General features: G+C 39.9%; 1 protein-coding gene and 1 pseudogene across 1 annotated transcript; both read right to left on the bottom strand.

Moving 5' to 3' along the window:
• Nucleotides 1-6,228: 6,228 nt before the first annotated feature.
• Nucleotides 6,229-6,546, bottom strand: LOC129502039 (thioredoxin-like; annotated as a pseudogene).
• A 32,791-nt stretch (nucleotides 6,547-39,337) lies between these two features.
• On the bottom strand, nucleotides 39,338-60,268 carry MRPL39 (mitochondrial ribosomal protein L39). Its single transcript, XM_055313407.1, has 10 exons — nucleotides 60,178-60,268; nucleotides 58,962-59,168; nucleotides 56,704-56,843; nucleotides 54,130-54,229; nucleotides 53,084-53,151; nucleotides 50,601-50,713; nucleotides 47,670-47,735; nucleotides 46,626-46,779; nucleotides 42,784-42,831; nucleotides 39,338-39,441 (listed from the first exon to the last, which is right to left on the bottom strand). Exons 1-10 carry the CDS (start codon nucleotides 60,239-60,241, stop codon nucleotides 39,394-39,396), a joined length of 1,008 nt encoding a protein of 335 aa, XP_055169382.1. The 5' UTR covers nucleotides 60,242-60,268; the 3' UTR covers nucleotides 39,338-39,393.
• Between the last annotated feature and the right edge of the window lie 680 nt (nucleotides 60,269-60,948).

Genomic DNA, 60,948 nt, shown 5'->3' on the forward strand with positions numbered 1-60,948 from the left:
TGTGAAGGACAGTGATATGACTATGTCACTCAGAAACACGGTTGAAACTACTCGGAAAAAACAGGGAGACGTGTTTAGAATGACTCCCTGGAGGGGTGCCTGGGTGGCTCAGACACTTAGGCATCTGCGTTTGGCTCAGGTCATGATCGTGGGCTCTTGGGATTGAGCCCTGGTGAGACTCCCTGCTCTGCAAGGAGCCTGCTTCTCCCTTGCCTCTGCGGCTCCCCCTGCTTGTGCGCTCTCTCTGTCTCTTTCTCTCCGTCAAATAAATAAATAAAATCTTAAATTAAAAAAAAAATTTTTTTAGGGACACCTGGGTGGTTAAGCGGTTGAGCTTCTGCCTTTGGCTCAGGGGATGACCCTGGGGTCCAGGATCGAGTCCCACATCAGGCTTCCTGCATGGAGCCTGCTTCTCCCTCTGCCTGTGCCTCTGCCTCTGTGTACGTGTGCGTGTGCGTGTGTGTGTGTGTGTATGTGTGTCTCATGAATAAATAAATAAAACCTTTTAAAAAATAAAAATAAAAAGATTAAAAAATTTTTAAATAGCTCCCTGGGAAGCAGAAGCGGGAGTGGGAGGCCTGGGGCAGAACTGTTGTCTTGAACTTGAAGTCTCTGCATGTGATCTTGTTTAAGCGATGTGCTTGCTAAATGTTTAAATAAGTCACAAAGTTATTAGTAACTTTCATATTGAAATGAGAGAAAATGAAATGAGATGATATGAAATGAAATGAACTATGTACAGAATAGATTCACCCCTGCCATCCTCAGGGCAGCTGACTGCCACAGTTGCCTCTGGGGTAAGTAAAGCAAATTCATCCCAATATTGCTTCATTAACCCCTTCTGTACTAGTATTATTAAATATGTTATATAGTGTCAAATATATATTTTTCTCAAATGTGTATCTTTTTTATATAAAATATATACTCAGCAATATGGGGCTATAATTACTTAATTTATGTATGTATACATACTTTATATTTTTTCAAATATATATCATATTTATTGATTTAAACATCTCTAGGTGGGTTTTTTTTGAAGAAATGGAGAAAAGAGGAAAAAGTATAAATGCAGTCTTTTATGCATACCTATATTTAATATTTCGTATGGTCTTCATCTTTCCTATGGATCTGAGTTACAATCTCGTGTCATCTCTTCCCCTTCTGGTGGACTTCCTTTAGCATGTCTTGCAGTAAAAAAAAAAAAAAAAAAAAAAAAAAAAAAAAAAAAAACTGCTAGCAATGAATTCTCTTAGCTTCTGTTGATCTGGGAAAGTCTTTATTTCACCTTCATTTTGGAAGAGTATTTTTGTTGGCTATGGGCAGGTTTGTTTTTCTTCAGCCCATTTATTGTTTCACTGCCTCTGAGTCTCTGATGAGAAGCCAGCTGTTTACAACAGTATTGTTAATGCTCTGTGTGTGGGGAGTTGTTTTTCTCTTGCTGGTTTCAAGATTTCCCTTTAATTTTTGGCTTTGGGTAATAGGACTATGACATGTCTAACTGTGGCTCTCTTTATGTTTGTCATAGTTGGGATTCACTGAGATTCTTAGATATGTAGGTAAAAGATTTTCATCAAATTTGGGAAGTTTTTTTGTCTATACCCATCTCTCTTTCTTTCCTCTCCTTCTGGGACTCCCACTGTATGTATATTATATACTTTATGTTGTCCTAATGTTTCCTTTTTCTTCCATCTTTTTCTCTATACTTTTCTGATTGAATTATTTCTATTGATCTTCCTTTAGGTCTCATTTTTTCCTCCGCCATCTCAAATCTGCTATTGGGCCTATCTAGTCAGTTTTTGTTTCAATTAAGTAGTCCCCCCAACACCACCACCACCACCATCCACAGCTTCCTCACCATGGTTTCAGTTACCCACAGTCAACTGCAGTCCAGAAGTAGATGATCCTCTTTCTGATGTATTGTCACATGGCCATAGTAGCCCAACACTATGTCACAATGCATGTGTCATTAACCTCACTTCATCTCATCCCAAAGGCATGTTATCACCTCACATCGTCACAAGAAGAAGGGTGAGTACAGTGCAATAAGATATTTTGAGAGACAGAGAAAGAGACCAAATTTACACAACCTTTATTACAGTGTATGTCATAATCGTTCTATTTTGCTATTGGTTATTGTCCTTAATCTCTTACTGTGCTAATTTATAAAGTAAATGTTGGGGCACCTGGGTGGCTCAGTCAGTTAAGCATCTGCCTTCGGCTCAGATCAGGGTCCTAGGATTGAGTCCCAAGTCAGACATCCTGTTCATTGGGGAGTCTGGTTCCCCCTCTCCCTCTGCCCCTCCCCACTTCATGTGCTTTCTCTCTCTCTCTCTCAAATAAATATTTTTTAAAAATTAAAAATAAAGTAAATATTATCATAGATATGACTATATAGATAAAAACATGGTGTATATAGGGTTTGATACTACCCAAGGTTTCAGATATCCACTGGGGTTCCTGGACCATCACCCCCATGGATAAGGGAGGACTACTGTATTACATTTTTCAACTATAGAATTTATATTTGGTTCTTTTTATACCTTCTATTTCTCTCCCTATATTCCCTGTAAAATCATTGTCATCAAATTTTCCTTTTATTATTTGAAAATAATTTCTTCTGATTCTTTGAACACATTTATAGTAGCTTCTTTGAAGTCTTTGTCTATAACCCAACATCTGGGCTCACCCTGAACAGTTTCTATTGACTGCCTTTTTTTTTTTAATGGAGTATAGATTATATTTCCTATTCCTGGCGTGCCTAATAAATTTTGTTTTAAAAATAAACATGTTTAGGCAGGACCTGGCTGGCTCATTGGTAGAGCATAAGACTCTTGATCTCAGAATTGTGAGTTCAAGCCCCATGCTGGATGTAGAGATTACTTAAAAATAAAATCTTGGGGTGCCAGGGTGATGCAGTCAATTAAGCATCTGACTCTGGGTTTCCATTCAGGTTGTGATCTCAGGGTCATGAGATTGAGCCCTGCATCAGCTCTGCACTCAGAGTGTAGCTGCTTCAGACTCTCTCTCCCTCTCCCTCTACCACTCCATTCTACATGCATTCTCTTGCTCTCTATCTTTAAAATAAAATAAAATCTTTAAAAATAAACATTTTTAGATAAATATAATAGCAATTTTTTTCTACTGATGTGGATAAGGATATGAGAATTGGGGAATGAAACAGAAAAATCACTGTGATTCTTTTAGCCTGACCTCTGAAAGGCTGGTTGGGGTTTCTCTTACATTGTATCTTTTCCTAGAATTTCATTATCAAATGGAATTAGAGGGTGTTACTTTTTGATTTTGCTTTATTTTTCTTAAGGTTGTGGGGTTTTTAAGTAATTTTTTAAGTAACTTACCTGTATTTAAGGTAACCTGTATTTAATTCCACGCTGTGGAATCACTGATGTCTCTGCTCAGTTTTTTTATTCTTATTTTTGTTTTTAGACTATTTTCCTAAAGGTCCCCCTTTTCTGTGCATAGCTTAGTGGTAAGCCAATGATTAGGGAGAGCTTGAGGTCAAATACCTCGTTCCCACAAGGCTTCCACCTCTGTCAGTTGGTTTTTGTGTTGTTTGCAAAATGTATGTAGAGTGACAGCCAGTTCTCAAGTCTCCCTCAACTTTTCTTTTTCACCAGCCTCCCTCAGGCACAGTTTTCTAGTCATCCATGGAGAAATTATCTCAGCACTTCCATGGATCTCTCACTTCCAGGATCTCTGCATTAAATTTCTGGCTGATCCGCCATTCACCCCAACCGGGCTTGCAAAGCTGTGCCTTTCTTTATTTGTCCCCAACTATGTCCATACCTTTTAAACAACAAATCCAAATATTTTCACCACCACCTCCACACACACCCAAACTGAGTACATCCCTTCTGGCAGCAAAGCTATTAGGTTCCATGATCATCCCCATGCTGATAAAACTATCGTTCTTGCTAACTGAGTTGGGTTGAGGGGAGAAGGGAGAGATGGGTGCAGTTTGAGTGCAAAAGGCCATAATCCTACTGTTCTTACCTGAAGTTCCAGTAGCTTTTCAAGAATAAAAGCTTCTCAATTTGTTATCTGCTTCTGGTTGACTTCCAGTGTTCAATCCCTTCATGGCTCCATAACTAGAAATACCTCCCCTCAAAGATATTTGGGGGAAAGATTCTGTCTAAAAACACAAGAACAGACTATCATAAGACAAACCACACAAAAAATGATAATCACCTAGAAATATTTTTTAACCAGTTACAAAATACTCGAATAAAAATGAATCTAAACTTTAATTATGGGTTAATTAGAAATTAATATACTGATGACAATACATATAAAAACTAATGAAATTGTCTTAAAGTGGTACTCAAAAAACGTTTTTAACTTTAAGTTTATTTGAAAGAGAAAAAAGAAGGAAGGAAGGTTAAAATTCAACTTAAGGAATTAGAAAAAGAAGAATAAAACAAACCAAAATAAAGTAGAAGGAAGCATAAAGCTAAGAAAAAGAAAGAAGAAGAAGAAAGAAAGAAAGAAAGAAAGAAAGAAAGAAAGAAAGAAAGAAAAAATATAGAAGAGAAAGTGAATCTTAGAGAATAAATCCAAGAACTAGTTCTTTGGAAAAGACCAATGAAATAAATACACAGACTTCAAGCAAGTCTAATAACACACACACACACACACACACACACACAAGAATTTAAGTTCCATGCAAACCTTGTTGTGACTGCATTCTCAGCACCAGAAATTTGCCTAGTACATACAGGTACTCTGTAGATATTTGTTAAATGAAAAACAGTAAAATGTTTAAAGGCTATAGAAATTTAAAAGAATGGGGGGTGGGGGTGACTGGGTGATGGGCACTGAGGGGGGCACTTGATAGGATGAGCACTGGGAGTTATGCTATATGTTGGCAAATCAAACTCCAATAAAAAGATATACAAAAAGAGAAATTAAAAAGAGAATTTTTTAAATATTATATGACAATACTACAAATCTTATAAAGCACTACACTCCTCAAAGACACAAAAGCAGACTTAAACTGAAGAAATATGCATTATTAGTCAGTCATGGCATCCATACTGCTGATAACAAATAACCTCAGCACCTTAAAAATAGTAACCACATGTTTCTCACTACAGGTCTTCAAGTCGGCTGAAAATATGCTAGACTACCTTAGGTTCCAGACTCTAGGATTCAGGTTCTAAGTTCCAGGCTTGCAAATCCACTTAAGGCACACTTAAGGTGTTTATATGCATTTGTCTACTAACATTCCATTGTCCACAGAAAACACTGGAGCAGTATCTTAGTTCGGGTCCTGCTGCTATAACAGAATATCAGACTGGGTGGCCTACCACAACGAACAGTTATTTCTCATAGTTCTAGAGGCTAGAAGTCCAAGATCAGGATGCCAGCATGGCCAAGTTTTGGTGAGTATCTTCTTCCTAATATATATATATGGCTGCCTTCTTGCTATATTCTCACATGATGGGGAGAGAGATTCTCTGTCTCGTGTCTCTTCTTACAAAGGCACTAATCTCACTTATAAAGGCTCACCCTTGATGACCTAATTACCTTCCAAAGAGCTTTTCTCCAATTATTATCACATTGGGGGATTACAGCTTCAAATACACGTTTGGGGGGGGGGTACATAAACATTCAGCCCATTGCAGGCAGGAAAATAGACCATATCTACTCTAGTGTACTACATGGTTCTATGTCAGAAGCAAGTGGTGATGGATTAAGAACATCAATCTAACCTACTACAAAGCCCAACTTTATACATAATAAAAGAGACACAAAATAAGACTGTCCAGTTGAGAAAACCCATAAATCTATTTTCTTGGTGAAGCTGTAGAGAAATAGGCATTCTTATACATTGATAGTTAGAATGCAAAACGGTACAATCCTTCTGGAAAAGAATTTGATAATCTCTAGAAAAATTGTATATGCATGTATCCTTTGACCTAGAAATTCCACATTTAGAAATAGATCCAAAAGACACACTGGCATGATTGTCAGTTTTATATGTCAACTTGGCTAGACTATAGTCCCCAGCTGCGAAAGTATTTTGTAGATGTCATTAAAGTCCATAATCCACTTAGTTTTTTTTTAAAGGAGAGAATTAATATTTTATTTTCACTTATATTCAGATGGCAGTAGACAGTCTTCATACCTGACCTTTCATTTTGTAAACAACAACAACAAAAATATACAAGTTTTAAACAGCCAATGGCTGGTTGTTATCAAAAAACATAATTAGATTAATTCATTCATGGTGGCTTCAAGTTTTTTCTTATTAGCTTCAGAAAATTCACCCACCCTTTGTCCCCTTTTTGGAAAACTGGAAGGTTGGCATCAATTTGACTTCACACTCTATGGCAACACCTTGCCTGTCATCCGTGTCAACTTCAAGGAACACCATGTTGGAATATTTCTCAGACAGGCAATGAGAAAAAAGGCTTCATCATTTTGTAAGGCCCACACCACGTGGCTGAGAAATTAACTACCACAAGTTTATCTTCCGTACTGTTCACCTCCCTGAAAAGCATACTTGTTCTCCATCTGCTTCACCATTTTGGTGGCTGGGGTCTGATGAGTGACTCATGAAGGTGGCTTCAAAAGGCAGGAGGAAGATGGAAGAGCTCACAGGTGAATTCTCTTTATAGCACCTGGGTGGCAAGGTGTGGGGGTGGTGGAGTGGGTTTCCACGCATGCATGTTTGAGCACCCTAGCCAGGCCCCGCCTCCTGGACCATAAACTGCACCAGTTTACTTTAAGTAAGAAAAATTATCCTAGATGATTTGAGTGGGCCCAATTCAGTTGGAAGTCCTTAGAAACATAATTGCTTGTGCCTAAGAATTCCAGTCTGCCTTCCTGCCAGCCTGCCAGCCTGCCCTGTGGATTTCAGACTTACCTAGCCAGTCTTAACATTCACTCAAGCCAATCCTTGCAATAAAGACCTTATTGATTCTGTTTCTCTGGTGGAATTCTGACTAGTAAAATTGGTAAAAAAAAAAAAAAAAAACCAAATGACATAACACAAGAGTATTCATTATGCCACTATTTATAATTGTACACACTGAATGAAAAACACTCAAATGTCCATCTCTGTGGGGATTGCAATGGAATGCTATTGCTATGTACCAAAACCTTGTGTCCCTCCAAAATTCTTGTTGAAACCCTAGCCTCCAATGTGATGGTATTCAGAGATGGGACCTTTAGGAGTTAATTAGGTCATGAGAACCCTCATGATAAAATTAGAGCCCTTGTAAGAAGAGACAGGAAAGAGCTTGCTTCCCCTCCCTGCCTTGTGAGGACACAAGGAAAAGACGGCCATCAGACACTGGATCTGCTGACAACCTTGATCTTGAACTTCCAGCCTCCAGAACTATGGAGAAGTTAGTTTCTGTTATTTACTCACTTTGTCTATGGTATTTTGTTATAGAAACTGGAACTAAGACAACCATGAACCTGTAATAAGGACTATCTCAATGTTCTGCTATGGTGTGATACCCAAGACATATTAAGAAAAACAAGATGAAGAAAAGTATAGATAGCACATTGACATTGTCCAAGAAAGGGAAGATGAAATACATATTCACATAGATTCAAAAATTGAAGAATAAATTATAAAAATATTTTTAAGAAAAAGGAAGAAAGTAGTCTTCTCAAAATATACCTTGTTTTGCAAATTTGACTTTGAAACTGTGCAAATTAGTTATAAAAATAGATAAAATGAAAACAACTCAAACTAAAAAAGCAATACTTAAAAATTGAAAGTAAATTAACTTTTGTATTAAGTTAGTAACAGACAGAAATTATTTCAAGTGACCTTAAAACAAAAGAGTTAGATTATACATTCCACATGGGCTATATTCTTTGTGGGACAAAAAGAACTGAGAAAAAAATTATAAAGTATTAAGCTGTTTTCAGTGGTAATAGAATCATCTATAATTCTGGTTTTATACATTGTGTGTGTGTGTGTGTTAAGATAAAGCAAATGTAGCAATGTCGATTTTATTGGGAGCCACAATATTTCACATGGGAAATAAGAGGTGCAGGTCGAACATCAAAGTTAAAGTAATACTGTGTGTGTACATATACACTTGAATTAGAAATATTAGGGGGCCTGTAGGTGGTTCAGTTGGTTAAGTGTCTGCCTTCAGCTCAAGTCATGATCCTGCCGTCCTGGGATGGAGCCCCACATCAGGCTTCCTGCTCAGTGGGGAATCTGCTTCTCCCTCTCCCTCTGCTCCTCCTTCTGCTCATACACATGCAGTCTCTCTCTCTCTCTCTCTCTCTCTCTCTCTCTCTCTCTCGCTCTCTCTCAAATAAATAAATAAAATCTTTAAAAAAAAAAGAAATATTAGTGAGAGGTAACAGTTCATGATAAGTGTTGCCTTGAGGGATCCCTGGGTGGCACAGCGGTTTGGCGCCTGCCTTTGGCCCAGGGCGTGATCCTGGAGACCCAGGATCGAATCCCACATCGGGCTCCCGGTGCATAGAGCCTGCTTCTCCCTCTGCCTATGTCTCTGCGCCTCTCTCTCTCTCTCTCTCTGTGACTATCATAAATAAATAAAAATTAAAAAAAAGTGTTGCCTTGAACAAGAACAATCACCAGCAAGGGGACCTCTGCAATGTTCTGTGACAACTGGCTACCACCCAGCCTCTTAGGGTGATCGATACTGGTCAAGCATGAAGTTTAAACCTCAGTGACTCCACCTGTATTAGCTTCCCTTGCTTCTATAACAAATTCTCACAAACTTAATGGCTTAAAATAGCATAGATTTATTAATTTACAGTTCTGGAAATCAGAATTCTAAAATGGATCCTCAAAGCTGTGTTCCTTTTGGAAGCTCTAATGGAAAACTGTTTTCTTGCCTTTTCTAGGTTCTAGAAGTTGCCCATATTCCTTGGCTTATGACCCCCTTCTATATTCAAAACCAACAATGGCCAGTTGTGTCTTTCTCACACTGCATTACTCTGATATTAACTTTTCTGCTTCCCCCTTCTACACTTATATGACCCTTACGGTCACATTGATCCCACTGGAAGAATCCAGTATAATCTCTCTATTTTAAGGTCAGCTGATTAGCAAACTTAATTCCAATACCAACTTAAATTCTCACTTGCCATGTAACATAACATATTCAAAGGTCCGAGGGATTGGAACAAGGACATTTTTGAAAGAGTTATTATTCTGTCTACCAAACCACTCAGAAAACATCAGAAAAGAAGTCTATGCTTCCCCAACTATGAAGGGGAAAAGGGTGAACTTTGTCACTAGCTTGTTACATTATACAGCTTCAGAAGGTTGGGACCCTGGCCCCAATCGCAACAAAATGGCAAGTGCTTCCTTAATCATCATGCCTAAAGGCTTCAAGCCCAAGGATCAAGGTCACTCTCTCAGAAGCTAGCATCTTGCCCCATCAGGTTGCTGTGACCCGCCTGAGAGTAGAAATGCCAACAAGGAACTGTCACATCAGCTCCTGCTATTTTCCCAATGAATTTTCCCCAATAAACTCTAATCCAGCAGGTTTAGTGTTAGTAAGCTCTTTGATCCATGGAAACCAACTACATCCTACTGCTTAGAGTGATCAATCATGGTCAACCACAATGTTGGACCAGTACTGCTAGATAATTTCCATGAGAGCAAATGAAAGCACTTAACACTCAGTAAATTTAAGCAAAATTTTATTATATAGTAATGCTGCAATGAAAAAGGAGAACAAGGACAGAAAAATCCACAGTGCATCCATAACTCATTCACACAACTTAGAGACACAGGAGCAGTAAAACCGAATGGGCAACCAATCATAGCAAGAAGGGACCCTTACAGCTTCTCTCACTGGGATGAGACAAAAAATTATTTTACCTTCATGGTACTGGGCTTCCTATACCCCCCAAAACCCCATAATTAGTTACATGAGTAGCTACTTCTACAGCTAAATTTCCCTATAGCATAACAGATTTTTTTTAAATTTTAGAATATGCAATATGCGCAAAAATTAACTCAAAATGCATCATAGACCTAAATGTAAAATGCAAAATTATAAAACCCCTAGAAGATAACATAGGAAAAAACCTATATGATCTCAAGTATGGCAAATGACTTTTTAGATACAACACCAAAGGCACAATCTATGAAAGAAATCATTGATAAGCTGAACTGCATTAAAATTAAAGACTTCTGCTCTGTAAAAGACAGTATCAAGAGAATGGAAAGACAAGTCACAGATTAGGAGAAAATATTTGCAAAAGACACATCTGATGAGAGACTGTGATTCAAAATATACAAAGAACTATTAAAGTTCAATAATAAGAAAATAACCTGATTTAAAAATAAGCCACAGACCTTAACAAACACCTCACCCAAAAAGATATACAGATGACAAGTAAGCATACGAAAAGATACTTCACATCCTATGTCATAAGGTAAAGGCAAATTAAAACAAGAATGTGATACCACTACACACCCATTAGAATAGTCAAAATCCAGAAGACAACAAACACCAAATGCTGGTGAGGATGAGCAGCAACGTGTACTGTCATTCATTGCTGGTGAAAATGCAAAATAAAACAGCCACTTTGGGAGACAGTTTGGCAGTATTTTACAAAATTAAACATACTCTTACCATACAATCCAGAAATCATGTTCCTTGACATTAACCCAAAGGAGTTGAAAATTTATGTCCACACAAAAATCTGCACACAGATGTTTACAGCAGCTTTAGTCATAATTGCCAAAAGCTGGAAGCAATCAAGATGTCCTTCAGTAGGCAAATGGATAAACTGTAGTACATCCAGATAATAGAATATTATTCCCCACTTGAGCTATTAAAAGACACTGGGGAATCTTAAATGCATATTACTTAGTGAGCAAAGCTCCTCTAAAAAGGCTGTGATTCCAACTATAACTACAATTACATGGAAAAACCAAAACTATGGGAACAATACTAAGATCAGAGGTTGTCAGGAGTTGGAGTGGTGAGGTGGGGATAAATGAGCAGACCACAGAGGATTTTTAAGGCAATAAATATGCTCTGCATGATACTTTAATGGAAGTACACGTCATTATATATTTGTCCACCCACAGAATGTACACCCAAGAGTGAGGCCTAAGGTAAACTATAGGTTTTGGATGACCATGATGTATTAATGCAGGTGTATCAATTGTAACAAATGTACCACTTTGGTGGGGAATGTTGATAATGAAGGAGGCCATGCACGTGTAGAGACAGGGAGTATATGTGAAATCTCTGTATCTTCCTCTCAATTTTGCTATGACCCTAAATACGATCTTTAAAAAGATGAAGTCCTAAAAAAAAAAAAAAAAAAGAATATGCAACTTGTCTGGATTCTCTTGTTCATCCTTGGACACTTTCCCAGTAGGTGCATGATCCAGGATATTTAACTCCCTGAAAGATATTAGTGTTTGCACACAATTTATTCCTCCCAAAAGGCCAAAGTTGTTTAGAGATTAGTAATCCATATACATCTTTTCTCCATATGATATTGGATCTTCTGTTTTCTACAAATTGACCCATTGGGGGTAGAACTTTTTGAATTCTTTTGTATCATTTCTCAAATAGGATAATTTGGGAAAGCTACTTCCTTGGATCCACTTTTTCCCATTTCCTAAGCCCAGCACTGGAGTCCTTATTAAATTATACCCAACAGAATAAACATTAGAAACTGTTCTTAAAACAGGAATTTAGGGGCACCTGAGTAGCACAGTTGGTTAAGCATCCGACTCTTGGTTTAGGCTCAGGGTTGTGAGATGGGGGTCTATGCTGATTGTGGAGTCACTTAAGATTTTCTCTTCCTCTGCCCCTCCCTCATTCCTCTTCCTCCGTCTCTAAAATAAATCTTAAAAAAAAAAAAAAAAAAAAAAAAAAAAACAGGCATGGAGATGCAGAAGAAGATGCAAAAGGGCCACTGGGAATATTTAATATCTAAATAATATTTAAAATATAATTATAATGTTAGCAACAAATCTCTGTAAAGAGACAACAGGGATTAGTTGATTTATATTAAAATACAAAGAGAAAACCAAACATATCATAGTCATTATCATAGTCAATGAGTCCTATGAGCTAAACTGTGTCTCCCCAAAATTCATATGTTGAAGCCCTAACTAGCTGCCAATGTGATTCTATCTGGAGATGAAGTTTTTAGGAGGAGATTAAGGTTAAATGAGGTCAGAAGAGTGGGATCCTAATCCAATAATATTAGAGGCCTTCTAAGAAGAGAGAGTGAGAGAGCTCTCCATATGCACACTCTCAGAAAAGGCTCTGTGAGCACATGGCAAGAAGGAGGCCGTCAGTAAGCCTGGAAGAGAGTCCTCACCAGGAATTAAACTGCTGGCACCTTGATCTGTACTTCCAAGCTTCCAGAACTGTGAGAAATAAATGTCTGTGTTTAAGTCTCCCAGTCTATGGTATTTGATTTTGTTATGGCAGCCAGAGCTGACTAAAACAGTGAACGACGTCAGGGTAGTTACTGAGTTTACTGCTGTTTCCAGGTGCCCGTTATACGCCATAGTCTTCCAGAAGAAACAGAACACAAGAACAGACAGTGCTGGCATTCAAGGGAAGTCTCCCTGGTCATTTCTGGGAGGAAGGAAAAAAAAAAAAGAAAGACAGTGGCGAATGATTTACTAAGAGTGATTCATCAATTCACCAACTGAAGTTGAGAACGCTGAGCCACGCCAGGGGAGATAAGAATGAGACTGAGGTCAGATACGGATGAAGTGAGTGATGGGGGTGGGCAGAGGAATGTTCTCTATATGTGATGATGGTAGACAGGGAAGCAGAATGGTCCCTGCCAACACTGTTCATGACCCAAATTATTGTCAGCATCTCAATTCAGTCCCAAGGCCCTAACTCTTCCCTCATTATATATGATATTTTTAAAAGACTATGACAACCTGGCTTCCCAAAGCCTAAAAGAAGAAGACACGAACTTGGAGCAAAAGATCTTCACTATTAAAAAGTTCAAACATTAAGATTATGAAAGAAGTTATCTACAGAAGGGAGCATATATGCACACAAAGGATTCTCATCAGAAAATTGGTGCATACAAATGATTAAACAATTAGGGCACAGCTAATCAGAGCCTGAAACGCACTGTAATAAACACTACTGTCCCACTCAAAGATCTGACTTCATCTCTCTGTGCTCCAGGAGGGGGTGAATGGGAAAAAGAAAGTTGAAAGGTTAATTCTCTGTAATTTGTAAACTCCATCTCTGTGACAGAAAGAGATTGAAAAAAAAAAAAAAGCCACTCCTTTGTCCTCTGAAGGGAAAGGCACCCCAGCATTTGACAGTGTCACATAGCACTCTCAACCAGTAACCCATTTACAGAGGAAATGTGGCTGAGAAAAACATAAGAGTTCAGATTTGAGCTTCCAAGATGTTATAAGCAGTGACAGGAATAAAAATTAAATTATATTAGAAAAAAACTTCTGATGTTTTGTGTCTGAAAAATAAAAACAAACACAATTTATTAAGTCTGAACATCTTATGGAGGCAACATTTTTAGCCTCGGGTAGTAATTATGGTTGCGCCACTAATGGGGTCTAGAGGAAGCCGATTCAACTCGCTTCATCCCCAGGGAGAGAGCATCCACAAGTTCACAGAGTCAGGCATTATCTCCATTTTAATGTCCAACAGAGTAAAGAATGAACTGAAACCTTGTGCTACATTGAGTAAGCTGGCCAAGCCTGCAATGTTGGTCTTTTTCTTCACCCACCCTCTAAAAAAGTATTACCTGCTCTGACAAATGTCTCTCTCATGTTCTTCAAGATGAGTTTAGTACTCAGCCCCTGGGATATATTTTTTTCTCCATTATCAATTATTTGAGGAGAAAAATCTTGGCTGGTTCCTAACCATCCCCAGGGATTATTGAGTTTTCTTCAGAATCTCATGAACTTATGGTGCTTTTAGCAGGACTTCTTCATTAGTATGTAATTATGCCAGCTGCCACCATCTATTCATTGTTATTTACAATTAGTTGTGTCAACAAGTGCAACTCTTATCTGGTTTGACCTGCTGGGCCTCTGGTGGACCTGAGGAGTCCTGAGGAGGGCTGAGGACCCCAACCAAACCAGCAACAACATCTGGATTCGTTTGCCAGGGCTGCTGTAACAAAATGACACAAACTGGACGTCTTTAACAACAGAACCTTATTGCAAAGAAATGCATCTTTTCATGCAGAAGTCTGAGATCTGGCTGTTGGCAGGGTGAGTTCCTTCTGAGCCCTCCTGAGGGAAGGATCTGGTCCAGTCCTCTGCCTGTGGCTCGTAGATGGCCATCTTCTCTCTGGGTCTCTTCGCATCATCTTCCCTCAATGTGTGTGTCTCTTTCTCTACATGCAGCAATTTTTTTTCTTTTTATTAGGACACCAGGCCTATCGGATTAGGAGCCTACCTTAAGACTGCACCTTAATTACATCTGTAACAATGTTATTCCCAAATAAGATCATACTGGGGGTTAGGTCTTCAATATTTAATTTTGGGGGATACAGAATTCAGCCCATGGGACAATACTCCTGGCCTTTACTTTCTTAAGCTTTTATTTAGAGCAGCACTCTGTATCCATCATTTTATGAGCTGACACAACAGAGTACCATAGACAGGTGACTTAAACAACAAACATTTATTTTCTCACAGTTCTGTAGGCTGGAAAGGCCAAGATCCAGGTCAAGCAGGATTCTGGTGAGAACTCTCTTCCTGGGCTGTAGGAGGCCCCCATCCCACTGCGTACTCACATGACCTCTTTGTGTAAATGTGGAGAGGGCTCTGGGTCTCTTCCTCTTCTTATAAGTATGAGAGCCCCACTCTTATGACCTCATTTAACCCTAGTCACCTCCTCATAGGCGGTATTTCCTAACACAGTCACGTTACAGGTTAGGGCTACAACAAATGAATGGCAGAGGCGGGGTGGGGGAGGGTGGCAGGGAGACATCCAAGTCAAGTCACTTCCTAGCAACCCCCAGTGAAAGATTCTGCTTTCCTCATTTTTCACATGAGAAAACTGAAATGCAGGAAACTCAACCCCAAGTCCCACAGCTAGAAGCTACAATGAGATGCAAATTGGTTTGACTCCCAAAGACCATTTATCTCTCTGTCCACCATTACTGGGTGCCCCAAACTAAGACCTAATATGACAAAAGGGAAATCTGGAAAGGGTTTGCAGGTGTCTATAACCAGCAGAGGGGTATGACCCACCCTGGTGAGGACCATGATTCTTTTCTCCACTGCCAACTGCACTATTCTGCTCCAGATCACCAGGGAATGGTGGATCCAGCAGGTAGGGAGTCTGTATAATGGTACCATTTGCACGGGGCAGAGCTGGGTCTGAATCTCATCTCTGCTACCTACTAGGACCCAAAGCAAAGCGTGTGATCTTTCTGTGTTTCAGTGTCCCTCATGTAGGGATTTTCAGACCATGGCCCGGCACTTGGTACATTTATAAATGCTTCATAAACGTTACCTGTTATCGTTATGGCCATGTAAGTCTTAAGAACAGAGAATCTTTGAATGCTCCCCAGTTTCTTAGCCAACCCCCACCATGTAAGTTAAGGACTCTGTGCTCTGACAATGCATCCCAAGCTTCCAGAAATGAATTTTCTGACATCAGCTTAATACAAACTCTTCCAGGATGTCTTCTGCCCTGGGGATGGAGACTCAGCTACAAAGGAGTCGCTCTGGGATCCCACAGGGATCCTGTCTTATCCAGGAGAAAGCATGAGCCACAGGGGGATGAGGCTAAATCCACCCCAGACCACCTCCTCTCTCTCCTGCGCATTTCTGTCTTCTTCCTCAACGTCTGAAAGGTCATTACACCAGGGCTCAAGAATGAGTTCCTCAACCAGTCTTGCAGTATACACGTGCCATGTCTTAGATCTGGTTTATCCATTGCAACCCAGTGTGTCAGATGACCTGCTCCAGGAAAATGCCCCCCTTTTGGTAGGATGGGAGAGGTCAAGAGGAAAGGCGATGAAGTCAACACTTTCAAAGACTCAAGTCTCATATGCTCCAGGAATGTGTCCTGGAGGCGGGAAGGGGGCCGGGAAAGCATGTGGCTGAGGTCAACATGAAAGAAGATTCCAGCCCTGTATCCCAGCATCCCCCAAGCACAAATGCGGCCAATTCGACTGTTCTCCATCCCCACGCAGAGCTCCCAAACCGAACTCTGCCTCTTGAAGGGCGAAGCGGGCAGGCTCCCCTGGAGGGGCCGCTGGACCACGTCCCCCTCTGCCAGGGCCCCCTGCCCCAGGCTCCCGTCCGCTTCTCTGCGGCTCCCTCCTCTGGCTCCTCTGGCTCGGGCAAGGCTGTGGCCCAGGCCGCCCTGGCACCCAGTTGCAGAAAGTAGCAACTTCCCCTCCGGCGGCGGCCGACGGGGCGCTCATTTGAATGCGTTTCCTTTTCATGAAGAACAAAGGTTGGAGTCGGGGCCCGGCAGCGTGGAGGCAGGAAAGTACGCGGCGTGTGTCGAGAGAGAGAGAGAGAGAGAGAGAGAGAGAGAGAGAGAGAGAGAGAGAGAGAGGAGAGAGAGAGAATGACCCACGAGAAAGGGAAAGGGGGAAAACACCAATCCTCGGGGCGCTGGGCTTTTTTCGACTTTTCCTTTAAAAAGAAAAAAAAAAAAGTTTTTCAAGCTGTAGGTTCCAAGAACAGGCAGGAGGGGGCCGAGGCGGGGGGTTTTGCAGAACGGGCGGCCGGTCGGTTATGAGTCACAAGTGGGTTATAAAAGGGTCGCACGTTCGCTGGCGCGGGCTTCCTGCGAGCGGCCGGCCACGCCGGGTCGGGTCGGGTCGGGCCGGGCCGGGCCGCCGGCAGCCTGGGGACCCAGCGGACGCCACGAGCGAGAGCGCGGGGACAGCGGAGCCGCCCGGCCGCCAGGTACGCCGCCCCGCGCGCCCTCCCCGCCCCGCGCCCCCGCGCCCCCTCCCCGCGCGCCCTGCCCGCGCCCCGCGCGCCCTCCCCGCGCGCCCTCCCCGCGCGCCCTGCCCGCGCCCCGCGCACCCTCCCCGCCCCGCGCGCCCTCCCCGCGCCCTCCCCGCGGCCCCAGGGGCGGGGGCGCGCACGTGGCGGCCGAGCGGGCGCCCGTCGGAGGGGCGCTGTCCGCGGGCCCCGGGAGGAGAGGCGGCGCGCGGAGCAGGGGAGCCGGGAGCAGGGCGCGGGGCGCGGGGACGGCGGGACGGGGGCCACCCCAGTGCGCGGCTGCTGCGCCAAGTTCCCCGCGCCGGCCTGGCGGAGGCGCCCCCCCCCGCCCCCCGCCCCAGCGTCACGGCCCAGGACCAGCTCAGCTACTGGGGCGCCGGGTGCGCGCAGAGCACACTTGCGGGGCCGGCAGCGCGCAACACGTGCCTTTTTTTTTTTTTCTTTTTTTTGCTTTGCTTTTCAAAAGCAACTTAATAAGAGGCCTTAATTCTCTAAAAAAAGAAAAAAGAAAAAAAAAGGCCGCAGCACCCTAAACGTCTCCTACCGAGGTCTTCTTTCCTGGACGGGAGGCCGCAGCCGAACCTGCAGTGAACTCCGGGATTGGTCCGCTCCCGGCGGTCGGGGGGAGGCCAGGCCGGGGGGTGCAGTCTTTCTGCACAGCACGTGGGCTCTCTTGCTTTATCCTCGTAAAGCCCCTGTGGGCGCCTCTGCCCCACACTCCGCAGCTCCCCAGGGTGGGCCGGGTCTTTCGAGTTTTGTAGTTTTGTGGATTTTTGTGTCTTTGCAAGCAGGCAGGGTGGGGGGGATGAGGAATCCGAGGGAAGCTAGGATTACTGAGCTTGACGGCCCCGACAAGGGGAGAAACGGGAATCCAGTCCTAAAACAGGAGGGAACTTGAGGCCCAGAGAGGTGAAGTTACTTCTCCAGTACCACACAGCAAATCTAGGATTCCTCTATAATCTGAAGAGGCCGAGGGTGTCTAGTGATGGTCATAATAGAATTCATATTGTGGGTCAAATAGATACGCTTAAGTGGAAATAGACTTTTTACATCATGCCATGTGATATTTCAAAGCCCAAGTCACTCCTTATGTCCATTCGTCTCCCTGAAGGAGTGCCTCCCTTATATGGATGGCTTTAACATAATGTATGATCTAAATGAACTAGGGCAGCCAAGCTTTTAATAATCGTAGGACTGATCTTTTCAAATGGGTATGTATATTTAAGTGCTTATCTGTGTGAGCAGGAATGTACGCTAAAAAGTTGACAGGGCGACTTCCTGTGCATTGTCTTATTTGATAGTCATAATGATAGGAAACTGGCAGGGTAGGGGGTGTTAGGCCCATTTTGCTCATGAGGACTCGTGGCTCACAGAATTTGTGTTTTCTCTGCTAAGGTCATTAGGTTCTTAGTGTACAGCCTGCCGCGAGGCGCACCTGTGAGATGTGGGATGTTGGGGAGTGGGGGGACTCGGCACATTAAGCCCTGTCAGTTCAGGCTCATTTCCATCAGACTGTTCTGTCTCCGTGATTTCCTTCAGAGGACCCAAGCGCATTCAGTAATTACTTCTGCTGCCCGGGCTACTCCGTGATGGCCTGTAATAATAACTAGGTTCCCTCGCCTGGCCGGTCAGCTCACCTTGACTGCAGGACAGAGCTTCCTAACCACACACCACACGTGTCAAGAAAGAGAAAACATGACCACTGGCCGAGACCCATTTCAAGGCAGAACGGTGACATTTGCACAGATTCCTCCTCTGTTTTTACCTAACTATAAGGAAATGGTATACTCTAGTGGCCTTTAAAAAAACAAAATCCCTAAGTGCCACATGCTCTTCACGGGAAGGCCATCATCACATTCTGTTTGCTCCAGACACCGTGCTGGACACTGGAGAGGAGCCAGCATGACCAAACAAGTGACAGCACCTACCCTCATGAATCTAAAAAGTCAGAGGAGACAGGGCTAACAGGAGATCGCCCTGGAAGCTGACCTGTCAGGGACCTAAATACTTAAACTAGGATGTGCTGTGAATTTTGTCATTCTTTACTTTCCAGTGGCCAACACGGAAACCTTCATCTTTCTTTATAGCTCGTTAGTCTGTGAATCAAAAAAAAAAAAAAAATCCACTCCTGAAAAGCCCCCTAGGTTTCAACTTTTGAGAACCTTTTTTTTTTAATCAACTATTTTATGTCATGACCAAGCTCTGCTGTTCAATCTAAAGGAGATTTTTCATTTTAGAGTATTAGTTCTGAAGGCCTTTTTCCTACCTTAAATCTGATGGAAGCTGTGTATGCTTTTCTCAGAAATTTTATGAAGAGAAAATATGCATCCTCACACACAGTCTTGCATTCATGTCTGTGAGCTCCAGGCTTCCTTGAATCTCAGCCGTGACCCCTCTGGGGTGGACTTTCATAATCCCTCTTCTAAACCTAGGAGAAGTCAATAGCTTGAATGATGGAAGTGGTGTATGGACTCTTACCTTCCACTGAGACAGAACACCTCTGTCCTTGACTAGTTGGCATCTCTGCATTTTTATGAGTCACTGGCTGTGAATCATAGCTGAACTATTGATTTTAGTAGCTTTTCAGTTTTGGTGATGGGCTTGCAGCCCACAGTGCAAAAGCCTGGTATTATGGAAAGGGCACCAGCCTGAGAACCATAGTAGGTTCTAGTCCCACCTCTGTGCAAATTCCCGTGCTGCATTCTTCTCATCTCTAAAATAGGTGGCTGGGACTGAGTCATTCTTAAAGTCCCTTAAACTGATGAAGAAATTCTATGATTCCAGCATGACTACCACTTCACTTCACTTTCAATACCTCTTCTAAGACATAGTCAGACTCAGTGAATTCATATCCTCTCTGCCCAAAAGAGAGTCAGAGTAAGTAAGTACCAGGATAACTGGCTGGACAGTGTATGGTTGTCTTTCACTATCTTACTGGCTTCAAAGCTGTCACACATTGGCTGAATTTGGATAGAATAAGAAAATTGGGAAACGCTTCTTCTCATGGAGAAGCTTTAAAATCTTAGAGGTCTCTCTTTATTCCACCTTTGCACTGACATCTTGCTTATACGTATTCCCTCTATCTCAGTCTCTTAAGGAAAACACCACTTTTAATTTGATGACTGCTGTGTAATTGTCACCTGCCATGAAACACTGAAGCTCTGTCCATCAGTCTTGTCTTTGGGTTTACAGTAGTCAGGGCCAAAAGCACACTTATCCTCCAAGTAACACATCACACATCTGAGCAGTTCAGCATCCTCGCCCATGGCTACAAGACTGAGCAATGGAAGAACAGTGAACCAAAAGGCACAGGTCCCACCCCTACTCACGATGACATGCTAGCCAGCAGAAGAGACTTAACATCAATCAAGTGGCATGGCTTGAGACAGACTGTGCCAATTCGGTACCGATTCTGAAAAACAGTATCCACATGTGGGGCAGAAAGATTAGTGAAGAATATCAAACAGCTGATTTAATGAAATTGTGGAGCTGATGTTTGGCTAAGGTGAAATGAAATACCATGACGTTTGTGGAATTCTCCATAATGAGCATGTTCTCTATACAGTGGAAGTTTCCGGCTGTCCTAACAAAATGCTGTGCTCCTTTAGGTTGCTCAGCTGCCGTCAGGCCAGCATTGCAGTTCAGAGCATGGACACCGGTGCTTAATGGCTCAAGTTTGTATTCTAGTAGGGCGCTTGCCTACCCACTCTAACTTGGGGCAGATTAGTGCCCCTGCCTGCACCCTGACCCTTAGGGCCACCAAGGACAAATGGGGAGGTGATAAAACTCATCCCCAAGGCTGTGATGAGGAATAAGAAGTCAAACTCCTGCCTGGCCCAGAGACCCATATAAGTGTTTGCAATTAGTTTGTATACCTGTATGATCTTGCATATTTCAAGAACCCAATTTGGAAGGCGAGATACAAAGACAATTTGAGAAAGTGAAGTGTATAGGGACAAAATGATCTCTAGAATCCTGACAAGGTAAAAACTTGGTTGGTTATAAAGAGTTTTTTAAGAGTTTCATAATAATTTTTTTCTCCTTAATCCAAAGAAAAAAGACACTTCAGAAAATTCCTAAGGAAGCATTTTGCTGGTGTACCTTTATGATTGAGAGATTAAGATACCAAAGAATTATTTTTGTTTGACTTGTATGTGTTGGTTGATAATCTCTAATTTATATCATGATTTAGTCAAATAGTTGTGAATGTATCTTGTACTTTTCAAATGACAAGGGCAACAGGTAGTAGAGGGACAGGTACTTTCAGGCCCTAGCAGGTACTTGTGACTACTGCCGCTAGTACTGCAGCTAGTATCCACTGAGCCTGGGTTATGAGCCTCACTCCCACCCTCAATGTTTCATGTTCATTGTGTCATTCCATCTTCCCAATAAACTTTTGAGTCAGTTCTATCACTGTCTCCATTTTTAAAGCAAGTAAGACTTAAAGAGTTTAAATTCCCAAAAATCACACAGCTGGGAACATGGTCGAGGTCAAGAATAGAACCCAGACAGGTTGAATGCAACAGAGTAATGACACTCAGACCCTCCACATGGACTTACTAATTGTTAACACTTGTCACATCTGCCTTCATTCATTCTGTCTCTATCCTTCACCTCTCTCTGTTGATGTCTGTATCATCTCTGGCATCTCACCTCTAAATGCTTGGACGCATATCTCCTAAGGGCACACTCCTCCACAATGAAGTGAAAACACATATTATGACATCCAAGGGTGGTTTAAAAAAAAAAAAAAGGAACCTAAGTTTTACCCATAACTTCAGATGATTATTTCTGGTAGGATTCTCCAGCTTTATCCTATAATGATCAAACTTTGTGGACTGACATCCAAGTCTGGAATTCCCTAAATGTAAGTAGTCCATTACTAATGTGGAATATCAACAGACCTCATTTATATATTTCCACATTTATAAGCTTCTACAACACTGATTCTCCAAGAATCTGCATATTAGTTCAATCTCTCTGAAATGCTGCAATGCTAAAGCCAAGCCGGTTGTGCAGACAGAAATTCCTTTGAAGTACGCCAGGTGTCAATCTCAGAGTGTCAGTCGTGTATCAAGCACTGGGGTAGGACCCAGTTTCTGCCCTCAAGTACACCTCAGCACTGGGGAAGAGACAACAAATAATCACAGCGCAGAGTGAAGACAGCTGTGGTGGAAGTCAGAGCCAGGACTAACCACGCTGGGGGAGGTAGAGAGAGAGAGAGAGAGAGAGAGAGAGAGAGAGAGAAAGAGATGGTCACACCAGGAGCCAAAGAGGGACCCGCCTCCAGGAGTTTGCTAGCCGTGAGGGAAAGAAATAAGGCAGGCTGAGTGAATCCATATCTGAGGAGCAATTTGAAGTGGGTAGACCAGTTCCTAAGTGTACACAGGACATTATATTTCGAGATGAATTTCAAGGAGCACCAATCCTGACCTTCATTTGGTGTGTTAAGACATGAGTAAAACGCTATGGGAGGGTAAGTCATAAACAGTATGGTGTCTGCCTTATAACAGGGTATTCCCATATGTAGTAAGAAAACTAATTTTTAAGCAGGCAAAACCAAACCTTTAGTTTCCAGAACTTGCTCAGTCTGTCTGACATCGTTCCCAGTACACAAATCCTTCCTTGTTTGGAGCCATGATCATGTGTAGAAATAGAAACACGTAAGTTGTGGCTTGGAGAAATAGGAAAGAGGACTTTTCCTAGGATGCCAGACATATGGGCCCCAGTACAGGTAACCGACAAACAGGTTATACATAGTAAGTTCCAAAGGAGGCATTTTATTGAAATTCCATGTTGAGAATAAACACTGTGAACTCAGGTAGAGGAGGAGGAGGAAGTCTCTTAGAAAAGGTAACTCTTCAAGTGATGACAGAGCACTCCAGAGTTGGTAACTGCCATCACGTTTCCTTTCTCCCTGGGGGAACTGAGGGTAGGGGGGTAAAGAATATTGAAAACAAATTATAAACAAAAATAGAAAATTATTACTATAATTCTCTTCATGGAAGTATATTTAAAAGTTTAAGTGGTTAGTATGTGGAGAACCTTTTGAGAACTTTTGAAAGAAGAATGGCCATGATTTAAAGCAAAAGAATGCATCTCTCTTCTGAGTTCTCTCCTTCCTGCCCCTTGTTTTTGTCCATATTTGTTTGATAACATTTTCCCCAAGTTTTGGTCTGGCAGCTGAGCTGTTGTGAGGTTGGGGTGTTGAGGAAGTGCCCCCTCTGTGACATACTGACTGAGGATGGGGGGGCTGGACTCAAGCTGCCTCTGGACCTGCTTCTGCTTCCTCCACAGAATGGCTCTGGGGGCAAATACTTCTAACCTGATTTTTTTCCACATTCTTATCTATAAAGTGAAGGTATTAATCACTGTCCACAATAAATCTTTTGGGAAGGCTGCTCTGCTTGTACATAAGATCTGTAAGTAGGTTTCAGTAAAAACTTCCTGGTTTTAAAACTGGGAAAAGCAGAATAATCCTCTAAGGTCCAGATTCTTTCTTGTTTGTACGTTCACAGTAAATGGCCACTCAGTATGATGTTTCCATAGTGATCCTGTGAATTCCACATTGGCTTTCTTGTGAGACAGTTCAAAAGTATGTCACACTTAGTTTTATGTGTTAATATTATTATTGGCATATATCTTTAAAACATTCATTTTCTGTATTTCAAAATACAGAAAGGTATGTTGTACTAAAGCTGTTTCATATGCAAACCAGTCTTTTCAATAAGGAGCTCTTAATTTAGAAATGGTATTTTAATTAAAGAATTCATAATTAGGGATGCCTGGGTGGCTCAGCGGTTAAGCGCCTGCCTTCACCTCAGGGTGTGATCCTGGAGTCCCAGGATCGAGTCCCGCATCTGGCTCCCTGCATGGACCCTGCTTCACCCTCTGCCTATGTCTCTGCCTCTCTCTCTGTCTCATGAATAAGTAAATAAAAATATTTTTAAAAAATAAAGAATTCATAATTAGAACTATCAACGGATGTTAGATTTTTGTGAAAATAGATGACAGAGAGAGTTGATCATTTTTTCCCCAGGAATGGCTTATACTGGGAATTTTTCTTAAATGTAAGAAAAAAGCTAATGATATAAAAAGTAATCTTACCATTCACCAAGAGGTCAGGATATGGATGACTCTGACAGAACAATCCATTTTACTTTTAGAAGATGCATTTGTATGCTTTTGAAGACTTGACCCCAGTTACTTACCATCTCAATCAGTAACAGGTGAACTCAGGTGAATTCAAGAGAAAACATAATATTCTTTGCCTCATTGCCTGACAACACAGAGGTTAACTTGAAAATTGATTACTAAGGTGTAACAGAATAATCATAGAAAACGTGATTTAAAAAATTCACATAAATAAACAGCTTAGGAAACCAGTCATTTCAACATTACTTTTGTCACAATCCTCAAGGTAATTATGAAGAGTTACTGAGAGACTCAACACTTTCTAGGAGATTTTAGACCAATGTAGGAAGCTTAAAAAAGGGGGGGGGACTGAACTCAAATTCAGGTGATACTGTTCTAAATACTCAATCTGTGACTGTTCTAGGCTGGACATGAAAAGGATTGGCTCTTGAACTATTTGAAGTATATCCTCATCTCTCCTCTAAATCATTCTTTATCCCTTTAAAACTTATCCACCCTGAATCCTGTCTCCTCAGTCCTTGATCTCTGCTTTCCAAGATGACTTAGCTAACTAACCTACTAAATAAGTCAAAGTGCCAATAGGAGGGGCTCCAACTCAACCTTTTCCTCCCTCTGCAGATAACTTCTTTCCATTGCAAGAACTGCTCACCTGAAACCTTACCTGCCACCTTGCTTCTCCCACTCAAAGGAGATGGTTCTAATGTAAGCGGAAGGGAAGGGAAACACTGTGACAGATGTAGAATTTTTAGAGGGGCAGGTCTTTAAGAAATCATGTTAGCAGCCACCCTCATCCTTTGACCTTAGGTCTAAATGGTAATCAAGAAATTGTCATCACAAAGATTAACTGTGACAGGTCCAAGTTTTCTCAGGATCTTGATCTTCACATACCTGTATTAATCTTCACTGCTTACTTTCATGACCTAAACCAAAATAAGCAACTTCAGAATATAGGGAATCAGAGTAACTTCTGGTGGGAAAGCAAGATAATGCTTTCTTAGGCAATTATACACTAGTTGCTTTTAGTGATTGGATCCAAATAGTGTTCAACATTGAGTTCCATTTTAATGATTATGTTTTGACTAGTATATAAGAAAATTAAGTAAATGTGGGAAACACTTAAATTATCTGAATTTAACCATTTTAATTTTCAAAAGCATAATTACTTTTTACCCATTGAAATGGCTTTGGACTAGAATTTGTACTGCTATATCAATCTAGGATCATGCCTTTCAGTAGAAATTAGTGTACATTTACTTTGTAACAACAAATTAATAGTTTCCAAGTACTTGCATATTTCAGGATGCATAAACTCATGATGGCTTGGTTATGAAATTCAACCACTGTGACTCTTTTTTAAAAGAAAACTATGGCATGCAGTTCTTTTGATATGCAAATATTAAGTAGTGGGTGCTGAGAATAAGAAAAATGGTAAAATATAGAAACATATAAGATTGTGGAAGGATATGACTAAAGATTCATTATGAAAAGAAGCCCTTAGTGACAAACTTCTGTTCTGAATATATAGCTGATACCATCTTTCCTAGCAAATCAGCAAGGTAAGAATAAAAGGATTGAGGTGCCTGGCTGGCTCAGTTGGGAGAGCATGCAACTCTTGATCTCGGTATTATGAGTTTGAGCCCCACGTTTGGTGCAGTTTACTTTAAAAAAAAAAAAAGTATATATTGAAATCATATGGCCTTCCTCAAAAAAAAAAAAAAATCATCATTTAGGAAAGCTTACTTTGAGGAAAAATTTCCCAGAGTGCTCCCTTCAGTTCTTACTACCAGAGGAAAAGTAGGCCTGCCATATGATGAAAGATATCTAGTATTTTTATCTAGTATATATCTAAGGTTTCATCGTGGTAGATTTTTATCCAAGGTGAGAATGGATAGTTTCTTTGAAGTCTCAGATTTAACTTGGAACCTATCTTCAGCAATTGAATAGAATTGTGCAATAGTAAAGCTTATCTTGACAATGGATGTGGGCCTAATAAAGTATGTGGAGGGAGGGGGGTCTGAAATAGGTCTTCAGAACCACCACTGTCAAGACTCCCACTCTAATTTATATTGTATGATCCAGATAAATTTATATTGCTATACATTGCAAATTATGCTTGTCACAGTTTTATCAAATGCTTAGCAGCCATGGCTGTTGATTGCTAGGTCTAGAATTGTGTCCAGTTCTTACCCTGCCACTCTACCAGTGGAGTAACTATATTCATTCCTCATTGCCTCGTGACAGCATTTTCTGCCCAATGTCTTGGCTATATTAGACCAGGCTTTGTTTCCTGTGATCACTAGTTTCCACTCAGACACACAGCAGTTCTGTTGTTGGCTAACTTGGTTAACAAGCCTAGTCAAAAATACTGAAAGTGAGCACGGCTTCAACAGTAATGAGCCCTCTGGCCAATCTCATGTCTAAAAGTCTACTCAATATACTTTTTAAAAAGCTATTCCAGGATATTTTCTCCTTTCTTCTGTTTACCAGGGCTAATGTTTTCTATCTCTCGTTATGTTGTCTTAAATGAGACTTAAGATTGTGTAGTAGCGGGATCCCTGGGTGGCACAGCGGTTTAGCGCCTGCCTTTGGCCCAGGGCGCGATCCTGGAGACCCGGGATCGAATCCCACGTCGGGCTCCCGGTGCATGGAGCCTGCTTCTCCCTCTGCCTGTGTCTCTGCCTCTCTCTCTCTCACTGTGTGCCTATCATAAATAAATAAAAATTAAAAAAAATATATTAAAAAAAAATTAAAAAAAAAAAAAAAAGATTGTGTAGTAGCATCAGACAAATTGCTCATTCTGCACGGCCTTAGGAATTCTTCATGCCTGAGAAGTCTGTCTTGGTACATAGTACCGCGGTTTTCTTTTTGAACACTGAGATCAAAAGATGCACGATGCTTTTCATTTCAGCATACCTTTATAGAGTTTGAGCCAATAAAAAGAAAGCTGTTAGAATGTTTAAGACAGCATAGCACATTGTGAAAAACACTTGCCACTTTTCTGAGCACTCTAATCAGGCAATTTGTGACAAAAGATGAAAGAAAAAAATCCAGTTATCATACTAAACGCACTTTTTTCAAATACCTGTGTTCAGATGTCATCTTGAAAGAACAGGAGAAAAATTTCTCCTGGGTAGAATAGTATGCAAACAATTTACCTTCAACACAAATTAGACATAGCTCTTTAAGAAAGGGTTGAATTATATTGGTTGGAGAGGAACCAGCATAAGGATATTAATATATATGGAGTATTTACTGTATCTAAGGCACTGTGGATGGGGGGGGTAGTTATTTTTATAATCTTTACGGACTGAAGAATCTGTAAAAGGTATTAAAATCCTCAACTGATATCATTTAATTCAAAGATCTTCAGCTTTAAGTTAATTCATCTCAAAAAAAACACCAAAGGTAAGAAAAAAAATTACTATCAGTAAGAATGATATATTTCCTTGGTTTGGAAATTTCCAAACCACAATATTCAGCCCTGTCAAAATACGTTCATTGGGGAATTTTTAACTTTATAATTTCTTTTGAACTTAATCACAGTTTTACATCTAGCTGGTTTCATGATTAAATAAAAGAGAAGGTGATTCCCCTCTTGCACTGAGGAGACCACATACTTGAATGATACTGTAACTTCTAGGCTCTGCTATAGTAACACTGCAACCAGAAGCATGTGGGAGAAATGTCACTTTATCTGAGAGAGTAAAATCAGACTCAAACAGGAAGTAGCAAATTCATCTTTTTCTTTTTTCTTTCTTTTTTTTTTTTTTTTTTTTAGTCCACTCCTTGCTGAAGACAAGAAGTTCGAGAAACAGCACCTTTTAAGTCCTACTTCCTTTACGTAGACCAAAACCAAAGCCACTGGGGGGTGCTTTCCCCACAGGACTCTCCAAAGAGCAGATGGGGCCATATTATGATGGATTCATTTGTAGGAGAGACCCACATTGCGTGTACCCTATCTCTCAGAAAGGAAGAAAGAAAGAAAGGTAAAGCCTCAACTGTTTACTACTGAATAAAAATCTAGCCCAAATTCAACCTTTATAAACCAGGTGGATTCAGGTTTAGTTTTCACAAATCATAAAATACTCTTTTGAATATTTGGGCCCTTTACTTAAATTATCTGGTTCCCAGGTAAAAACTTAAATCAAAAAAGACAGTAGTGCCCGAACTCATGATCGCCTCTTTACATTTTAGCATTTGGTGACTTCGAAGAGTTGTTTTGGTTTTTTGTTTTAAAAGAACAGGTTAGGGACTCCTGGGTGGCTCAGTGGTTTAGAGCCGCCTTTGGCCCAGGGCGTGATCCTGGAGTCCGGGATCAATCCCCACATCAGGCTCCCTGCATGGAGCCTGCTTTTCTCTCTGCCTATGTCTCTGCCTCTCTTTCTGTGTCTCTCATGAATAAATAAAATTTCTAAAAAAATTTTTAAAATTAAAAAAAATAACAGGCTATGTATGTATAAATAATCCAGAATTTGAAACATAAGTTTACCTTCAAATATACGTAAAGGTAAAAATGTCTTTTTATCACCTGGTTTCTCTACCTTTTTCAACAAATTACTTCCTAGGATTTCATGAGCTAACCCTCTCCCTTAAAAGGAAAATAAAGTCTGTTTTTGCTCTCAGATTTATATTCCCTTACTCCAGCATTATAACTACACACACACACACACACACATCCATTTCTCTCTCTCTTGCAGGTGCCGCAGACCAGGAAGGGGAAATCTGTGGTTTAAATTCTTTATGCCTCATCCTCTGAATGCTGGAGGCTTGCTGTAGGCTGTATGCTGTTAATGCTAATCGTGATAGGGGTTTTTACCTCCGACTGACTCCTACATGTTAGCATTAACAGGGTATGATGCCTGTTACTAGCATTCACTGGAACATATTGCTGCCGTGGGAGGATGACAAAGAAGCATGAGTCACCCTGCTGGATAAACTTAAGACTTCGGGCTTTATTATTTTTGTGAATCATAATCTGGTCACCGAGATGTTCCACCTTAAGTTTTAAGAGAGTAAGATCATTCAGATTTATCAGCAGCATTCTGAATGCAAACATTTTTATGTGAACCTTCAAGCCCACATCTTTTGTTTTTATCTTTAGTGGAAAACGTATTCACATCCTTTGCATCAAACTTATGGTGTGTTCATTAGAACTGTTCAGAAGCACTTTTCATAACTCAACTGACAGAAATATGGACTAAACACATTCTGACACAATCACTAGAATATCTTTGTCGTTAAAAATTAGAAGGACTACTACTCTCCAGTTACATACAAATAAAAATTGTCTGGCAACATTTTTAAACAGATTTTACAAATTGGCCATATTTCCCCCTCATTTAACAATTTTCTATTCAGACAACTTTAGTTTGAAGTTAGCACTTTTATGTGAATCTGAAGGGGGAACTGTAAGGCTATGACAATGAATTTTTTTAATAAAATATTTTTTACCAATTAGCATGGTAAATGATGTCTGAGAGGTAGCCCCTGTCTTTTCCCTACAAGAGACAAAGATTTGATTTAAAAAAAATTCATTTTTGAAATTAAGTCCCAAATCTAGGTTCAACTTTAATAAGCTTCGCCACATAACCATGTCGTGTGGCCAGAGAATCCACTTTTCGTCTCTAAGCCTGTGTCTTCATCCACAGAAAGGGGCTAACACTTTACAAGGTCAGTTTGAAATAGAGAACTATTTTGTAAAATAGCAAGTGTTACATTAATGTTTTAGTAAAATTCATCCAAGAACTAGTCCCTTCCCCCACTTTGTTAGAGAAAAGCTAATGATTTGATTTACAGAATTGTTCAGGTTTGGACTTCTCTGCAGTTTTTTTTTCCCCATAATTGACTATATCATTTACAAATAAATAGTTAACTATAATTGTTAGCATATTTAGTGTATATTTGTATTAGCAACTCTTCTAGCAACATTTTGTCAGTTATGCACTGTAACTGAATAAACCTCTTTTAGTCCTTAGTTGATTTAAAGTAATTTGTTATGGCCTTTTTTCTTTTGCAAAGTACAAACTGTAATTTCAGAAGTCATTTGTACAAAAAAACAAACAAAAAGAAAACAATGGGAAAAAATTATGAGAATACCAGGGGGAACGATCCTGACCCCTAGGACATGGTATTCTCATCTGAAGGCATCCCCTCAGCCTGGCAAACATTTGTGTTCAAGATGTGTGTGCTGCCAAGATAAAGTTCTCCTCTTAACCCGTGGAATGAACATTTGGCTCCAAAGAGCCCTGAAGTAGGTGCGTTCCTTGAAGGGAGTTTCCTCAGACTACCCATTTTATCTGCACTGCTCATCTCTAGTTGGAGTCCTTGTTTTGAGTCCCAATTCTCCAAAACCCTGCTTGCTACCTCAGCCAGAATGTTAGGCCTGTGAATATCAAAAAGGCAACATAAGAAAAACTGTGCTGTGAGGGGCACCTGGGTGGCTCAGTCCATTAAGCACCAACTCCTAGTTTTGACTTAGGTCATGATCTTAGGGTCCTGGGATCGAGCCCCACATAGGCTTCTGCTCAGTGCAGAGTCTACCGGAGATTCTCTCTCTCTCCCCCCTGGCCCTCCCCCTGCTCGCAGAATCTCTCTAAAGTAAATCTTTAAAAAAGAAAAGAAAAACTGCACTGTGAAATGCTTTATTTCAAGAACGCTAGACTACATGAAACTTGGGTGAGTTCCTTAATCTCTGTAAGTGTCAGTTGTCTCACCAGTGAAATGATGAATCTATTTCTGAAGGATGATGAGCTTGGTGAAATAGTGCATGTAAAGAGCACAGTGTCTTATCATGCATTACATGTTAAATGAACACTAGCTTTAACACTTCTATATTTCAGTCATTAAATCAAACGGTCTCCTGTAGCACATCTCCCCAAGGACACTTAGCTCCAACCTAACCATAATCCCATGGTGACAACCCAGAGAACCAAGATCTGCCAGGGTCGCTGGGTTTGCTCTGATGCCCAGCTCTCCTAGGCTGCTAGTTCCTGATCTCCCAGTCTTGGAGTCCTCCTGACCAATATGTTCAGCCATGCCAAAAATTCTTGGAACATGCGTAAGACTGAGTGTGTGTTTAGGTTGGAGGAAGGGGTAAGTAGCAGAGAAGTGCTTGTGTGTTTTGAAGTGACAAACTAAGGGTAGCTGAAGTGAAAGTGGGTGCTGTGGCAGATGGAGAAGGCAAAAGGAACTTGATTTTGTACACAGAATGCTGAATGAATTGAGTGAAGCATGACATCATGCAGGACATGGTTTCTTTAAAAAAAAAAAAAAAGCAAACTTGAAGAATATCAAGACGGTTGCCTAGGATTTGACCCACTTCCCCAGAAACCTGCTGAATTAGAGACTATTCACTGTCACCAGTAAGACTCAGGAGCTAAAAAATTAAAGGGGGTAAAGAAAACAAAGTCAAGGGATTGAAGGATATATAGAAAACATGGAGTATTAGAATTTTTCCAAAAATAAAGAGATGACCAGTACTTTTGTCAAAGAAATTTGGGAAAATTTCTGAAGAGGCAAAAAAGCTTGAAAAAAATTAGTAAATTGGAAGCACTCAAAAAAAAAGCTGACCCATTAGGTGGTTTTCAGGTAATATTGACAAGAAAACAATGAAAACAACAAAAAAAAACTGGTACAAAAGAGTTCAGCTTTGCACTTTGGACTTCAGATTCTTTCCTGGCAGTAGGGATAAGGAAATAAAGTACACATAAAGGGTCTGAGGCTTTCTTCTACTATTATAACGGATCTAAGTATTCCAGTATTAGTCTGCACCTGGTTAACACATATATTCCTAACCGCTCAAGTAATGGATTTGTTTTAGATTGATTTATCAAATATCATTCTTCCACTGTTCTTTGCAATGCTAGTCTGAACACACTGCCTCATAATTTATTGTGGTGTGTAAATGACTGCACTAGAAGAAGTGTATCCTTGAGGGTCAATCCACCGTCTTGCAGATTTATGTCATATGTTTACTGATTTAATCACACATTATTCCAAGTCCAATTGTAAAAACAAGTTTAAATATAATGAACATTTCATGCTATGCCTATGGGCTCCAAGGGGTGATTTTTAGTAAATAAAAGGTCATTACAGCAAACAAATGACTGAAAAATTCTACATTTACTGAAGAGCTAGTGCAGTAATTCTTACTTTGGAAACATGTCCAGGTGGAGGCTTCCAGGCTCCCGGTGCAGAGCTTCTGATTCTGTAGTGAAGTTCGGGAAACTACCCTCTTACCAGGCTAACCAAGTGATCCAGAAGCAAATGGTTCACAAGCCAACCCTGAGAAACAGTGGTTTATACCCAGCACTACTGATGACATGGCAACTAGGAATGACGCCCAACAGAAATCCTGCAACATACAGATGCAATTCTGTTGACTGTTCACACACTGTTTATTCTGTGTAAGGACAGGTTCTGCTGCATGGGTGGAGTGATGAGGTGCCAGGTTCTTGATCTCTTTGGGGGATAAACAGCCATTACATTTCAGGGCCTATTATCCTTCCCCACCAAAAACATGAATAACTTTGGACTAGCCATGCCCAAACTATCAGCTGCTGCTTAGAGCAGTCATTAGGGAAGGTCAGTGAGGGGATCAGGTGCCAGTTGCTGTCTTGGAAAGAGTAGGTCGACTGATGAAACAACCACAAAATGTCACTGCCATCCTCACTCATCCTGTGCTGCCAAAGCTTCACCAATCAGGATATCCAGTCTCCACTTAGGAAAATCCTATCCTTTCCCAAATGCTGACAGCTCAACAATTTCTGATCCTTTGGCCTGTGCCTAGCACATAGGAAAAGCTGGAAAGGCTTGCACCCAGAGTGATCTTTCTCCTCTGTTCTCCCAAAGTACACTTTGTAGCTCTCCTATAAAAGTGCTCCAAGCTTGTGCCCCACGTTTGCTATCTGTGTATGTCTTATCCTCTTTTCTAGATCATGAGCTCATATGGGAAAGAAATACCATTTTATACTTGTCTGTATCCCACTCAGCTCAGGGCCTTGCACAGTTACTTATGTGGAATGGGGAAATGTATTCAAGTCTCCACTGACTGAAAATACAGCTTGTTCTGATGTCGGAGACTACCTGTACCTGGCATACGTATGTCTTGACTAAAGGGACTGTTTTTCTAGTTGAGCTGTATGGACTCATTACAGACAGTTCAAGCATCAATTTGGCTTTTTTCCCTAAATTCCCCAGATCAAGAAGGCCATCTCCATACTCATTTTAAGAAATTCCATTATTGAAAAAATATATATGAAAGTTTGTCCTTTTAATCTCTACAGGCAGGCTTAAAAATAACACCCAATTTGGAGATCCCTTAGAAATAATATCGTAGCAATAACCCCTCCTAAAACTCTTCTCTATTTTCCCTTTTATTCAACATATTGTAACCATGTATGAAACCTTAAATCTGCTCATTGGATAAATTTATCCTTAAGAGGATGTTATCTATATTATCGAAACTTAAAATGCACATACTTTTTTGACCAACAGGATCACCTATTTATATTATACGAGCAATTAGGTGGCTCAGTTGGTTAAGTGTCAGACTCTTGGTTTTGGCTCAGGTTATGATTCCAGAGTCGTGAGATCAAGTGCAGAGTCTGCTTGAGATACTCTATCTCCCTCTGCCCCCTCCTCCCTGCTTGTGCATGTGTGCTCTCTCTGAAATTAAATAAATCTTTATATAAATTAAATTTTTAAAATTTGTATTATAGAACTACAAGCACATGTTTATAATCATACATACAAGTTACTAATTGAAGCATTACTTTAATACCAAAAATTAAAAACAACCATTAATAGGGACTGATAAAATAATGGTACACATGTAGATGGAATACTATATACTGAAAGAATAGAAATAAAATGTGTAACTCCTAAAACAGAAAAGGAGGGGGCACCTGGGTGACTCAGTGGGTTAAGCATCTGACTCTTGATTTTGGCTCAGGTCATGATCTCAGGGTGGTGAGATGGAGCCCACAAGCTCAGTGCTAAGTGGGGAGCCAGCTTAGAATTCTCTCTTTCTCCACCTCTATCCCCAGCCAGCCCATTCACAACTTCCTTCTAAAAAAGAGAAAGAGACAGAAAGAGAGACAGAGAGAGATACACTCTTAGGAAAAAGAAAGAGAAAATAAGGAAAATCAGATCAATTTAATACATGGCAAGAAACAAGAATAAAAAAAGAAATTATAATCACAGTAAAATATACATGCATTAAAACTTATCTATTAAAAGACAGTAATTCCAAGACTTGGTTTTAAAAGAAAATAACAGTTTCATGCTGTTTGCAAAAGAGACTTGAAATATAATGACCAAAAAAGAAAAAAGTTGAGAGTAAGGGGGAGTAAGTAAGTAAGCAAATACCAGGAAAATACTAACAAAACCCCAAGGTAATAACAGAACCAGATTAAAGAAAAAATAAATTAAGGAAACCAGATTAAAGGGGATGAAATCATTATGAGGGATACAGAGGATCCTTATTTAATGATAAAAAGAAACACTTTGCCAGCAAGTTATAAAAACTCCAAACCAGGATACATGGTGCTAACAAAACAGTCTCAAAATACAAGCAAATACTGATTTAATTACAGCAGAAATGGTAAAATCCACAATCATTACAGAAGCATGGATTTAAGGGAGAAAAAAGTTTCCTCTATGCTTTTTTTAAAGAGAAAACCTAATCCATAATGATACAAAAAGCTGAAAGGAATGAAAAAATATTTACCAAATCCTAAAGAAACCTCATGGAGAAATTTCAGTATCAGAAAAACAGATTTAAGACAAGTGGCTCAGAAAGTGACAAGCTGATCCTACAATAAACACTAAGATGTTGAAAAAGAACAGTAGGTAAGACCTCATCCTACCAGAACTCTGAACGTGTTAGCTATAATAAGGAAAACTGTGTGACAGTGGCACAAAGGCAGACAAATGGGCCAGTGAAGTCCATCTGGGCAGGTAAAGGAATCTGATACATGACAGTGCTGCATAATCACAGTCAGCAGAAAAGAAATGGCACAGAATAACTATCCATGTGGCAGAGGGGGGATTCAAAGTTAGATTCCTTCCCTCACTATATGCAAAATTAAACATCAAGCATACAACTAAATGTGAAAAACGAGACTTTAAAATATTTCTTAAAAATACAGAACAATGCCTTATTTTTTTCTTCAAGTTTTTATTTAAATTTTTGTTGGTTGGGACGCCTGGATGGCTCAGCGGTTGAGCATCTGCCTTCGGCTCAGGTCCTGATCCCGGGATTTGAGATCGAGTCCTGCTCGAGCCTGCTTCTCCCTCTGCCTATGTCTCTGCCTCTCTCTCTTTCCGTGTCTCTCATGAATAAATAAAATCGTTAAATAAACATGTAATAAATTAAATAAATTCCTACTAGTTAACACCCAGTGTATTTTCAGGTATAGAATTTAGCAATTCATCACTTACAACACCCCATGCTCCTTTCAAGTTAGAAAAGGATTTCTTGAATTTCTTAAACACGTATAAATCTCAAAAGAAAAAAAATGGGATAATTTCGACCACATTAAAAATAAAGATAGCACAAAGTTAAAAGGTAAGCCAGACTAGAGAGGATATTTACAGTAATAAAGGTTTAGCTTTCTGAATACATAAAGAACTCCTATCAAAAGGACCAAAGATCCAGTTTTTAAAAAAAAAAAAAGGCAAAGGCTACATACTGGTAACTCACAGAAGAGAACACCTTCTTGGTTAAAAAAATAAAGTGAAAAGATGCTCATTGTCGCTGGATGTTCAGTATTAAACAACTGAATTAAATGACAGGATCAGGCATAGGCCACCAACCTGAACGAATGATACGTGTTTGTGAGGGAGATGGTAAACAGAACCACCACTGCTGATAGGGAGTAAACTGGTACAACTATGGTGGTGACTACTAACATTTGGCAAAGTTGCAAGTGCATGTTCCACTTCTGGGTACATACCCTACAGCTGCTGTCAAACGTGCACACAAAGAAATATACACAAGAATGTTTTCTTTTCATGATACTAAAAAGTAAAGGGGCACCTGGCTGGCTCACCTGGTGGAGCAGGCAACTCTTGATCTCGGGGTTGTGGGTTCAAGCCCTGTGTTGGGTGCAGAGATTACTTACAAATATAATCTTAAAAAATTTCTAAAAAGTCAAGACCATCTGCAATGGCCATCAATTAGAGCAATTAATTAATTGTGGGATTCATCATACAATGGGATACGTGTACGAACACGTAGACTGTACATAGACTAGCTCTACACATATCAACATGTTAAATGTGAGAACATGATGCTATGTAATAAGTTTTAAAGGGATATGTATTGTGAGACCAATTATGCTTAGTTTAAAACAGGACACTATACACGGTAAATCATGAAGGGTAAGGATATGCACAAAAAGGATAGTAGCTCTTGGAAGGACATGACAACAGGGAGGTTTTCAATGGATAGGCAGCTTTTTGTTTATTTAAAAAGAAGGATCTGAAGTAAATAAGGAAAAGGTTAACAGTGGTTAAATCTGGGTAGTGACTATATGTCAACACTCTTGGCTGCAAACACTAGGATCTGCTCTAGCCAGTTTAAGCAAAGAACAAATGGCTGGCAAATGGGCTCAGGCTTGGGAATCCAGTTACACAACTTTGAAAAATGCCATTGCACAGGGAGAAGTACAGAGCATGGCCCACTTTGCACCAACTGCCTTGAAAGCCACAAGTCACTTCTCCCCTAACAAAACGTGCCACTCTATCTTCACAGAGCCACATCCAAAGTTCATATGTCTAACTGGTGACCTCGGATGCCTGTCTGAGCCCCCAGTGACAAGGAAATTCTGGAAATTACATTTCAGTCTTCTACTTGGTTAGATAAGATCCATAAAGTGGGAGAGTCACCAGAGTAGATACTGAAGCAGTACTAGGTACCCAAAAAGCAGGACAAATTCCACTCACACAGGCATTAAATCATTTTCCGTATTTTCCTGTATGCTCCAAATAGTTCATATTTAAAAAAAAAAAATCAAAATACAAATCCACCAAGGGTATGGAAGAGGAAAGCAGCAGCAAATTTCCAGGAATTTCCAAAAGACGTGACTAATATAACAGTAGAGGATGTCACCATTTAGAATATTAAGTGGAGGGAGCCCATCACAAGAGAACCAACCTGCCCAGATGGGCTTGGAGAACTCAAGAGGTGTAGAAAACAGAAGAGGAGCTTAAAAGAAAGAGATTAAAAGTCTATACAAACCACTTGACCTTGACCCCACATCTCCTATCTCCAAATATGGAAGGATATGGATTCTGGTCTTTCCTCCCAGGTAAACTATTGCAGGGATCTCATGAAATAAGTGGAATAAGCTCTCTGCTCTGAGAAGAATGAGAGCAGTCAGTATAGAAATCTGTCACCAAGACACAAGATCTTTTCTTTCTAGCATTTAGAAAATCTCCAGCATAATAGCCAATGTCGGTGACACAAGTTCAATTAAAAAGATTAGGATATAAAAGCCATAAAAAGGGGGGGGGGGTCAGGGGATACAGAAGACCAATATGGAAGATCCAAAATCCAACTAAACACTATTAAACAGAAAAAGGGAATAAAATATTTAGAAAGAAAAAAACTTTCTAAGCTCAAGAGATGTTAAATTAAAAGTACCACCTGGGCAGCCTGGGTGGCTCAGCGGTTTAGCGCTGCTAGGGCCCAGGGTGTAATCCTGGGGACCCGGGATAGAGTCCCACGTCGCACTCCCTGCGTGGAGCCTGCTTATCCCTCTGCCTGTGTCTCTGCCTGTGTCTCATGAATAAATAAAATCTTAAAAAAAAAATTTGAAAGCACCAAAGAGAACAATTAAAAACCTAGATACAGATACAAAATTTTACTTTATAACACCAAGAACATTAATATCCTAAAAGTATCCAGTGTGTATGCATGTGGGTGTATGGCAGGGCAGGTGGTATGAAAGAAGGCAGGGTTGCAGAGAATAGTTTATATGAAAAAGGAACAAAATCAGATGGGTATCAGTCTTTTTCATTAGCAACATCAGATACCAAGAAGATCCTTGAGTTGCTTGCAAAGTCTTGACAGAAAACTATTTTTCAATCTACAATTCTCTACCTAGCCAGTTGAACCAATGTAAGTTGCCAAACAAAGCTACTTTAGACATGCGAAGGCTCACTTAGACAGTTTTTCTCAAGATGTAATTTACTAGGGACTCCAGCACAATGAAGTTAATAAAGGAACAGGAAGATATGGTCTCTAAAAGTAGATTCCACCCAGGGAAGAAATAAAATCTTCAGAAGAAACCTGTGCACTAAGGCCAGGAATAAATTTCTTAGCAAAACAATTTTTAAAAAACTGATAATCAAGACTTGCCCCAGGCATGGGGAAGCAGTCACTCTTCACTGCTGTAGGGACAGCCACGTGGCAAAATCTTTTGGAAGCTAAGATCGGATAGTACCTGCCAAAAATTCTGTCAGAAATCTATTCCTACAAAGTATTTATACATGAGATGGTGCAGAGCAGTACACGAGAGCATGTGAGTGTAGTTACCTGGATCCAAATTCCAGATTTGCTACTGGCCAGTTCTATGGTCTGTCAGTTTCCTCACTTACAAAATGGAAATGCCTTCTCAACACATTGTGAGGATTAAATAAGAGATTCCATGTGAAAGGCTTAGCATCATGGCCAGTATATAGTAAATACTAAATTAACTTTGTAAATCCTCAGCTAATCTATCCACAAAACACTTGCCATTGTACACAAGGATGTTTATTGTGCCATTGTTTAAAATAGCAAAAGTGCAAACTAGTATGATTATTTATGCTTTTAAAAGATTCCATTTGTATTTGTACATATATGTTTATAGATAAAAAAGGATTGAAAGAGAAAACATGTCAAAGTGTTACATCTGCGGAGTCAGATGGCACAGGGTTGTTTCTGCATAAAATTTTTATTGTGAACAGCCTATGTAGTTTTAACCTTTAAAGAAAGTAAAAAGTAAAAAAATAATAAACAACCATATAAATCAAATGGAGAAAAATGACAGCTAATCTTTTTTTTAAAAAAGATTTATTTATTTGAGTGAGAACCCAAGTGGGGGGAGGGGTAGAGGGAGAAAAAGAATCCCAAGCAGACTCCATGCCAAGCACAGAGCCTGACACAGGGCTCCATGTGAGATCATGACCTGAGCTGAAACCAAGAGTAGGACACCCAACCCACTGAGACCCTCCGGTGTACCAACAGTTAATAGTTATAAGCAAACACAAATATTTCATAGAAAACTTTTATTTTAATTTACTATACATATTTAAATTTTAGGAAGTCACTAGGTCGATGCACTTTCCTCTGTAGGTTTAGTTTGATCTTCAGTTACCTGTAAATACACAAATACTTTATTTTTCTAATAACCACTTTTAGTTTTACCTTTCACCCACCATTTTAAATCATTCACAGCCCCTCTCCTATAATGACCGTTGGTCTTTCTCCTTCATTAGTAATTATTATAGAAACTTAAGCAGAAAAAGAAGAAAACTTACAAGGCCAGGTTCCCAATATATCAAGTAAAGTACAACAATTTCATTAAAAATATAATCTGAGGCGTGTCTAGACTTCTCCAGCTTGTAATTTTATTTTTCAATTACAAAATAAAATCATTCATGTGAGAAAAATACCAGCAATGCTATAACACGGTATTTTAAACCAACAGATTTTCTTGGAAGGTATAATTCTATTTTAAATACAGTGTATCACAGGTTTAGTAGAAATACGTATGTCCGTATTTCTATTCTGTGTCACTCAAACACATCAAACAGTTAAACTTAGTCCTCACCATCCCAATATCCACCCCCCCTCCAGCATTATCTTTCTCAGTGAAGGGCTCTACCCAGCTCTCCACACCTGCCATTAGAGAATCTGTGGTTCTCTTACATGCATATTCAATCAATAGTCCTAATTCTACCCAAGTGGCTCCCACTGTGGCACCTGAACTTCAGGATCTCATCACCTTCTATCCCTCTAACAAGACTGCTGGCTTAAGTCACAGCTTTCTTCCACACTGCCTCAGAGTAAGCTTTTAAACATGAATAGCTGACCAATAGGTCACTTCCTTTTTCAAATTCTCCAGTTACCTCTAATCACTTCCAGGAGGGGAATGCAAATTCCGTATTATGGAAGACAAGCTCCTCATATGCTATCTCCAACAGACTTTTTTTTTTTAATACATTTACTTTTTATTGGTGTTCAATTTGCCTCTCCAACAGACTTATTTTGTTGGACCCATCACCCACCCTACATATGAATGTACATTCAGGTTCATCTTAAATTCACCACGCTCTCCATTCCTCCATGCCTCTGGCAAGCAGCTTCCTCTGAGATAATGCCCAACCCATCCCCCAGCAAATTATCTGCCAGGCCCACTTTTAGTCATCCTTTAAAGCTAGCGTAAGCAACACCAATCCCTGGGAACCTCCTTTAACCAACCCATCAGCTTAGTATGGGTCCTTTTCTGTATGCTAGAACTCCACATGTACACCCAACTGTGGGCTTGTAAGTCCAGTTATCCAGTAAAGTAACTTCTCTGAGGCCAGTAAGTAGGTTTTGTTCATTTCTGTATCTACAGCTCCTGCCACATAACAGACACTTGGTATGTCTACGTTAGTTGAATTAATGAACCATATCTTTAACCCATTCCTTTTAAACAAGCAAAATGGAAAGAAGGAAGCTGAACCAGAATAAATGTTGCAAAAACAGCTACTCACTGATTCTTATTAGATACTCTGGGTTACTTCCTCTACTATTTTTCTACGTTATATACTCATTTCTTCTCTAGTTTCTTAATCTAAAATGATCATTATGATGAAGGGGATTAAGAGCACACTTATTGTGATGAGCACTGAGAAATGTACAGCATTAATGAATCATTATATTGTACATCTGAAACTAACAGCACTGTGTTAATACTTGAATAATGTATAAATTAAAAATAAATAATAAAATGATCATGTGACCAAAGAGACAAAATTATTCTACCCATTCAAAAATATTTTCTCTTCATGAGAAAATTAGATGTAATCTTTACACAAGAATATTATGACTATGTGCCTCAACAATAAATTCTGTCTGTAAAATTATTAATAAAGACTAGGTTTGTACATCATCATAAAAAAATAATTGCATAGAACACATACCAAAGGTTGGGCTCAAAATTTGGCATGACATATATATATAACAAGCCCTGAATGGGTTTAACAGACTGACTATAAATGTACCAGCAAAAACAATTAGAAAACCACATGAGGAGGTAGATAACAAGTGGAAATTTTAAGAATGGATGTTTGTTTAGAGATTATTCTGCTAAACATGAAATGTTCAATGAAGATCATAAGACTTGGATGAGGTACTGAAGAATAAGTAGGATGTATTCTATTATAGACAGGAAAAGAAATGGAAACAGATCCAGACAGAAAAACTGTCATGAATAAACAAACTTGAAAATAAGTCTGAGTTAACAATACTAATATCATATATTTGAAAGTTAGTAAGAGTAGATTTTAAAAGTTCTCACCACATACACACAGAATATGTAACTCTGTGAGGTGATGGGAATGCTAACTCACCTTACTGTGGTAACTAGTTTGCAATACATACATATCTTGAATGATTACAACATACATCTTAAACTTAGACAACACTATATGGAAGTTATAGCTCAGTAAAGCTGGGGAAAAAATAAAGTGATATAAGACTGGAAGAGAAGAAGAAGAAGAAGAAGAAGAAGAAGAAGAAGAAGAAGAGAAGAGAAGAAGAAGAAGAAGGAGGAGGAGGAGGAGGAGGAGGAGGAGGAGGAGGAGGAGGAGGAGGAGGAGGAGGAGGGAGGAGAGGAAAGAAGAAAGAAGAAAGAAGGAGGAGGTGAAGGAGAAGAAGGAGGAGAAGGAGGAGAAGGAGAAGAAGAAGAAGAAGAAGAAGAAAGAAGGGAAGGAAGGAAGGAAGGAAGGAAGGAAGGAAGGAAGGAAGGAAGGAAGGAAGGAAGGAAGGAAGGAAGGGTTTGATGTGTGTTTATAAGCTTGACTAGAGTGGAAAATTAGGGTAACTACGAAGGGTTCATGAGGCCAGATTACACAGAATAGCTATCAGATAATGTAAGTAAAGGATGAGCACTTAGTCCATGAAAGAGTAAATAGGGACAGAATAGCCAAAAAATATAATCATTCGTACTTGTGAAATCTAAATGCTAATGACACAGAATGAACTAAAAACACAAGTACTCAAATACTGTTTTTCAGGACATTTGCACATTGAATATGACAACCAATAGTCAACGCAGCTTTAAAATACATCTGAAAAATCTTAATCTTTAAATAAATGCTCATTAAGCTTACAAAAAAATTATCAAAGACCTAATTAACCCACTGGACCCACTAAGAACTATCACCTCTACAGAGCAGTATTCTTATTCTTCTTCAAGTTCTACAGTATCATTTCAACGATAGTAACAAACAAAAACAGGAGAATTGCCAAGTTACAACCATTCTCTTGCCAACATTCTACTGGAGTCAACAACTATAACACTGCTATAACACTGCTTTAGCTATTAAGACAACTAATTACTTTTTTCTTTCATTTTCTTTTCTCTTTTTTATTTGTTGTTGTGTTGTTGCTTAATTCCAATAAAAATTTCTTCATGAACAGTACTCGTTAGCTGTCAAAAAACACTTACCATTTTCCGAGATCTTTCCAATAGTTTATGCCATATAGTAAAATGTGCCTTGAAAAGAAAAGATTCACTATGAATTAAATAGAGCAATAAACTAAAATAAAAGGAAATGAGTCTTACATAGGTTTTAAACAAAAACATAAGAAGTCAGGAGGTACTAATGAGGCTAAATGGTTACAGAAGTAGAGAGTAGGGGGAAAAGGTACTTTACAGGATAGCTGCTTCATTTAGCATGTAAGGAAAAAAAAAAGTACTAAAAATGCCATTCCTCCTCTTTTATCCCTCCTCATCATTACCATAACAGACAGCACTCCTTCTAATGGGAAGCAAAACTCTGCCCCACTTTCCCATGGGCTGCAAGTCTTTCCGTAAATAGCCATTTTCAACAAACTAGAGGTCATTCTTCAATCACTAGCAATCACAAGGAGAGGTTCATCAAGAACCAACAGTGACCGACAGTGACATCTTCATGCTGAAACGGCAGTTCTACAGGATTTAGCAAACTAACCCAAAGAACAAGAAAAACTAGTGAAGACAATAATAAGATTATAGAACCAATTTATTTAATCCTTAACAATTTTATATAGGAGGGGAGTCTCAGAAGGCATAGATGAAAACTGTGCAAAATGCATAAGGATCACACCAATTTTACTAAGTCATTTAAAGGTGATACTGAGGGGGACACCTACGTGGCTCAATAGTTGAGTATCTGCCTTCAGCTCAGGGCATGATCCCTGGACCAGGGATTGAATCCTGCGCAGGGAGCCTGCTTCTCCCTCTGCCTGTGTCTGCCTCTGCCTCTGTGTGTCTCTTATGAATAAATAAATAAAACCTTAAACATAAATAAATAATAAATAAATAAATAAAATAAAGGGATACTGAAGGATATGTGTGGGCCAGTGACACCACACTGAATAACCTGGTAAAATCCAGGATAAAAGGTAAAATTACTATATGCATGTATAAATCCTTCTGGAGAAAAGATCAGCATCACATGTTTAAAAAGAAAATGATGGACAGCTGGTGCAGACCCTACAATGTGGCTGATGGAGAAAGTGGTATGAGAGGTCAGAGAGGCAGGCAAGGGCCAGATAACGTAGGGTTTTGTGAGACACGGTACAGGGTTGGTATTTTTATAAGAAGCCCCTGGAATGTTTTGGGCAAAGGGATTACATGATCTCATTTGTGATGAAAAAGGTTATTTGGCTACGAAGTAGAAAATGTGTTTCGGTGGGGGCAGAAGTGAAGGGATGAAAAATACAAGCAGTTTGGAAAGGGTAGTGGTAGTAGATGAGACGCTACACAACTGAGGGACTTGGCATGTTTTAGAATTAAGAGTTTAAAAGATTTGCTGATGGATGTCATGGGGCATGGATGGGAGGGAAACAGAATCAAGGATTACTTCACATCTAAGTAGATGATGGTGTCATTTACTGAGATGCAGAAAGCTAGGAAAAGAAACAGATATGTGGAAAAAATCAAACATGTAAAGGACAAAAGCTAAAAAGTACAAAACGCTGATGAAGGATTTAAATAAAAGATACACTATATTCATAGACAAGAAGATACAATTTAGTAAAGATGTCAATTCTCTGGGATGCCTGGGTGGCTCAGCAGTTGGGCATCTGCCTTCAGCTCAGGGCATGATCCCCAGTCCAGGGATTGAGTCCCACACTGGGCTCCCTGCAAGAAGCCTGCTTCTCCTGTCTATGTCTCTGCCTCTTTCTCTGTATCTCTCATGAATAAATAAGTAAAATTAAAAAAAAAAAAAAAGATGTCAATTCTCTCCAAATTGATATAAAGGCTTAATACAATTCTATCAAAATCCCAATAAGACTTGTCAATACAAAATGATTATCCCAAAATTAAATAAAAAGGCAAAGAATCTAAAATAGTTTAAACAATTTTCATAAATAATAACATAGGATGAATTATTCTACTTGATTTCAGGAACTGTTTATAGCTACAGTAATCAAGACTGTGATAGTGGCAGAAGGACAGACACACAGATCAATGGAACAAAATAGAGAACCCAGAAGAACCATACGAATATACCCAACTGATTTTTAACAAGGGTGCAAAAGTAATTTAATGGAGGAAGGACAGCCTTTTTAACAAATGATGTTGGAGCAATTTGACATGTATAGATAAGAAAAATGAACTACAACCTAAATCTCATACCTTATACAAAATTTAGCACAAAATGAACCACAGACTTAAATATAAAACTATAAAACTTTTAGAGAAGAGAATCTTTGGTATCTAGGTCCAAGCAAAGAAATCTTTGAAGTAACACCAAAAACATAATCCATAATCAGAAAAAATGATAAACTAGACTTCATCAAAATTAAAAACTTCTGTTCCACTAAAAACTTCTGATCTTTTGTTAAGAGGATAAAAAGACAAACTACTGATAGAAAATATATGCAATACATATTTAACAAAAGACTAGTATCCAGAATATACTGGGAAAAAACTCAAAATTCAACAGTAAAAAAGCAAACAATCCAATTAGAACATAAGCAAAAAACATCAACAGACTTTTCACCAAAAAAGATACACAGATGGCAAATAAACACATGAAAAGATGTTCAACACAATTAGCCAACAGGAAAATGCAAATTAAAACGACAGTGAGAAATCACTATAAACCTATCATAGTGGCTAAAATAAAAAATAGTGACAATGTCAAAAGCTGGCAATGATCAAAAAACTGATTACTAACACATTGCTGGTGAGAACAGTAAAATGGTAGTCACTCTGGAACACAGTTTGATGAGTTTCCTAAAAAAAACTAAGTATGTGCCTACCATTTGACCCAGCAATTGTACTCCTGGGCATTTATCCCAGAGAAATTAAAACATATATTCAAAAAAACCTGTACACAAATGCTCACAGCAGCTTTATCCATAATAGCTAAAAACTAGAAACAACCCAAATATCCTTTAACAGTTGAATGGTTAAACAAACCACAGTAGATCCATGTCACGGAAGACTGCTCAGCAATAAAAAAGAAACTACTATTGATACACAGAACTTCAATGAATCCTCAGAGAATTACACTGAGTGAAAAAAAGTCAATCCCAAAGATTATATAATGTATGATCCCACTCATAATATTCTTGAAATGAAAATTTGTAGAAGAGACTAACAGTTGGCAGGGGTTAAGGAGGTGGGGGTAGGGCAGAGGAGAGTGAGTGTGGCTACAAAAGGCAATCAGGAGAAAGCCTTGTGAAGAGATTGTACTGCATCCTCACTGTGTCAATGTCCATACTCTGGTTGTGAAACTGTACTACACTTTTGCAAGATGTTATCATTAAGGAAACTAGGTAAAGGTACTTGGGATCTCTATATTATTTCTTATAACTGCATGTGAACCCACACAGATTTTTAATTATCTCAAAATCCAAAGTTGAATTAAAAAAAAAAAGCATTAACAAGGGGTGGGAACAATATGGAAAATAACTCTGGGTCATGGGTCATGAATAGATCAGAAAAATTAGGGAGGAAGAGCCTGCCAAACCTAAGTCCACAAGGCATTCCAGAAGATCCTACCAATGTGCACTCCAATAATCCTCAGTGTACCCTCCTCCCTTATATTAATTTGAAAAATTAAAATTACTATCTCAGTTTGATTCAAGTTTTTCAACTAATATTTCTTTCGTTGAATGATCTATTTATATTCCAGGGAAAATTGTTTTTATCATAAACCTGAATTTACAAAGTATTAATGTCATATAACTTAATGAAAATCATAATGTATGTCCTTCAAATTGGTAGAAAATCAAGATCAGAATCACACCCACCCTCAAACTGGACAACCTGAAACTTTAAGCTTTACTTACTCTTAAGTGTACAGGTAAAGACAGACCCTGGAATCTTCGTACAAGATTCAACTGGTTGGCTTGAAGATTATGAACTGCTGACACTTCATACTGGAAACAAATACTAGTTCTTGGAATGAGAGGACCCTCACTCACATCAATGAAGTCACCAAATCTAATTTGATATTAAAAACAAACAAACAAAACTTCAAAATCAAACCATTTATAGTAGTTTGGAAAAAATCTATTCATTCTCTTTGGGAAAATGTCCCTAAATCAAGAACATTCCATGAGGTATGTTCAATTCAGTCTCTATTGCTCCTGATACAACAATCTCACACGACGAGTTAAAACTATGAAAATTAATGTCAAGTGACCTTGTTCTTTATTAGCATTGATATAACTTTAGAGATTTTTAAGATCACTGAACATATCACGCTATCAAGTGAATCCAATGTCTAAAACTGATCTACCACTTCATATATAAACTCATTGCAGAGTTTAGAACTCACTGTATACAACAGATTGTCCAAAGAGCAGCTTTGTAGAAGAAAAATATTAACTGAGTCAAGAAAACATGAGGCTGAGAAAACAGAGGCCATGAAGTCACTTCTGCATATGCATTGTCCTACCTCCCTCATCCCTGTATCAGAAAGCACATTCCTAGTTTACTTACTTATATGTAACATAAGTAGTAATTAACTAGTCAGTATTCATATTTGTACATAGACATGAATCACGTTCAATTCGTAACAATGAATATTTTGCCCAGTTTCAAAATTAACTTTTAAAAATCACATTTTTAAAGGATGTTTTCAACTCTCAAAATGCGGAAATAAAAATAACAATAAAATGAGGAACAGAAACTACAACTGCTCCTGAAGATAATTTAAATCTCCCAGGTACCACCATACCAAAACAATGAACAAAGCAGCAGAAATTAACGTATTAAGAATAACAAACTAGGGTACAAATTCATCTTTTTCAGTCATACACTACGTTCAGGTAACAATAAAGCTAAGCCTTCCTATAAATTAGCATGACAGCCAATGTATTTTTACTCACCTGTGTAGCTTAACTATTCTCTCAGGGTTCTGAGATGCCTTCTCTTCTATGAAATCCATTTTGTACCTAAAAAGCAACAAAGGAAAAAAAAAAAACTTTTCCATATATATATATATATATATATATATATATATATATATATATATATAAAGGTGTTTATCCCTCCTCCCTTTCTCTTCCTCTATAGCCATAGTTTTTGAAAGAAGGGTTTACACTTGGAGCCTCCCTTCCTTGAGTCTGGCCACAGCCTCACAACTGCACCAAACTGTTGTCCCCAAAGCCACAGGAACTTCCCTGGTTTGAATAGAATGGACACCTTTCTGTCCTCATTTCCACTGCTCACCTCCACCTCTCCAATTGCTCTTTTCCACCAGCTTCCATGACACTCCCTGTTTGTTATTTTAACTCTCTGGCCACTTTTCCCCTTCTCCACCCTCCAGGGGACCTGTCCTATAGCCTCTTTTCACAAAGCATCCTCCCTGGGCTGGCTCCTGAATGTATGCAGCTTTAATTACCACTTCTGCATTCCTCTCTTCCACAGTTCAGCTTCTAATCCACATCCCTCTCTGAGCTCTGAACTAGAGATCTAAGACCCTCCTGGACATCCACTACGATGTTCCAGAAGCATCTTATATTCTGCAATTCTCTCTCTTTTTTTAAAGATCTTATTTATTCATGCATGAGAGACACGGAGAGAGAGGCAGAGACATACGGAGAGGGAGAGCAGGCTCCCTGCGGGAAGCCTGATGCGGGACTCGATCTCAGGACCTTGAGATCACAACCTGAGCTAAAGGCAGACGTTCAAACACTGAGGCACCCAGGCATCCCTTATACTCTGCAATTCTCAAACAGAATAAAAACTTACTCCTTTTCCCACCAAACATATTCTTATTCCTGAATTCCCTAACTTAGTAAATGACAGTCAACCTCAGAGATTTCCTGCTTCTCCTGTCACATCCCCTCCATCTAATTCATTGCCAAGTCATGTCAATTCTACTGCCTAAACATCTGTCAAATCTACCCAATCCTGTCACTACAGCTAATAGCAGAGGCGGAACTAACTGCAAAGCCCAGGTTCAAATCAAAACTTTACCACTCACTACTAAGAGCTTTGTCCCTCTCTACCCCAGAGCTAAATGAATACTACGTGTGTGTATGGAAGGTTGGGAAGCATTAATTCACACAAAAACATCCACTTACTGCCACACCCCTCTGCCAAAGCCCCCCATACATTATTAAGGGAGCCAATTCCCTTGAATACTTGTCCCTTTTGCCCTACCTCTAAGAGACGTACCTGTCCCGAGAGCCAAAACCACTGAAGGCTCCCCCTATAGCAGAAAGGCTCAATCACTGATCTATCTCTAACCATCCAAAATTTTCTGTCCCCTCAAACTTGCCCCCAGACCATCCCTGCCTGGTTCCATACATTCAACTAACTTTTCAAAGTCCTCCAAGCCCCTCCTAAACTTTGGAAGCGAAGTGGAGGGAATGGGAAATCTCCTTGAATGAACATCTATAGTACACTACGATAGCTATGGACCACTTAAATATAATTAGTCCTAAATGAAATATGCCTCAAAAGTAAAACACATCAGATTCTGAAGATTTGTATGAAAAAGAGAACATAAAATATCATCAATTTTGTAATATCACATGTTGAAATAACATTTTAGATATAGTTTAAACAAAACATATTATTAAAATGTTATAACTTCACCTTTTGACTTTTTTAATGTAGCTATTAGAAAATTCAGTTATATAGATGGCTCACATTATCTCTCTATTAGACAGCATGACCCTAGAATGGCAGCACAGAAGTGTCTTGACATGTTCTGATAATCAAAGGAATATTCTTTTTTTTTTTTTTTTTAATGATAGTCACACAGAGAGAGAGAGAGAGAGAAAGAGAGGCAGAGACACAGGCAGAGGGAGAAGCAGGCTCCATGCACCGGGAGCCTGACGTGGGATTCGATCCCGGGTCTCCAGGATCGCGCCCTGGGCCAAAGGCAGGCGCCAAACTGCTGCGCCACCCAGGGATCCCTCAAAGGAATATTCTTATAGAATCAATGGTAGTTTGGTTCTACAGAACTTTCTGCAGTCTAGTTCAGTTTAAATAGTAAGTACATCCCTACTGTTTTTAAGTCTGGTTCCAGGATATGTGAAATATTATAAACTAATCCTATGAGAACTTACATCTCAATTTATAAATACTTAAAGAAATTCCAATCCATAACATTGAACAATTTGCAGGGGCATATTCTGTCTTGAGAATCTAGTATCTATGTTATGTTTTTCACAATGCAGATTTCCCTAATTAGTTGTAATTTCAATCAGATTAATGTTAAAATATAGTTTATGTTGTTACAATTAGTAGAAGGTAAATTGGAAGTTTTCTGAGTGGGAAAGGGAATTGAGGACCCAGGGAGGATTTAAAATGTTGACAAAGAAAATCCACCAGGTGGGTAATTCTGGTACAGAAGACTAAGACTGGCTCTATGAATGTTTTACTTGGGCAGTTAGCTCCCTCCAGACAACTGGCATCCTCTGTCTCACCCTTGTCATTTAAAGAGCAGGAGGATGAGAAGGAAAGGCTGCCAAATGAAAAAACATAATACAGTTCCATACATTATATCACTTCATGATGGGAGGAAAAAGGGGAAACACACTGTGATGTTGCTACAAAGCGAAGGACTGGCCAAAGAAACAGAGAAATAAGAAAAAGTGAGAAAATTACGGAAGGTGGGGGAGGGGTTTTTTCCGTGAAATAAATGAGATGAATCACAGTAAATAGGCTGGTACAGAAAAAGAGATCTTAAAGCTAAAAATAAAGTGTCTTATACACATTAAACATAAAGATTCTGAAGAACTATTTTCTTCATTACATATAATTTTGGGAGGTTTAATCTCACTTCCAAAGAAGCCAACACTTACTTGTTGTGCTGAAATATTTCTAATGCCACTTTTGCTTCCACTTCCAGAGTTTCAAATGGAAGATCTTTATAAATTAAAGCACGAGCATCTTTTGTGAGGGAACGTAGGTTCTCCTTCAAAATGAAAGTATTAACTTTTTGTAACAACATAAAAGCATTTCTCCATAAGGCAGATAAGATAAAACTGTAAGCTAAATATTATAAACCTAACTAAAAGAAAAAGCAAAAGCAAATTTGTTAGGAAAGAAAATTATTAATTTATAACAATTAAATATTTGGACCATAAAATGTAGGGTTAGCAATTTATCCCAATCTATAAACTATGAAACTTGTTATTTACTTGTAATTAAGGTCCCAGCCTATATTAATAGTTATTAAAGATAATCCTACAAAGAAATCTTAAACATTTTAAGTTATACAACCTCATAAATGTTTATTAAAACAATGACGCAACTGGAAATACTAATAAAAGTACAAACATTTGTTTACATTGTAAACTACACTTTTTTAAATGCACAGGAAAAAAATCATTGTCATTCTGAAAGTTTCAGCAGGAAATGTAATGTCGTCATTGGCCCTGCCCAAAATACAGCATATATCTAATATTAAAAATTCTCATTTAATGAAAAGTCACTTTTATGCAATTAAAATGATTAATACACATTAACAATATTTATGATTTTAATAAAAACTGTAATTAAGTTTTCATATTATAAATCATTACTAATACAGAAAAGACCAAGCACTGTTACGCAAGTGATTTTTGTAAGAAAATTCTTTCCATAAACTTCCTATTAGACTTTTTTGCATGAAATGACTCTTCTCCATTCTTAATGGCACCATTTATAATAAATTCACATTCATGATTTTATCCAACTGTTACTTGAATGTAACTCTCTACCACTTTTTCTAAATGATCCACCTAACCCCATGGTGCCTGCAATTAGCTAGTATTTTTTTTTAAAGTTTTATATTTAAAAAAAGGATAAGGAAAAAAAAAGGATAAGGAAGCAGCAAGTTTCATAGATAATGAGAACCAAATCTTGATCTTATTAGTTTTTACTCAACTCCCCCAATACAGTGAGAATCCTTTCTTAAATTTGAGGGCATATCTGAAAAAGAAATTAAACTGACACAAGTTCAGAGATCAGAAAGAAAGAGTTTGGTCTCTTCCCTGCCCTGTGGCCCCCCACCTTTCTTTCTACTCTCTTCCCTTTCTCCTTTTCTCTCTTTGTTCCTTCCTGTTTCTCTCCTTCCTCCTTCATGATATTAAGCAATTTAAACAGGATTATACTAGAAATAACTTCCAAAGCCAGAATTTAAACCTGGATCTGCACGGACTCCAAAATTTTGCTTTTAGAAACTACAATATTTCACTAAATCTAAAATGTACCACTAAGGAAAAAACACTACCAATTACAAGATGCTAGCTACTGTAAGACACATTTTTTTCAGAGAGATTAAAATGTGAAAAAAATATACACTGTACCATTGATAAAATGGTATGGTACACCACCTTTCTTTTTCTGATCTCCAAACTTCTAATTTGCAAGACATATAGTTTTGCTTAAGAATCAGGCATTTGCCTCTTCTCCCCAGTCATAAAGTGAATTTCTAGGCTTAACATCTCAAGGTCATCAACACACCCTCCCTACAGAGCATCTGTTTTAGATCGTCCTTGTTAGCCAGGTCCCTGGTGCTACCCAATTCCTAGACCTAGAACACTCATTACACAACCAGATCGTTTACCAAGAGTCTAGTTTGTTGCAATTTGAGTTAGTTTTGTCAAAGTCTGATTCTTAATTCACTCTACTTGTCTACTTGTGTCTTCTCCCTCGTACATAGGGAGATCTCACAGTATGCAACAGGCTAAAATGGTTTAGGGCAGTGGTTTCCAAATTATGCTCTGAGGATCTAAGAAAGTAAGGAGGCTCCAGACCTCCCACCACCACATCAACCAAGGTGGTTCAGCTTCTTCTGTATTTTATATTCCGGGCATCTTGAAAACTACTATCTTAAGAAACAGAATGAACAGTACCAGGAAGAAAGTACTTTAAGCAGGCTATAAAGCTTGCATAGAACTGACCATATTATGAATACCCCCATTAATTTGCCTCTATCTTGAATACACTGAAAAAGCACAACACGGATAGATAGCTATGTAAGTGGTATCTTTTAAATATCCTCAACATAGGGGACCCCTGGGTGGCTCAGTGGTTTAGCGCCTGCCTTCAGCCCAGGGCGTGATCCTGGAGTCCCGGGATCAAGTCCCATGTCGGGCTCCCTGCATGGAGGCTGCTTCTCCCTCTGCCTGGGTCTCTGCCTCTCTCTCTCTCTCTCTCTCTCTGTCTCTCATGAATGAATGAATGAATGAATAAATAAATATCCTCAACATGCAGTATCATTCAACAATACTGTTATAGGAATCATTCTAACAAAGAAAGGCACAGATTCTAAAATTAGTATTCCAAACACTATACTTACTTTTGTTGGCATCCACTCATCAAGTCTCTTATCCAGAACTACATCATAGCAGAAGGCTCCACAGATTACTGTAAATTCAACCAAAATGAAAGGCAAAATCAAATCTGTCACAGAATTACTAATTGGCAACAATTAAATATTTAGACCATAAAATGAAGGGCTAGCAACCAATCTCTCTCAACTCTACAAATTATAAAACTGTAACCATTACCCCAGTTCTTGCCAGAGCTCTACCAACTTTCCCCTTCCCAAAAAACTAACTCACCTTTTGTGAACACAAAATCACTCGTATTTTTTTAAACACTCATATTTTCTTCCAGAATATTATCACTATAGGTATTTCAAATAATTACTAGGCATAAAAATTCTAAAAGAGTAAGATATTTAATATGTAGATGAATGAATAAATGGACACGAAACGAATTTCTTTTTTAATGTCTTCTAAACGTCTTCATTTTTGTTTCGTTATTAGAATCATTCATTGAGCTTTTTAAATATTTTTGGTGCAAATATTTCTATCTTTTTAAAAAAAATTACAAATGTGATCCTACCACACATACTGACCCAAAATCCCAGTTATATCAAAATTACAGAGTGTAAACTCTCCCATCTCCCCCAAATGGTGTCCCTCTCCAGAGTGATGGCCATTTTCTGGTGAAATGGTGCCACCTAAACACAGCTTTCTCCAGAATTCTATTTATACTCTCATTTCCTCCTCCTCCAATTCAATTTAGAAATACATGCTTAAAGTGATAGAAAACAAACCCCAAGACAACGTAATTACATGAAATTCATATTAAAAAAAAAAAACACATTCTCCTTGAATTCTATTATGTTAATTATTGACCTCCAAAAATTAAATAAGATGACTACATTACCCACTATAAATGGAATATATGTGACAGTAATTTATATTACATAAAATTAGAAATAAGCTCAGAAAAAAAAGCTCTATAAAGTATCAAAAATAGGTACCAAGCTATTCAAAAATTACCAAAATGTGTTGTGTGTGTGTGTGTGTGTGTGTGTGTGTGTGTGTACATTACCAGGAACTTCTGGAGCTCTGATCAAACTGACCACATATTCATCTTTGAATGCCCTCTCTATCACACAGCCCATCATCATGGCACAAGAACGCCAATAAGCCTAGAAAAATAAAATACACACAAACAAAATACATATTAAGATTCACTAAAGTTTCTTCAATATTAAAATTTAGGTTAACTTTTGACTTAGGAATTATTTCTCTGTTCATCCTCAGCATGAAGTAATAGTGAACATCAGACTACAACATTACCTCTATGATGCAAAAAGCACAAAAGAACGAAGCACCAACTTGTGCTGTTGGCAGTTTCTGCACAAGTTATCAGATATTATAATGTTTATCAAGTAACAGATAGTTTTATTATCTGGTAGCAACTTTATCTTTAATCCAGGATAAAGGTATCTCATTAACAAACTTGTGCTAGAGTAATATATATATATAGATAGATAGATAGATAGATAGATAGATAGATAGATATAGATATATAGATATATAGATATAAACCTGTTTAAACCATATGTAATTGAGAAGGAAAACTCAACTTTCAAGAATTTATGACTCCTACCCTATACCTAATATCACATAGCACATCACTCAAGTTATTCATATTTACAGCAAAGCAACCTATTAACTGGGCTTTTCTTTACTAGCATTTTGATGCCTGGACATGCCTAATATGGGTATCCACACAATGACCTTGAGTCATAAAGAGAAACACATACCTGCACCATACCTGCCCATCTTATGTCCCATATGGGCACCTGACTTTCATAAGCTCATTACCACAGCTGAGAACTAAAAAAGTGGGATCACTTGGCTGTGTGTAGCAGACACTGTTCCAGAATGTTTCTTACAGAACCACATAACATACACGAAAAATAAGTACAAACCCAGGCCTTGAAGACAAGCAGCAAAATGCACTTCCTCATCTATCCTACTTAAATGTTTTTAATGTCTGTTGAACTCGAGTCAGAATGCCTAGATTATAATCTAGGCTCCAGGGACGCCTGGGTGGCTCAGCAGTTGAGCACCTGCCTTTGGCCCAAGGCATGATCCTGGAGTTCCAGGATCGAGTCCCACATCAGGCTCCCTGCATGGAGCCTGCTTCTCTCTCTGCCTGTGTCTCTGCCTCTCTCTCTCTGAGTCTCCCACGAATAAATAAATTAAATTCAAAAAAAAAAAAAAAAAAATCCAGGCTCCACGGTTCCCTAAACTGAAGCTACTGAAACTCTTTTTGTTTCAGTTTATCTATCTGGAAAGTGGGAATAATGATACCTATTTTTATAGGATTTTTATGAAGATTAAATGGGTCAATACCAATAAATCACCTAAGACAGTGCTTGACACATAATCAATACTTGATGTTAGCTATTATCATCCTGTCATTTTCTTAAGGGTTTCGTTACAACCTCTTTGTAATGAATACCTATTGTACGTATGTCAAGGACTAGGTCATGGGACATGATCCCTGTCTTCACAGAGCCAAGAATCCAATGCATTCAACGGTTCATATTGCAAGGCAATATTAAAATACTGTATCCAGAGATATTAGCCAAGTGTTGTAAGGCTCTAAAGAAAAAAGGGATTCATTCTGGCAAGAAGAAACTGAGAAGATTCCACAGATATTTTAACTGAACTATAAAAGAAAAACAGGATTTTAAGGGAGGAAGAGGGCAGCCCAGGTGGCTCAGCGGTTTAGCGCCGCCTTCAGTCCAAGGCGTGATCCCGGAGTCCCGGAATCAAGTCCCACGTCCGGCTCCCTGCATGGAGCCTGCTTCTCCCTCTGCCTGTGTCTCTACCTGTGTGTGTGTGTGTGTGTGTGTGTGTGTGTGTGTGTGTGTCATGAATAAATTAAATCAAATAAATAAATGAATGAGTGAATGAATGAATGAATAACAAGTAGGAAGAAAATACCCAGAGTTGAAGAAGAGCATTAATAAAAGCCAGGAGGCTAACACAGCCTAAACCATTAGTGATCAAGTCCTCTAATATGGCCAGAGCAAAGAGGAAGTGGAAAGAAGCCATGGAAGTGAAGCTCGAAAACCATACTGGATCAGATCACACAGGGCCTGGAAAGGCATGGGAAAACCTTTCAGGTCATTCCTGAAAGTTACCGGGTCGGGAAAAAGTGACACAACTAAGGATTGTGTCATTTAATAAAACTCTTACAGTACTACTCAGGAAGTCTCTAGTATTAAAATACGGAGTGGGGGCAGATGGTTAAAAAGTTACTGAAATAATCCGACAATGGTCAGAGGTTGAATTCAAGCAGTTGAGGCAATGAAATACAGAGTAACCAATAAATGTTAGTGGAATAAAGACATGGATGTAAAAGACAAAGTATATCGTCTTCTCAAAGCCAAATACAAAGAAAGGAGGCCAAGTTCAAGGATATTTTGAATTGTGAAAATGCCTAACCAACAAGCAAAACACTGATTATCTAGTACATTACAACATTTGACCTTGGCCATATCTGCACATTTCAAGCTCTGCAGCAAATAGATTTTAATAAAAAAAAGAAGAAGAAGAAGAAAAAAAACTAGAGGGAAAAAAAAGAACATAGGGGCAGAAATACCTTATTCACTTCTCCTGGATCACGATCTTTGAAAGTAAGAAATTCAATTTCACAGGATTTGGTCAAAGGCTTATACATGTCCCAAGGCTGTCCGTCCACAAGAGCCAGGATGGACTTCCTGCAGTACCACTCACTTAAATCTAGGAATTTAGAAGAATAGGTTGAAGGTCTAAATCTAACAAAACCCAAAGTGAAAGATCACATGTTTAAGTGCTACATTAAGAGATAAAACAACAGAAAAGCAAGATTCTGCAATGACCTCCTTCAGGAGAAAAAAGTCTTATATATTACATCTGTAACCAATAATAAATAATACCCAACACAACCAATGTATTAACAAAATTCCCAAAAACACTTACAAAAATCATTAAGGCTAAGTCTAATTTCAAATTAATCTGTCAATTATTAAGGAGTAAAATAATGCTCTAAGAGTTACACTTAAATGAGAACAGCGTCATGAATATACTTGGATATATGCACACACAACTTAGGTGAAAAAAAAAACATATAAACATACATCCATAGTAAATCTGGTCTAAATGGGTTTGAGGTCTTGCTCCCAAACCTCCTGTTACTTCCCTAACATGGCCTGTTCAAGTTAAATACCATTAATGGTTTTTAATTTTTAGTATGAATTCACATATAAGCCAATCAGCTCTGGTCTGTTCTTTGACCAGAATGCACTCCAACTCCAACCCTGATTAGATATTTTTCAAGTACATAGCTACTCACAGAAGTGGCAAAACTACAGGTACAGGATCTAAGATCCTTATGGAGGGGATCATGTCTCTTTTTGTTCACTCATTAGTACATTCAGAACCTAGCACCACACCTGTAATACAGTAAGCACTCAAAAGTATAGTGAATGATCAGAGGTATGAATGACAAGCGAATGTCTGCGTAGGAGTCATGCTGAGGGTGGTTCAAAGGCTTCATCTCCACATGTGAAATAGAACTATAAGAAGTATTAAATAAGGAGTAGGAAATAAGGAGTAGAAAACTCCTTAGGGCTTGCACTTTGTTTATCCTCCTCTGTCCAATAAATGTTTACAAACAAGTAAAGAACAATCGTAAGTACCAGACTAAGGTAAGATCAAGAGTGCAGACTGGCTTAAACTTTTAACTAAAACTGCTAATTACTTAAAAGGAATTATTACTGAGTTTTTCAAGTTTAAACAACGCGGCTACTCATGCATAAGTGAGCATGCTGGTGTATACATCTATTCTGGAAGCTTCCTAAATTTAAACATTACCAGTTCTATCAAAGCATTTGGTCAAAAATAATACACAGGGGCACCTGGGTGGCTCAGTGGTTGAGCGACCACCTTTGGCTCAGCTGGTGATCCCGGCGTCCTGGGATCGAGTCCTGCATCAGGCTCCCTACAGGGAGTCTGCTTCTCCCTCTGCCTGTGTCTCTGCCTCTCTCTGTGTCTCTCATGAATAAATAAAATCTTTAAAAATAAAAATAATAAAGAGAGCCCTCCCTTCCCTTCACTGACACACCAAATCACACAGAGCTTACCTCCTTGAAGCTATGAACACAACACATACTGTTGCCCTAATCACATTCGCCCCCATGCATGCATCCATTTACACATTTACTACACTCACACATAAGTAGGAACAAAAACATAACACACAGGGAGGTGACTGGTAAGTAGATAAGATTTAAGTTAGGCCATAAAGAGCGAGAAAGGAAAAGGAGGCCAAAAAAGCTGGTCATCCAAGGCCAGGGCAGTTCCTCGGCCCCAAATTCTTTTGATGAGACCCACATGGTGACTGCTCCCATTACCCCAGAGCCCTGTCTGAAAAAGGTCAAGGGGCAGCCCTGGTGGCTCAGCGGTTTAGCGCGACCTTCAGCCCAGGTCGTGATCCTGGAGACCCGGGATTGAGTCCTACATCGGGCTCCCTGCATGGAGCCTGCTTCTCCCTCTGCCTGTGTCTCTGCCTCTCTCTCTCTGTCTCTCATGATGATAGACAGATAGATGTAGATAGATAGATAGATAGATAGATAGATAGATAGATATAGATAGCAAGTCCCAGGACAACCTGTGCATTATGGTACCAAGCTGTCAAGGCCCACAGGACCCTCAGGAGCTAAAGCGACAAGTGAACCGAGAGCACGATGCTCGATAAAGAAGAACTTCCGTGAGTTCAGGGAGCAAGAACCTGGCCCTGCGTCCCCCGAGCCCGCTCCTCCGCAGAGCTCACGGAAACCGTCAGGTCTGTATCAGTCTGCATCCCGACGCGCTACTCACGCATAGCACAACTGTAAGGCGTGGAAACGTTTTTGTTCATCACAAAGACAGTGCCAGGGTCCGTTTTCCCAACGTGCTTGACTTCGATCTTCTCAGTCCGAGGAGTTAACGATAACTGCCTGGTTTTCTCTTTATTAAAGAGGTCATTCCGCATTTCTATCAGTTCTGCCGGTGACAGGCGAGACGCTGGGGATGCTGCTATCGATCCTGCGTAAAAGGTACAAGAAATGCGCACAAGTGAAAGAACGAAAAACACCCCGGGGTTACCCCAGCCCGCACTATCCTCCTCCAAGGACAGGCAGGATGGGAGGCCACAGAAATTTTAAGATGCGGTTTCCCAGCCCCCTCCCCAAAAAAAAAACGCGCTCGCAGATGAACCTGAACCTGAAACCGTATTTTTTTTTTTATTTATTTATGATAGTCACACACAGAGAGAGAGAGAGAGAGAGGCAGAGACACAGGCAGAGGGAGAAGCAGGCTCCATGCACCGGGAGCCCGACGTGGGATTCGATCCCGGGTCTCCAGGATCGCGCCCTGGGCCAAAGGCAGGCGCCAAACCGCTGCGCCACCCAGGGATCCCCCTGAAACCGCTTTCTAATATCGATCATTAAAACATGCCACAAAGCACAGAAACCCGCGGCGGGCCCGGATCCACACCTTTCCTTCAACTTTTGCTCTCTTCGCCCCCGGACGTGCCCTGCCCGCCAGTTTCCTCTGTCGTGCTCCCATCGGTCCTTTACAGGGAGAGGAGGGGAAAGGCAGCAGGAAGCACAGAGTCGGGGCGAGTCGCGGGGAAGGTGAGCAAGAGCAAGGCTGTCGCTCGGCAAGGGCCGGGACGCGGAAGCGGCAGGACCCCGGGGATGCCTCCCCGAAACGGTCAGTGTCTGGAGCGAGAAACGCGGAGCTTACTTCCCAAACCCTCAATCGGGAGCATGTGACACAGCCCGCACGAGCGCTCCAAAGGGAAACCAGGACACGGCTGCCCGGGCCGCGGGCTGCCCCCCCGCCCCCAGGGGCCCGAAGCCCCTCCCGCCGCCCCGGGAGCCCCCGCGCCCCCAGGTCTGTAAGCTCAGGCCGCGGAGCCGGCCACAGCCGGGACCTAAAGACCCTCCTCCGCCCCGCCCCGTGGGGCCTCCCGGCACCCGCCTCAGGCCCCAACCGAGCAGACAACCCTTCAAGCCTCGCTTTCCGCGCCCCCCGGACCGCGGAAACTCACTCCAGCCAAGCCCGCCACCGGGGGCGGCCCGCCCGAGGCGCAGCCCCCAGGCCCGCGCGGCCATTGCCGCCTTCGCTGCGGAAGGGACCGCCTCGCGCAGCTCCTCTCCTGCCCTCCTCCCCGGAAACTCGGAGCACGCACCCCGCGTTCCGTAGGACAGTTTTGTTCCGGTCCCGACGCTCGCGGCGGCGCGCCGCCTGCAGGGGGCGCGTTTGCGCCTCGCTGAAGATCAGTGCCGGAAAAATGAATGAATGAAGGGATGAATGAATGAATGAACGAATGAACGAACGAATGCATGCATGAATGAGAAAGAAAGAAAGAAAGAAAGAAAGAAAGAAAGAAAGAAAGAAAGAAAGAAGAAAGAAAGAAAGAAAGAAAGAAAGAAAAGATCAGTGGCGGGAGGTCGCGCCCCCGGAGTTGGGGTACTTTCCGATGCGCGCGGAAGGTGACCCAGAGATGCTGCGCCCCAGGACCACCCGGCCGCCCCCCTCCTCCGGGGGCTCTGCAGGGAAACTACGCGTCCTCTTTGGAGGCGCAGAGTCCGACCCGCGCCTTCACCCTCCTCCCTTCCACGGGTTCGAGCCCAAAGAGCTGGACGAAACCCTTGCTCCCGGCAAAGAATATTTCTGGGGAGAAAAAGTGGGGGGAAAAAAAAAGAAAAAGTGGGGAAAGACGACTTCCAATGACTCTTGCTTTCGTGGTTAGCCTGGCGGGTCACGCTGATGACCTCTTCAGTCTGGGGTGTGCAAGTTCTCAGGGTTTTTAGGGGGG

This window comes from Nyctereutes procyonoides, unplaced genomic scaffold (assembly GCF_905146905.1).
Source record: "Nyctereutes procyonoides isolate TBG_1078 unplaced genomic scaffold, NYPRO_anot_genome, whole genome shotgun sequence".
In the NCBI taxonomy this organism is placed as follows: Eukaryota; Metazoa; Chordata; class Mammalia; order Carnivora; family Canidae; genus Nyctereutes; species Nyctereutes procyonoides.

What these genes read in the sequence shown, in the direction of transcription:
- MRPL39 (XM_055313407.1), bottom strand. Translation starts at nt 60,241, where the DNA reads ATGGCCGCGCGGGCCTGGGGGCTGCGCCTCGGGCGGGCCGCCCCCGGT. An exon ending in GCCTTACAGTTGTGCTATGC is followed by an intron (nt 56,844 to 58,961) that starts GTGAGTAGCGCG and finishes CTAAATTCCTAG; the next exon opens with ATTTAAGTGAGTGGTACTGC. An exon ending in TGGAAAGATCTCGGAAAATG is followed by an intron (nt 39,442 to 42,783) that starts GTAAGTGTTTTT and finishes GTGTATTTACAG; the next exon opens with GTAACTGAAGATCAAACTAA.